Source organism: Marmota flaviventris, chromosome 9 (assembly GCF_047511675.1).
Source record: "Marmota flaviventris isolate mMarFla1 chromosome 9, mMarFla1.hap1, whole genome shotgun sequence".
Lineage (NCBI taxonomy): Eukaryota > Metazoa > Chordata > Mammalia > Rodentia > Sciuridae > Marmota > Marmota flaviventris.
The window spans coordinates 75349028-75421116 of record NC_092506.1 but is presented as its reverse complement, the minus strand read 5'-3'; the positions used below and the strand labels follow the sequence as shown (position 1 = coordinate 75421116).

At 36.2% G+C, this 72089-nt stretch overlaps 1 protein-coding gene and 1 long non-coding RNA gene across 3 annotated transcripts; one reads left to right on the top strand and one right to left on the bottom strand.

Annotated features, from left to right (window-relative positions):
- Window positions 1–17525: 17525 nt before the first annotated feature.
- Window positions 17526–19146, bottom strand: LOC139706899 (uncharacterized). Its single transcript, XR_011708588.1, has 2 exons — window positions 18968–19146; window positions 17526–17740 (listed from the first exon to the last, which is right to left on the bottom strand). It is a non-coding gene; the product is annotated as an uncharacterized lncRNA (long non-coding RNA).
- Window positions 19147–19202: 56 nt separating this feature from the next.
- Window positions 19203–54869, top strand: Ctsc (cathepsin C). 2 transcript variants are annotated; one of them, XM_027942490.2, is made up of 7 exons: window positions 19226–19468; window positions 21131–21276; window positions 36163–36329; window positions 39897–40052; window positions 46690–46805; window positions 52523–52654; window positions 53978–54869. In XM_027942490.2, the coding sequence occupies exons 1-7, from the start codon at window positions 19297–19299 to the stop codon at window positions 54478–54480; spliced, it is 1392 nt and encodes a 463-aa protein (XP_027798291.1). In that variant the 5' UTR covers window positions 19226–19296; the 3' UTR covers window positions 54481–54869. The 2 variants fall into 2 exon arrangements, with proteins under 2 accessions (XP_027798292.1, XP_027798291.1); XM_027942491.2 differs by lacking the exons at window positions 36163–36329; window positions 39897–40052; window positions 46690–46805; window positions 52523–52654; window positions 53978–54869 and adding exons at window positions 25775–25859; window positions 27462–30062 and having other exon boundaries at window positions 19203–19468.
- Window positions 54870–72089: the final 17220 nt, after the last annotated feature.

Sequence of the window (72089 nt, the reverse complement as noted above, 5' to 3'; positions counted from 1 at the left end):
TTAAAGTTTTTCACTTTAAATTTTTAATCTTCTTTATCTAAATATCTTTTATCCTATTATCTTCCCATTTTTTTTAAGGAATGCCTTTAAGATTAACTAGGCTTCGAATCATGCAATAAAGCTTTTTTCCGCCATGAAGGTATCTCGACCACCTTCAATTTAACCTTTTAAAGCCTTTTAATTATCATCTATACTGTACTTTTAAATGTACTTTTTCACCACCTACAACTTCACTCTTTTAAACGAGGCTTAGATTTTGTTTAAATCGCTTCAATGTTAGTTTACATGGCTGCCCTTCAACCAAAGGCTTTTTTTTTTAAACTCCATTGAGAAGCTTTGTCTCAATCTGCCATGTACAAATGCCTTTTTTCTTTTTTCTTCCTTTCTCAAGCTTTTAAAGTAAGTCTAGTTTCCTCAAAATCTTTTTAAATGGTATTTTACAACTTTTTACTTTACCACACAGAGATTATCTAGAAACATTTCTTTTTCCTTTAACCTTTTATATTAAAATATATTTCCACATCTTGAATCTTTTTCTATCTCTTTTTTAACCGTTAACCCTTTTTATAAATTCAGATTCTGAAACAACTCTTATAAAATTTCTGATTTAGACAAATTACTCCACTTTAATAAGATGAAAGACTTTCATGTTTTTTATGATACTATAATACTATAATTGAAACCCAACTGAAAATTTTTCTACTCTTTGTATATAAATTACACATGATAGAATCTTAACACTTAGTAACCTTGTTTTAACAAAGACACAGACCAAAGCAATATTAAACCTTTTTTCCATTCACCAACTTATGAAAACACACATAATGTTTAAATATATTACCTTATGGAACTTAATAAGTAAAGAGTACTTGATTTCATATTTAGTGGTTGATATTTTAACACTTTAGCCTTGTAAATTAATCAAATGTCTGTAAAAACCAAGATCTTAGACAAGTGTAGTAAACAGAACTAGCCATCTCTTTCTTGTTGAAGAAAAATCCTACTACAGGATACCATGATGGTCTCATTAATATACTTAATAGCTCGTCTTTAAAAAGCCATGGGCTACATTTTTGTATTGTATCAACATATGCCCAAATTGTTCTTGGTCTCATTGGGGTGCCTCCTTCCTCTAACAATTTCTCTTGCTCGGAGGCGAACAACTTCAAACCTTGAGTCAACCATTTTCCCCAGTTTGCCTGAGAAAGTTCTAGGAACAGGCAACTTGAAATAAAAACAAAATAAATCAAAACAAGAACACATTGTTTTTTGAATTGGTCACCCATTCTTTCGCTCTTCCTCAGGGGCGAGCAATTTCACTTACCTCCAAGCTTCAGAAGTTCCCCGCACGGGACGCCAAATGCCGCAGTCTGGCTGGGCACAAATGCCGCAGCCTGGCTGGGCACACAATCACGAGCCACCACACAGCTTGTAGATTCAAACAGCAACTCTTTATTCCCGAACTCACACCAGCCGTCTACAATCACGTTCTGGGGAAATCCACGTTCTCTGCCCAAATCCACTGGGCTTCTGTCTCCCAAAAAATACTGTCTGAATCCCGTGAGAACTCAAGGGGAACTCAGGCAGCAGGATACGCCCTATTCCCAGCAGGAATAACCTTAAACCTTAAACCTGGAACCTAAACCGGGAACGCCCTAAACCCGATTATCCTAAACCAGGAACACCCTAAACCCGGATCCGCCCTGGTCCTTGAGCAAGGTCACCTACATGCAATGTCACTGCAAAATGTCCTATTTCCACGAGTCCTTCCACTAAGCAACATGGGGTACGCTGGCAAGGAAATTGTCATACCTACTTGGCTAATGGCTCCCAGCAGTTGAATAAGCACTTTACAATAAAGATGAGATTGTAAAACCCTGCCCCTCTAATTATAAGTAAACATGTACCTCTCTCTGCTCTAGATAGAAAAGTATAAAAGAATTCAAAATGTAGTTAAGACTTTTTTTCATGGTTTTAGTTTCACGATTATAATTTAGTGCTGAGAATATACTAACAGCTGGCCAGAAGACAAACAATAACAATTTCAACATGTCTAAAGCACTTCATAGTTTCAAAAGAATTTTCACATAAAACACTCAGAGCAAAAATAGACCAAAGACAATTAAAAATTGGGAAAAACAACAACAACCAAAAAAATCCAAACTAGTCCAGGTTAAAGATTTAGATTACAGAAGGTAAAAAAAGCTTTTTGTGGAGTCTGATTTTAGCCAATGTGCCCTGAAAGAGAAGCTTGTTTTGATCACTTCTGGGGGTGCTCAACAGAGTCCTTGTCACCCAGGATGTCAAGGGGCAGCATAGTAACTGATATGGTCTGATAGCTATAAGACAGAGAATGGGACCACACCCCAGGGAAATCAGGGGGGTGGAGAAATAAATCAAAGGTTGAGAGTGAAATCCATATTTGAGTATGGACAATCAGACTAACACAGAAGTTATAAAAATTTTCAGACATTCAATGATGACAAGTAAAATGATGATGATGGTGGTGGTGCTGGTGGCAATTATGGTGTTGGTGGCAGCAATCTATGCTAGGTAGCCACACATAATTATCACAAAAAAATTAAAAGATCTAATAGCTTTGTCACGTCACAAAACTGACAAAGGGAAATGTAGTAAATTTCCAAAATCTAGTCATAAGTAGGCCAATAAATCTAATCTGACTCTTCGAACTTGACATTCTATGCCTCCTGCCACTCCTCTCCTATATCTGGGGAAGAGAAATACCCTAAAGAGCTGTATCTTTAAGCACAACTGACATGGTTGAAAAGATAATCATTTAATAAATGAATGTGTGCAGGTCTAACTCCACAGTTCCAGACTTTGTGGGGAAATGGTTTTGAACTCTTTTTGGTGAACTGGGTTTGTTTAAGAAATAGAAAGTTTTTATTTAGGAGTGATCATATCTATACATGTTTTGGTTTGGAACTGGAATATCCACTAAAGAATTATGTGTTGAAAGCGTGATCCCTAATGCAGCAGGGTTCAGAGGTGGGGTTTGGGGAAGTGATTGGATCATGAGGGCCCTGACCTCATCAGGGAATTAATCCATTCATTGCTGAATGGAGGGCTAGGAGGTGGTGAAAAGGGTCATGGTAGAGGAAGAAGGTCACTGGAGCTTGCCCTTGGATATTAGATCTTGTCCCCAGCCCCCCGCATCCTTCTTTCTCTCTTTTTCTATACCCCCCCAATTCATTCCCTTCCTGCCTCCCTCTCTTCCTCTGCCCTGCTCTTCCACCTTAATGCTCTGCCTCAACTCAAGCCCAAAGCAATGGAGTTGCTAACCATGAACTCTCCAAAACAGTGAGCCAAAATAAACTGTTCCTCATTTAAGTTATGTTAGGGATTGTGGTCACCACAATGAAAAGCTTAACACTCCACACAGTGTGAAAGGCAAGTTTATTCCTCTCCTTTAAACTTACCTCTTGAACTTTTCTCTGCTCTCACCAAATATTTTTGCAGTTCCTGGTTTTGTAGTCTTTTTATCCCTGTGGTTTCAACCAGAATGGTTGGTACATATGAAGGAGGAGAAATAGCATGATTTTTCGAAACGGGACTAAGGAACTCCAGTGTTTTGGTGACAACAAAGACTTCCCGCAGAGGGTCCCTCTGAACTTGGAGTGGGAGCTGGAATCTGCTGTGCAGCGAGATGGCGTCACTGAAATCAAGCCCTGGGGATGTCATCTTTCATTGTTGGAGTGGGTAGTCAACTGAAGAAGGGTTCTGTCCATTGATTGCCAGGAGTTGGTAGTGTGTAACTGATAAAGAAAGAATCTTCTCCTTTATAAGGAGTTTGACAATCAATTGGCAGTCAAGCAAAAAGCACCCTGGGCAGCTCTCATTCCTCCCACAGCCTGTCCATTGTATAATATATATCCAACAGGTTACAGGATAATGTAACAATTTTTTTTAGAGATTTATAGAAACTGAACACCCCCACATGGCTTTTATATACATCATCCAGCCCTCTCTCTGTAGGAAAAAGGTCACCTACCTGGGGATACATATCACTCACCTTTATAGGCCACCTTAGATCAGCTTCCAAGAAAAAATGGCTTTGGAAACAGAATTTTTCCTTCCTTCTCACTAAAGCAAAATTTTAAATAAAGTCACCTTCCTTGCCTCAACACCTTGTCTCTCAATTTGACTGATTGTGTGGAACAGTCGGACCTTATTTCTGGTAACATTACCACTTCACATTGTTTGACACCCTCAATAAGAGTCTATTAATTCAGTCTGATGTGAACTTAATATTGCATTTTCTTTGAATTTCCTCTGATGTAAATTTGAGATAAGGTTTTGCCATCTGACTAGAGTTTTTGGATGATTAAATGTGACGGCTATGTAATTTTTAATCAAGTTCCTGAATCAAAAGTGGCAATAATAAAGGGAGACTTTTTTTGAAGTGATGAATCATACCCACTGTACAAAAATCTCTCTGAATTCCCTTTTCTCCAGGGTAAAATAAGGATACTAATTTTGTAGTGTTATTGCAAGAATTAAAATAAATGTAAATGCTTCACCCAGAGGAGGTACACAAGAAATAGAAGGTATTAAAGTAGCTATTTCCAACTAGGATTTGCCTGAGGGTCCCTGGGAAACAGCCATTGCATGTCAACCAGAGTTTCCTTTTAAGCATCCTCAAAAATTTATATATAGATACTAACAACTCAAAGAATCATAGATTCTTCTGAGAAAGGGTTTATATATCATATTTACCCAGCTATAGGTTAATAGTTATGTATTAGGGGCTTTTCTTTGATGGCATATTCAATACAATTAATATTAAATTTAGTTGATAAAAATATGTTAAGCAAAAGAATAATGGACATTAGTTCTTTGAAACTATGATGGGAAAAGATGTATGCAATAAAGTCTGTAAGCTCTGTAAGAACAGGGACATGAGTGTCCGAGTGAGTATAAGAAATTGCTTGCTGTGTGTCATAGTGTACTTGTCCAGAGAAGTACATGGCATAGATAAAGCAGTCAAGTACTATCTGCAGTGGGGGAAAAAGACACAGAAAAATAAAAGCAATTGTCTTAAATAAATTAAAGTTTTTCTTTCCTGAGTTTAAAATATGGAAAAAAATGATACCAATCAAAGGTGTCTAGAATATTAGCAATAGTTCTCCTTTGGAATATTGAAATACACATACTGCAGCTTCCCCCTCCTTACTCCCATCTCAAAGCAAGGAACATTAACGGTTTTCTGCTATGTGAGATGACTTCTTTTTATTTACACACATATATACATATTCTCTTACAAAGTCACTTTTTTGATATCATGCCTTTTGACTATCTTCTGTCTGTACTTAAAGCTCGATCATTTTTTATTTTTTTTGATAACTCCATAAATATTCCATTGCCTTGATTTACCTTAATTATTTCAACCACATTCATATTATTCACCATCTCTTATTGTGAGCAATGCTATAATAAACCTTTTATCCATGGCACTGCAGAGTCAAAGCAGTGCATGAACTTCAAATCATGATCGATATTGCCAAATTGCTCTTCAAAAACGTTATTTCCATTGTTATACCCATTAATAATGCCTCAAAGTGCTTAATTCCCCACATCTTCACCCAAATTGAATATGAAAAATACATTATATTTCATCAGTCTTAGAGTTTAACTTGACATATATTATACATATATGTATATTTTGAATTATTGGTCAGAATTACAATATTTTTAATTCACTTAAATTGCCAATTCATATCCAGAATATTTTCCCTATTGGGTTTTCTTCCATTATTAGTGAAGAATATGTATTGGTTCAAAAGGAAAATTGAAATGCAATGCTAGAGAGTCTTGTTAAATTTAATTCTTTTCCCTGGGAGAAATAAATCATTTATAGCTGGCCAGCAAAAGAAAGCCCTGAAGAGAGCAGAAAGGATGAGAATTCAAACTTGACAATTGTAGCTAGAGCTAACCTTGCACTTACTCTTTCCCCCAAAGAAAGAAAACCCTCCATTCATGAAAACAGGCATGTCAAGTCAAAACAGAGGTAAATATTAGAAAGAGCTTTCAATTTTCCACTTGGGAAGAAAGCTTCTAGGGATGCCTCAGATAACTTAAAGAAAAATCAGTTCATCCATTCAATAGGCAATTGCTAATGGACGGGAATACAGCAGAAACAAACTGATGTGATCACTGCTACATAATGATGCCCGGAAAAGCAATTCTCCTCTCACTTTCTTTAGTGGAGTTTGAGGGATAAGAGCAGGTGGATGAATGGGGGCAAAGGTGGACAGAGATGTGTACACAGGATGATTTGGGGGAGCTTGTGGGAATGGGTAAGGACATATGACTCAGGGATGGTGAACATGTGTTTGGGTTATTAATTAGCAAAAAAAAAATGCAAAAATATTTACTGTTTCACTGGGTTGATTTTTTATTACAAATTATTTACCAAGGTTAACAACTGAAAACACTTCATCTATGGTTTTTCTCTGATTAAGTTTTCTTTCAGTGAAACCTCTTTGGTGTCCTTACTCCATCAGAGAGATGCTGACATATGCATTCAATGAGTAGATGCTTCTGAATGCAATATTAATCTATGTAGCTGTGTTTACTTATTAGAAAACCAGTAGATGCTTTGTGCTTTCCATGTTTGGAAAAAAAGCTAATTTCTGTCTATCCCTAAAGATGCAAAATATTTTTAACTGTTTTATAGATGCCCATCTAAAATAAATTTCTAAATTTAAAACTGTAATTTCGAGATATCAAAACTAAAATTATAAACATTGTCTAATTTTTCACTTTTAGAGACAAGAAACTTGACTCAAAAATTCAAAAATATTTTCCCACATAAGGATATTTTGTTCCTTTCTTTTAAACCCTTCGTTAGTACAAAGAGAGAGAGAGAGAGAGAGAGAGAGAGAGAGAGAGAGAGAGAGAGAGAGAAAAGAAAAGAAAAGAAAAGAAAAGAAAAGAAAGAAAAAGAAAAAGGAAGAAGAGCAAGGAAGAAAGACAAATTGAAAATAACTCCTGGATTTGGTGGCATCTATATTCTGACAGGGCATGTAGCATTTGATCAGCCTGCACTGGGAAACCATTTTCTCTTTCAATAGGGCCACCCCAGTTTCTGTTTTCTACTCTCCCTTGAAGCATTGCTATACCTTCCACCTTCCTGAGCCACTCAGCAACTTTCACTTACCACAGCACTCCCCTGTGAGTTATGGGATCCATTTTGGTAGGAGTTGGTCTTATTTCAAAATAAAGGATGTTAAAAATGACTCTATTCACCAAAAAGTGAGAGGCTTTTGTCTTGTAGTTTTGTGAGCACTGCCAGGTTATAGCTTAACTTCTTCACTTGAAGCTTTCCCTAAACTAAGAGATATTTGTTTAATATAAATGCTTCCTGAGCTGTTAAATTTTCACAAGAAAAAAATCTGCAGAGGAGAAATACAGTCTCAGGATAATGTTAGATTTGGGGGGACTTGGAGGGTAAGAATTCTTCCTCTTCTTTTTTTTTTTTGTTTTTTGTTTTTCAATAAAAAATTTGGGTGCATAAGGCATGTGACATATTAAAAGAGGATGGAAGCTGGACATCTAATCTGAGATTTTTATGAGGATTGTATTTTTATAATGTGCTGCAGTATATCCAAAATAGTAAGCGCTTGATAAACTTTTTCTTTTTGTCCTAATATTCAAATATCCAAATATCAGATGGCCAGAATTTTGGTTATCCAAAGAAGTTATGATTCCTAAGTGCAAAAAGTAGCTTCTCAAAGATGGTAGGTCATCGATCTTCTCACCTTTTCTAATATGAAATAACATCTTAAGTGATTTTTTAAAATTGTTTTACTGACAACTTCCACTTTGCACTTATCTTAGTAGCACTACCTTTAGAGTTAATTGCTAAAGAACATATATTTTAACTAAAAAGTTTGACAAATTTTCTTATATCAGTGTGCATTTCATTAATCACAATGTGATCTTGTCAGCCTATTAACAAAATAATTAAGAGAGAGATTCTTCAAAGAATACTGTTATTTTGAAATACCAGAACACTGCAATGAGAATATGCATTACTAAAGTAAAACATGGTCATATTCAAAGTTTTATTTTGTCTAAGGTGCTGATGGTCTTTGTATAAGGCTGTCATTTTGGTAGAGTGTTTTGTGATACTTACTATAAGGGGATCTTACTTAAAAACCCTTCCTTCATTACCTCCCAGCTTTATTTATTTTAGTTTTTGGATAGAACTGATGTAAGTGACTTCATTTTGATTCCAACAACTTTCACAGTTCTTTCACAATATTTACATATGAATATATACATATAAAAAATTCATGTATGTAAATATGAGACACATTACCTATTTGCATGTGTCTTGTAAATTTTTGCTCTTTCTACTGCATAAAACAATTTCATACATTCCGTATTTGGAACTGGATATATGGAGTTGCTTTCTCTTTTTTGCCTGTTACTCTTCTCAAAAGAACTGAGTTTCTTTTTTCTTTTTTTTTTTTTTTTTAATGAAGTAGTGCTGTTCATGTGGTGGCCCTGTTAGCAGAAACACTGGGAACAGTTCAGGGATGACAAGCTTAGATTGTATTATCAGATGCTTTAAATAGATAATCAGATAAATTAATTCCTTTTTTTTTAAGAGAGGGAGAGAGAGAATTTTTTTAATATTTATTTTTAGTTTTCGGCGGACACAACATCTTTTTTTTTTTTTTAAAGAGAGAGGGAGGGAGGGAGAGAGAGAGAGAGAATTTTAATATTTATTTATTTTTTTTAGTTTTCGGCAGACACAACATCTTTGTTTGTATGTGGTGCTGAGGATGGAACCTAGGCCGCACCATGCCAGGCAAACGCGCTACCGCTTGAGCCACATCCCCAGCCCAGAAGAACTGAGTTTCTTGAAGGGAAGATTCTTAGAAAAAATATGAAGAAGGTCAAGGTGGTTTATGTCACTACCTTTCTCCTTTCTCAGTTGAAAGACATGCCTCATACTTGGGGCCCCAGGCTGCAGCTGCTGTGATGTTCTCTGTTCTATCCCTTTTGGCATCACTAAGGGATTGTGGGAGGAAAATAATCTCAGCCAATTTTGAAGTCAGAAGTGACTTTTTAACTGTTTTTTGTTTTGTTTTGTTTTGTGGAGAGAACATAATGTGGGCATATTTTGTCATAGTTTTCAGAAGTGTTCACATTTTTTAAATTATTTGTTCTTTTTAGCTATGCATGACAGTAGAAGTGTTTGAATTTTAACCACGGCCAACTCAATTAATAAACATTTATGTCTATTCAAGCCTATGTAGAACTAGTTATAGTACCTCCTTACCTAGAATAGGCTCAGAGAGACAAATAAATGACTTAAATAAACCATGCAATCAATAAGGGGGTAAAAGCAGGTATGTTGTAAAGTAATCATATAGGAGAAGAAATAACTGAGCATTTTTAGAATAATAAATGGGCTTTCTTTATGACCCAAATGGAGTGTTCATAGAAGTAAAATTTCCAGAGGAAGTGATAAATTAGTCAGAATGTTGCTACAATAAATCTCCTCCTCCTCCTCCTCCTCCTCCTCCTCCTCCTCCTCCTCCTCCTCCTCCTCCTCCTCCTCTTTTCTTTTTTTGTCACATTGAAACATTTGGGAAACAAAAGAGGAGTGTTTATGCCTTTTTGCCAAATTGTTCCCCTGGCATAAGGAATTTTACCTCAGACTCTCTCTTTCTCTCTCACTCTTTCGTTATTTTTCTCTAATGAAACCTGTGACCATCAAAACCATTAAAGCTGTAACCTCACCTCCTCAGATTAAAATATTTTCTTACCCCTAAAAAGAATTATTGGTTCCCTTCACTTTCCACATAGCATTTATCTTATCATTCTGTGTATTAATGTCATTACCACTCAGTTTTAAAGTAATAAACTTTACATTGCTATGATAGATCTTACAATTACAAAGTGCTTTCATCTATTTCAAATATATATATTTGGAAACTCTGGATTTACAGTTCTTCCTTTCTCTCTCTCTCTCTCTCTCTCTCTCTCTCTCTCTCTCTATTTATATATATATAAATGTGTGTGTGTGTATATATATATATATATATATATATATATATATATATATACACATACATATATATATGAAAGCACTTTGTAACTCTATGTATACATACATGTATATATTATATATAAGTACTATGTGTTTTTTCATTATATATATATATATATATATATATATATATATACCTTTTTTCATTATTATACACACACAAACATATGATTGATCATATATTTAGTAAGCATCTGCTGAAATTAGATCTTCCACAATATAATTCTAAAATCATATTCTTTATATACACCTTACAACTGAGAACATTACAATGGGTCTGAATGAAGAAAATCATTAGATACGTATTTTTTAAACTCTGATTTCTTTGCCTGCTCTTATGTTTAAACCTCTAGTAATATTTATTTACCATGTCTTATTAACATTGTTCTTCAAAACCACAATTCTATTTTACTCCAGAAATATTCTGTGGAATTAACATGGGCATACAAACTATTTGTGTTTCATTTTAAAATATATTAATAAAATATATTTATAAAGGTCTTTCTGCTCATAGCAAACTGGATCATTTGACTTGATACATCTGTCTATATGCTATTAATATTATGACTGGACAAGTTCCTTCAAATAAAATAATTTGTAAGGTTTTATTTACTCAGTCATGGTATTTATTTCTTCCTTCTTTTTCATCCTAGAATAATTAAATCATAAAAAGTAGATTAGAGTTGAGACAGTATGTGTCTTGAGGTAGCATTTAATATAAACTGGGGCTCAGAGAAGTTGTTACATCTAATTAGTGGCAGTAACTTCCCAAGATTGGCTAAAATTTATGGATTGTTGGCAGGTGGAATCTGAATCACTGTGTAACCAACTTTCCATTTTTACAGAATTATGGATGTTATGTACGTGTTGTAGTCATTCTTGCTAAAGCAACATTAAAATTATTAGCAGTAAAACAATTAAAAAATAATTTAAAAGTTTAAAAAAATAGGACTTTGGGTAGATAATTCTCCATAGCATTTCTACAGATCATGTTCCCATAGCAAAGAGCCCCTTGCAAGCTAGAAATAGAGCCCCCATAGTCAAAGGACAGATTTGTTTACTGAGCAGGATAATACAGATGAGACGTTTCCTTTGCTTTCCTGGAGACATTAAAGGTAATAAGGATAATGTGTTTTTCCAGAGGGAAGGTGGACAGGTTTGTGCGACCTCCATATAAAATCAGTTCCCATCTGACAGTTCTTCTGGTGTGTTAGTTTTCTGTTACTGTGACAAATACATGAGACAATCAACTTAAGCAGAGAAAAGTTTCATTTGGGCTCATGGTTTTAGAGGTTTCAGTCTGATCAATTGACCCTGATGCTTTGGGCCTGTGGTGAGGCAGTGTTTCATGGTAGGAGGGCATGGTGAAGCAAAGCTGCTCACCTCAGGACTGTAAAATAAAAAAGAGAAAGAGGAAGGGTCTGGGGTCCTATAATCCCCTTTGAGCACACACCCCCCAATAACCAGAAGACCTTCCACTAGTCCCCACCTTTTAAAGCTTCCACCACCTCCCAGCAGCACTACACTGGGGTCCAAGCCTCTGACACACAGGCTTTGGGATTCCAGATCCATACTGGAGCAATGAGCTGTGATCAGGATCCACAGTGGGATCACTACTTACCTAAACCTACTGCTTCATTGTCTGCTTCCTTCTTTTCCTATGAAATAAATCATGCTATAGTATAAAGATTTTCTTATATTATTATGAGTTCTACATTCAGACTTTTATTAACTATTTATATTCCTCATTTGCACACACCATATATTCCCACTAATTCCTATATATTAGAAATTTGATTTTTTCTGTTACAACTATACATTAGTAAATATCATTTTTCCCAATTTTTTTTCTGTATTTCATTTAATTCACAATAAGATAGATAAACAGAAGTAAAAGGACAGAAAATTTTTTTGAAATTGTTATTGCAGCTTGATCTTTTCAACCAGTTAAACAAATAAAATATTTTAAATGTTCCCTTATCAGTACTTGGGGAAGTGATCTAATTCTGGAAAAGGAATGAACTTTCTCAGCTTGGAGAAAAATGATAGTTTTGACCTTTACACTTGACACCTTAGGCCAGCTGCTAGTTGGTTTTGCTCTCTTCTTGCCAAGAATCTATAGTTTCTCTGGCTTAGAAGTCACCTTGTTCGACTTTGTTTTCCCTCCTGGTAATAACCTATAAAGAGAAGGGAAGTAAACTTAAACTGCAAAGCTGTGGAAATAAAATGCTGACATGTAGTTTAGCCTTCCTATTACCCAATATGTGTTTATAACTTGGCTTAAGCAGGCCAAATATTCATTACATAGACCAGGGTCATCTTCCACAACTTCCAAACTAACTCATATTGGTTTGTTAGCTAAGAATCCTCAATATTACTGGGGCTCACTACTTGGTCCCTTATGCCAGATGAATCTTGAAGTGAACAGTTTGCGGTAACTAATATAAAATGAATCATCTATTCATGCTAACACTTGTCCAGTGAAAATTTCCTTCAGATAAACCTGATTTTTAAAGCTGATGAGTAGGTACAGGTAGTTTTAATCAACACTTAATAAATATTTATTTAGCATCTACCATGTGATAGGGATACAGTGGTATACTAAATAGGCAAGACTCAAGCAGCTTGGAGCTTATGTTCCAATGGGGGCAGATTCATAATACACAAGAAAATATAATAATTAGAGGCAATATGTGTGGAGATAAACAGGGTGATAAAAGTGAGTAGCTGCAGAAGGCCACTTTAGATAGCAAGACTAGGGGAAGATTTTCTGATATTTCTCACTCATCAGTGAGAATATCAGTCAATGACAAAGAGCAGTCATTGAAAAACTGGGCACATTATTTTAGGTAGAAAAAGTAGCAAAGTGCAAAGGAAATGAAGAGAGAAGGAATCCAGAGGTTTTGAGGCACTGGAGAAAAATAATAGTTTCAGAAACAGTCAGCAATGGGAGGAACAATAGAATAAGTAGGGCCTCTTAGGATTTCATTCAAACATGATAAAAAAAAAAAAAAGTAGCTCAGTGAGACATTTTAAGCAAGGAAGTGACTTTATAGAATTTACATTTAAATAAAAAAATCACAGTGTAAGAGTAGACTCAGTAGGACTCATAGGCTAATCAGATAAGGCAAAAGGTCAGGAGGGGCAAGAGAATGAAAAGCCAAGGATGATACTTAGGTTCCTGGCTTGTGCGTTAAAGTATACAAAAAGCAGAAAAAACTAGAATATCATTGCTGTAGGTACTGACAGCAAGAAATGGTAAATGGAGTGCATTTGGTGCAACAGAACAGGTATACACATTAAGTTCGTCAGTTTGCTCTTGAGAGTTGCTCTTACTATATAACATATGGGCAAATCCTAGTCTATCAGTAAAAAAAATAAAAATAATAAATAATAAAAAGCTTCCTAAATTTTCCATTTCAAAAACTTGGCTTATTTAACAGAAGTGAAAAGTGAAGTGAAACTAGGATCAAATAAGTAGAAATATACTGAAATCATTCACAATTGCTTCCACTTGTATTGTCTCTACATTTCACTTGTAGAAATCACTGTTTCTCCTGTTTTTATTTGACTGAAACAATAGTTAAATGAAACATCATTTTCTTCATTCCATTCTAACAATGCCACTTAAAAAATGAAGTTTTCTGTTGGTTATCAGATTTAGACTCACCAGAAGTGCACCCACAGAAAAGTCACTTAATTTTTCTGAGGCCCAATTTTTCTTATCTGTAAAAATGGGAATGATAGTAGAAGATTGCTATTAGAATGATGTGACTGTCATGTGAACAAAATAACAAGCTATTCAAATAGAAATAACAATTACTATTTTTCTAGCTTTGTAAGCTTGTTTCATCAAATTGAAGGACATTTTCCTATTTCTTATATATAAACTGAATAAATTTCCCCACATGGGATATAAAAAAATAATACCAGTGACCTGTAAATAAAGAATGTGCTTTCCATGGTTTCTCCATTCTTGGAATTGTGGTCATTCAAGCATACTCTGCTCATCCCTGTTTGCCTTGTGACCAAGCACATACATTTTTGAGAGAATCTCAAAATGTCAGTGAGAGAATCCCTGGGTGGAAAATTATTATAGCAAGGAGGTACAATGCATTATCCACATGTTTGTGATAATACTGGTGAAAATAAAACTAAAATGATGCCAGTTGTATAAAAGTATAATGCCTACATTAGGTAAGGTACATAATACTTGGTAGTGATAAGTAATCATGTTACTGGTTTATATATTTACTACATTTTGATTTTTATCATTATTTATTGTACATTCCTTCTATTTATTAAAAGAAATTTACTCTAGGGCTGGGGCTGTAGCTCAGTGGTACAGAGCCTGCCTCGCACATGTGAGGCACTGGGTTTGATCCTCAGCACCACATAAAAATAAATAAAGATATAAAAGAAATTTACTATAAAATAGTATGCCATGTTAATATGAGCAGCAGCCTCAAAGTATGCTACTTTCATTTTATGATTATTATTAAATGAATAAATCAATACTTAATTATTTTTACATTTCATTTCTAATAAAGTAGATATCACCAGATATAATCTATATAAACAAAAATTCTTGGGAGTCCTCATAACCTTATAAGAATGCTAACTGGTCCTGAGATCAAGTTTGAGAAACATTGGTACAGTTCAACTAACCAACCTGGGCAGCATTACTAAGCAACCCTGTGATTTCCTCCACCACAACCATCAACTAAATTTTCATGCATAGAAACCTCCTTATTCATTTTTTTCTACCATTCTTCCTATTTATCTTTCTTTCTTCTTTTCTTGCATTAATTTTATTGAGGAAATGAATAAGTAAATATTATTGGCCCAACTCCTGTGAGAAATTTTGATGTATAAAAATATCATAGTCCTACCATCAAGGAGTATGAAGCCCAGTGGAAAAGTCAATCACAAAATTATAATGAATTGTGAACACAGGAACATGAGGTCACAGCAGAGGGAATTTTGATATCTGCCTAGAAGACAAAGACAGAAACATTGCCAAGATAGTACAGTATGTGGGATATCACCATATCTGAAGAAATGTCCAGCCTCCTTTGTCATACTTGTGGATCAACCCATAATATTAGGCAGGAATCTCTCTCTACCACACTGTTGCTCCCATAGGCGTTTACTGTCTCCACTTCTCTTCAAAATAGCCCTGTTGTGAGAGTGTCATTTCCTGACAGCATGACTTCAAGATCCATCTTAGCTTTCTAGATCAGGCCAATTAATAAGTGCAGCTCCTTCATGAACAATCTTTATAGCAGTGTTTCCTGTAGGGCTGTCTGAGAATGTATCAGAGTTGTATTTCTGAGTTTCTTTCTAAGTTTCTTTTCTTTCTTCTTCACAGGTGTCAGACCTACACATCCTCTGAGGCTTCCTCTTTTTATTCTTCTTTTTCCCTCCTCACTTTTGCTTTCACAGTCATTAGACCCTAATAAATTCTTTGAGACCCAATTTTTTTTTTTTTAGGGATAAAATAGAAATTATGTAACACCTTCATTATAGAATTGTGTGATAATTAAATGGGATAATGTATATTATCTTGACAATGTGAAATGCTAGATAAATAAAATTGATTATTATTTTTATTTATTTATTTATTTATTTTTGGTACTAGGGATTGAACTCAGGGGCACTTGACCACTGAACCACACCCCCAGCACTATTTTGCATTTTATTTAGAGACAAGGTTTCACTGAGTTGCTTAGCGCCTTGCTTTTTGCTAAGCCTGGCTTTGAACTCACAATCCTCTCTCAGCTTCCCAAGCTGCTAAAATTGATTATTATTACTACCAATGCCAGAAATGTACATGATATAAAATATCATTGCACAATATTAATATGTCAAGTTTTTCATCTAAGCGCGCTCTCTCTCTCTCTCTCTCTCTCTCTCTCTATATATATATATATATATACACAAACACACACACACACACACACATATATATAGGTACCAAGGATTGAACTCAGGGGCACTTAACCACTGAGCTACATCCCCAGCCCTTTTTTATATTTTATTTTACCACAGGGTCTCACTGAGTTGCTTAGGGCCTCCCTAAGTTGCTGAGGCTGGCTTTGAACTCGTGATAGCGATCCTCCTGCCTCAACCTCCCAAGCCTCTGGGATTACAGGCATGCGCCACCATGCCCAACACTTTTTTTAATATTTTGACATGCATTCCAATACGGTAGTTTTCATATCTATTCATGAGGCAAAAAACATGGAAATCATGATGCTCTTAGCCAAATACCATTAAGTACTGATCAACTTGTAACCATTATATTATTAATTCAGAAAATATTTGAGCACTCCTTGTGTTCTAGGAAATATTTAGGGTAATAGGATTACAAAAAAACAATATTTGGAATCTACTGGTTTAACTAATAAGGAAAATTCCTCTAATAGAAATACTTACAGTGATCTATATTACTCTTATAGAGAGATCTATATTAACTCATTTAGTCTTTTTAAAACCAGATAAAGTAGTCATAGGAGATATAATTATGTACACTTAATAGACAAAAAACCCAAGGCACTAAAAGAAGAAAAACAACTTAGGTCAAGATTTAGCAGCTGTTGAGTGTCAGATTTCAAGGGTGAATCCCAATTATTCCTAAACCAGTAATTCTCAAACTTTAGTTTGTATCCTCTGGAAGTGGGTTTTTAAAACACAAATTGCTGGGACCTCCCCAGACATTTTCTTTGTTGGTAGGTATGGGGTAGGTCTAAGGAATTTGCATTTCTAACAAATTCCAAAGAATTGGTCCTGGGACTACAAGAACCACTGCTAAGCAATGCTTCCTTTGTTAAACCTACTTACAATTACATTAACCTAGCAGCAAATCAGTTTTGCATATAAAAACATTTTATTTCATATAATTTAACATACACTGAATTCATGGGAATGTAACTTGAAGATACCTAATTCAAGTTTTTTTCCTGAATTTCATTAAGTGGCAATATGCCATTCAGCAAGTGTCTCAATTCTCCATTGCTCAGTTTTTAAATGACTCTTACATTGAGAGGTCTCCAAGATCCCTTTCTATTTGTTCTTCATTGCATAAAAGCTGTTTTAAACTTTCTTCACAATTAAGTATAATATTCTAATTACGTGTATCAAAAAAATTTCCAACTTGACGGCTCAGCTCTAAAATATTGATGATCTAGCAAAAAATTTAATGTTTAACAATGACACACTTTCCCAGAGATTTAGGAAGGAAATGTTACTCTGTTAGTGTATTTTTAAATAGTGTTAGTGTAATTAGATGTCAGTTTTTAATCCTTAAAAGGTCTATAAAATCTAGAAATACATGTTACTGAAGGTGGTCCAAGAAGGTCTCAGAGAGGGGATCTCAATTCAGGACGACAGGGTCCTTGACATACATGACAAAAAAGATTCCAGCACACTTCAGCTATTGAGTCACAGAAATTTATTTAGGAAAGCAAGGAATACATTTTTCACCAGCAAGAGAGACTTTGGGGGTTCTTGGTCTCCTTTTTTAAAGGAAATTTGGTGAGGGACGGCCATGGGAAGGTATGAGGGAATGCCATCAGTCTGGTGGTGATCACAAGACAGTTTATGGTGGTCTGGCTATTCTCAAGTTCCTTAAGTTGAGGTCTTCTCCATTACCTGATCAATAGATAATGGTGGGACAGGACCCATTATTATAGCTTGCATATCTTCCTTTCTCTGTTCTAAAAATACATGTAATAGTGGACTAATTAATAGGGCACAGGACAATTTTAAAGAGTGAGTGAATTTCCAGTAACTTTAAGATTGTCAATGAAGACTTGTAGATTTTCCAGAAAACATAAGTGATAGGCTAGGAAAAGAGAACTGACTCGGGGAGTGAAAGTATGAGGAACTTTATAGCCCAAGGCTTTTAAAGTTTAGTTTTCCTGTCCTTGCATGTTTCTTTTCTACTTTTTATATTTCTTCTGGCTACCTCATAAAAGGTTGGCCACACACTGGCCCTTGTAGTTTGGGTATTAAAAAGCAATTTCATCTATGAGCTTTCAAGGGCAACTACTTTTTGGGTTTCAGGCTTACAAATAAAGATAACATTTAACATTCAAGAACACATCCCTGGTGGTTTTAAACAAGATTGCAGGGAGATATAAATGAATGATTTGGACTTGCTACCTTGGAAGGTTTATAATCTGATGGAAAAGTGGCTATATGGGTACAAGAATGCATGCAACTGAGAGGGCAGGGACACTCAAGTATGTCTGGTTCATCAGAGTGTCCACAGGGTCTGATACCTCCGAGGCTCAGTGGAGGAAAGGAGCCCAATTACACATAGCAGCCAAGAAAGTCAGAGAAGCTCTCACACAGGGGAGAACAAGGAGGCACCTGAAAATAGGGCTACCTAACAAATGACCATCAGATTGGCACACCAGAGTCCAGAATTGGGCAGGACATCAGCTTCCTTCCTCATCCTGGGCAAACTACTTCCTTTTTCTGGCCCTCCAGCTTTTCATGTGTAAAGTAGTAGAACTTGAGCAATGTAATCTCTGATCCCCTTGTGTAACTAAATCCAGTTAAACTGGGGGCTGGGCGGAGGGGTGGGGGTGGGGAGGTACTTAACGCTCAAATTTGCACTATAGTTGAATTCTCCCTTAGGCAAATAGACAAATATCATCAACAGGAGACCAAAGAAAATCAAGAGAATATTAAAAGAAGTGAGAACTGGAAAAAGGAAGAAAGAGGAGTTTTCAAACAGAGTGCTGAAGTTTTTCGGAGCGGAAAAAAGTTTATAGCTGATAAACAGGCAACTAGACCTCAGATTAAGAGAGGGAAAGTAAGCAAAAGAGAACTCCACTCCTCCCAGCTCTTCTCTCTGGGCCGCCTTCTCACCTTCTGTCTCTCCGCCCAGAGTAGGTCCTATTTAAGTCACCGATTGTGCAAAAAATTGAAACGTCCGTCAGCATTTGTTTTTCTGGTTTGGCGTCAGGCCGCAGCCAGGTGAGGACCTGCGCCTTCGGCGAAACCCACCTGAGAAAGGTGGCCCCGCCCACCCGGGTGTCCCGCGCCCATCCCCCACCGTGCCGTAACCCCGCCCCCCGCCGGCCCGCGGTTTCCGGGCTTCTGGTTATTTTAAAGCGCGAGCCACCCGGGTCGCCTGATTCCAAGTCCGCCACGCTTGGGCTCTTCTCTTCTTTGCCTCTTGTCCGGGCCCCTCCAGCATGGGTCCCTGGCCCCACTCGTTGCTCGCCGGCCTCCTGCTGCTCCTCTGCGGTGTCTGGACCGTGCGCTGCGACACACCTGCTAACTGCACCTACCCTGATCTGCTGGGCACCTGGGTCTTCCAGGTGGGCCCAGTCGGTTCTCAGCGGGACATCAACTGCTCGGTTATGGGTAAGCCGCCGGCGCCCTCAGACGCTCGCTTTGCCACGCCGACCCGGGACTCCTCGCAGTCGCCCCTTTCTTCGCCCAAAGGCCACACGGCGGCCAGCGCTCCTGAGTGGCTGGAACATCCTGGCTGGACTCCGGGTCCTTTGGGGTAACTCTCTTGGCCACCGCTGCGAAGTTAAATTTGAACTGCTGAGAACTTCTAACTGCACACTCCTCAGGACCTCAACTCTCCCCCTCCCCCCCCCAGAACTTTTTCTTCCTCTTAATATTTGTATTTATCTGGTTGCTTTGGTTTAGAATAGAGTTCACAACTGCAGTCTTTTGTTTCCCCCTTCTAATCTGCCAGTTTTTTCAAAATCCTATTGGTGAAAAAAAAAATATATATGAGCTCAAGGACTCTTGAGGATATGAAAAGATTTTTTTTTTTTTTTTTTCTGTGAGGTTATGGGAAAGGACTCTTATGTCCAGCCATTTCGATTTGGCATGTGGTAATGCTTCTTGTCCTTCAGTATTTCTAGCACCATTCTTTGTTTCATGTACTTCAAGGAGGTATAGAGAAGCTCATTTCTTCTTTAATGCTTTCCCTGATAATTATTTGGAAATGCCCTGAGCCAAGTACAGTGCCTGGCAGTTGGAACAATAAATATCCAGTGTGTGAATACACTGGGGTATTACATATGCTTCAGTTACTTGGCTTACCTTAAAAAAGAAGCCAGTAGAGAAGAGAGGAAAAACAAAACCCCCAGACAACGGGCTGCTGGTCTGCTGAAAGTCTTGCTCCCTGTGACTTGCAGAGTGAGTGGAGCTCTCAGCTGTAATTTCCCCATTAGCAGAAGGAAGTCTGTCAAGTAATCTGATACTGTCAAGTAATATTTCTTTAAAAAGAAATATTTAAGGCTGGGGATGTGGCTCAAGCAGTAATGTGCTCGCCTGGCATGTGCTGGGCGCTGGGTTCCATCCTCAGCACCACATAAAAATAAATATGTTGTGTCCACCGAAAACTGAAAAATGAATATTAAAAAATTCTCTCTCTCTCTTCTCTCTCTCTCTCTTTTTTTTTTTTAAAAAAAAAAAGAAAAGAAGTGTTTAACTCCAGATGACTATATGGCTTTTCCTAATCTTGGACACTGTGTACCATTGTTTCTTTTTATAAATTGAGCTTGGGGATGATGGCAGAAGGGAGATCAGGATTTACACTTCCCTGTCACATGCAATCTCCCACTCAGAGTATTAATCTGAAGACTCCCAGAAGTGTGGGAATGTCCAGATGGACACAACTGAACTCTTTTCAGGCAGCCTCACAGTAAACCTACCTTTGACTTTAATCCAGTAATTAAAGACACTCCTAATTTAAAAGGATTCAGGTTCTGAGGTTCTCATTTCTAGAGCCACTGAGTAAAAAAGATACCCCATTTCTTCTTTGAATAGACCATTTTCTGTTTTTTCTTGGGCTTAACACATTATCCTTTTTCATTATTTGATGGTTGGTCTTTTTATCTCCTTGTACCTTTTATTATATTTTTCTTTGCCTTGATTTTTGGATGGGGGATTGAATTTAGGGATGCTTTTCCATGAAAGGAAAGCAGCTTAATTAAATAGTAGAGATATTTTTAATCCTGTGAAGTTCAAATAACTTTCCTTTGTTGTACATTTTCTTTTCTCTAGGACCACCAGAAAAAAAAGTAGTGGTGCACCTTAAGAAATTGGATACAGCATATGATGACTTTGGCAATTCTGGACATTTCACCATCATTTACAACCAAGGCTTCGAGATTGTGCTGAATGACTACAAGTGGTTTGCCTTCTTTAAGGTTAGTTTCTACTGCTTTGAGATATAAAACCTCTTCTGATTAGGATACCCTGGAATTTTAGTTTTAGGTTAACAGGATAACCAGTATTGATACACATTTTCCAAGAGAAGTTAGCATAATTTTGCAACTTTAAACTTGTGGCTTCAGTAGGATTAAACAATACTTGATCTATATTGAATGTGTATAAAGTATTTTCATTTGCATTTTGGTCAGTAGGACATGATTCTCAGCTTACTTTCTTTATTGCTAAACCTTTATTTCTTAGTGTTGCCTTGTCACTTGGCTTTATACTGAATTGGTAGGAAACATAAGGCTATTATAAATTTCATCTTCTTGGTGTTTAGGCTGTTTTTCTTATCATTGCTTATTGACTCTGAGAAATTGACCTAAATGACATATCGAATTAATATAATGTAGTATGTGTTAATATGAATTTTTTTTTTTTTTTTTTTTTTATACTAAGACAAAGAAACAGCATAGGAGTTACTCTGCTCATTAGGCTGATGAAAGTAAAAGGTAGACCATCCAGTCCAGGTTGGTTTTTCTCTTCTCTCACTAGAGAAGAACAGTTATTGCTCATTCAAACACACTGTTTCCAGTTGCAGGCACACTTTGGGTTAAAATAATTTAGTACAGATTTATGGTCCATTCCATATGTTGTTCTGAAAAAGTTGGAACTTTTCCTGTAAGCTGAGTATTAAATGGTTCAAGTAAATTGAAGCTAGCTGAAACTAGCTGTTTCTCATTATACATGGAGTCTAAATACAGATTTTTCTTGGGATAAGTATACAGCCTTTGGAGCACTTGGCAAATGTTGACCCTTTATAGGAACCTGTGGGAAAGTGGGGAATGAGTTTGGTACAAATGACAAAAGACGAAACAGTAGCAGAGGCCTAACCTTTAAATTTGTTGTGATTTCTCCTAGGAGTTGTGACTTACTACTAAGATATAGTGTTCTATCTAAACCATGCTTATTTCTTTTAAAAAATAACTTCCAAAAATTGTTAAATAAGGGCCCCTCTTTAGTATGAAAAATAAATAAAATGAAAAGGAGATAGAGAAGAAAAAGTTGTTTCTTCCCAAATGGATTGGCTGATCTGATACTTAGTGGTGGGAATCGGGCTGTGCCTGTCAGCTATTGTTGGCCAGCAGTCTGTTGGATTAATTGAAGCCCATGCTTGATGATATTTTTAATATCATCCCTAAGTGCTATGTATTTTTTTTTAAACCCATAACTATGTGAATTTTTAAAATGCTGCCATATTATGGTAGATGTATTCAGTCTGAATTTATTTCTTGGTCTGCGTATTGATGAGCCTAGGGCTTTTTAGACCTCTTACTCTGTCACATTTCTTCAAAGGTTCTTTGCCTCCAGATCAAAGTACCTACAGAATTGGTGCACAAAATTAATTAATTAATTAATTAATTACAAAATGGATAAAGTGGGACCTGATTAAAAACTAAGTTGAGTAAATTATTCAGTGTGAGGTGGGAAGTAGGATATAGATGAGTAAAGAGTTTACCCATTTGGCTTAGAAAACTTCTCATTCTTCAGTCCTGTAGAATTGGAGAAGCTGGTGGGGAAATTTCTAAAATCACCATTTAATTACCAAAAACATAATAATCAGAAATAGACAAGGGCAATTTCCCTCAATATTTTTTCATCAGAAACAGAGGGACTGACTACCTGATGGCTGAATGAGGAATTGGAACACTTTTTGAATCAGTGTAAGCAGATGTGGTGTTTTGCCAGAGCCTCATTAGGTCAAAAGAGAACCAGTTTTTAAAGCTAAATACAGTTAAAGTATTCTCAACCATAAGTGGGAAAGAGTCAATGTATGGGCAGATAATTAGTCAATGATTAGACAGCTACAGTGGAACCTTGCCTGAACATATGCTTTAGGATGGTGTTCAACAAAAGCCTATTCTCTCCTTAGAAGTAACAACAGAAGGGGAGCTCCCCTATCCAGCTGATTTTGCTGTATAGAGTTTAAAGTGCCCATTTGACAGAATCATTATCAGGGCTATGTTTTATTTTCCTGCAGAAAAATCAACTACTCTAACCAGTCAGTTGTTGGGCCTTGTGACAACAATCATAATTTCAATTAGCAGAGTAGACTATACATAAGATTGTTGTTTTTAAAACCTATCTTAACCTAATCAAGTAGTTCTAGGCAAACATATTTTTGCAAAATAATACAACCCCATGTTATTTTAGTAAATACAACTGCAAGTATGATGGGAAACAGTTAAAAAATTTAAGAAATTACAAGATCAAGTTACTTCAGATAATAGGAAAATCAAGCACTTTTCGTGAGATTTGTTAATGTAAACCTTGCTGGATTTTACCAAGCCTCAGGGTATTTCCTACAATGTGCTGGCAAACCAGAGTGGGAGGGATGTGTAATTCAAGAAAAACAAGCCTATTTAATATGTAAGTTGGATCTTTCCTACAGGCTTATAAAATATCTCTTGAAATTAATTTATTTTTTGTGGTACTAGGGCTTGAACACAGGGATGTGTACATGCCAGGCAAATATACTACTACTGAGCTATACCCCCAGCTAAAACTAATTTTTTAAAATGAGGAATCATCAAAAGTTAAATTGTATTTGCTATTTGATTTTAAGTGTCTTATGTAAACTATAGCATCTTTTCAACCCAAGACATTGGATATATCTGACAAATTTTTACCATGTACACCTGCCATGTTACTCTATACATTATTATTCTACAAATCAAGTGGATTTCCAGATCTCTCTGCTCATACCAGACTATGTCCCTTTGCCTTCTTTAGGTGTGCTTTCCTCCGATTGCTTTTAAGTGTCATTTCTGGCAGATTTTGAGGAGTAAGTGACACATACAGGGCATTCTGTTAGGCTCCTGCTGCATCATCTGCTCCCTTAGGTATCCTGAAGCATAGTAGTAGACACATTTTCCTCCCCATTCTCTGCATTCTAGCGGGGAAGTGATTAGATGCCACCCTTATTTCTAGGAACTTGCTTTATTCAAGTTTTCTGTATTCAAATCTCATCTGGAAGATGAGCATTTTTCATGGTATGAGATTCCTAAATCTTTCTTACTTGATTTTAATTGCGTGAAAATTTGATGGATTTGGGATGATCTATCTTTTTTTCTTTGCACATGACTTCAAGATAGATGCAAGCTCAGAAGGAAATAAATCTTGATGTTGAACAGTTTTGCACAGTTCAAGTTGGACAGGAAATACTAGGTATATATTTTTAAACCATCTTTTTATTTCCAGGCATTCCATTATCTGAACATTTTATGGGGGTTACAAATTCTAAATTTAGGATCTATCTAGGCATTTTCCTAAGCACTGAAACAATAGGGATTAATTGGGTCTGTGTCAAAATGGAAAATTCTTAGAGGCATTTTTTTAAAACACTGCTTGCCTAAACAGATGACAGTACTCTGCAGGTCAGTTTTTAAGACTATCAGATTTTAATAGCTTTAGCCATTTGGTTGTACTTGTTGTTCTCTGGTAGATTTGAACCTATTTAAAATATCTGCATATTACATATAGCCAAGCTCCAATATAATATCACAGTGCAACAACAACAACAAAAAAAAAACAAGCAGAATATAAAAATGCCTAATTTTGCCTGACTTTATGTGATAGGTGGATAAATGACTTTTTCCTTTGTTTTAAGCTTTTATATACTTCATATATTTTTTTTTTTTTGACCAGCATATATAAAGTTGCTGTGTACAACATCCAAACTCTCTACCAAATTGCCCAGAGGAAGAAAGTCATGGGAAACAAACTGAGTGTCGAAGAATGCCCTCAAGTTGAATAGGCTTTCTAACCTTTTACTATTTCTCATTGCACTTTCTCTGAGGCAGAAAAAGAAACTGGAAAACAGAGCTGTAGAGAAGGAACTCAGATTTTATTTTGAAGATTAAGCTACTCTAAATTCAAAGAAAATTCACAGGAGGGAAATGAGATTCATAATGACTAAAATTGTTATTTGGTAATAGTCAAACTAATTTTACTGATTTCTAATTGAGCTCTTGTTGGGGACCTTCCAATCTTAATAGAAGCATAAGCTAAAACAAAAACCAAAACACTGCCATAGTTGTTTCCAGAGCAAATGGCTTTCAAAACAAGAATGTTGAATGATTTTATTAAGTGCCCACTTTGTGCGCTGGTGATCTTGTCAATCATGTTTCCACAATAAAAGACTAGGGAATTGTGGACCATTTTTTTTCAGACTGCTCTCTGGGTTCATTTTTAAGTTACAATGATCTCAGAAGAGTTATTTTTAAGGTAGGTGTACTTTTAAAAATATAGATTCAGTATATCAAGCTCAGGATTTTATTTATTTTTTAACACTTTGGGTTTACTATGAAGAATGTTTCAATTGAGGGAAAGTGTCAGAAATTTAGCACTTAATGCATGCCTATTTTATGTTAACTTTCTTGATGATGCTTTAATTTCAACATGACTCAGTTTGCCACTGTAAACTCTTTATAGGATGTGACTGATTTAATCAGTCAATTGTTCATGCATCTGGGAACTGTGGGGATATATGATTTGCCACATCTGAGGAACAAACTGGGTGAGCTCTACTGAAATATTTTTAACTTTGTTATTAAAAGCCAGCTTCCCCTCTTCCCTTGTGGCTTATGCAAATAAATGTCTATTTATTCATCAGAGAGAGTCAGTCTGGAGAGATTATGGTTTTCTTATGGATTTCTTGCTTGAGCCTGCTTATCTTATACTTCAAACTTGCCTGCACTTTCTTATGTGTTATTTTTCATTCTCATGTGTTCTGTTTGCACACCTCAAATTCCAGAATGATACTTGTAACTTAAGTAGATAGGAATTTAAAAAGATAGAGATCCTGTTAAAGAAAAGGTTGGCTAAAGTTCACTTCACATTTTAAAAGTAGCTATGCTGCTGCCTCAGGTTGCTTATTCTTTTCTTGAAAGACTCCCTCAAGGGAGAACCAAGTGAGGCCACATGAGTGTAGAAGGTGATTCAGAGAAATTGACATTCCTGTGAGATATCACTCATCTTTTAAAAACTGGCTTGTACTAAGAAATTAACAATATTGACTAGGAAGAGGAGGAGAAGAAGAACTTTTTCACTCTTTCAGTTCTCCCATTTGCAGAGCAGAGATTTAAATCATTGCCCACACTAGTGCCATAAATTTAGATGTCTAAAATTTTGATTAGAATTTGATTGATGGTTAAAGTTGATAGGGACTTACCCTTCCTTGTGTTTAAAAGTAATACTCTTTCCCCTTTTCCTTGGCTCTTAAGTACTAAGAGTGAGATAGGAAAAAAAGAGGGAACTGGGGATAAGTATTGAAAGTTTCATAGCTTCATCTCATATTACTGTTTTCACTTTATAATGGACCATCTGTGGCACACACATCTACTAGGTAGGGATTGCTCCTCAATTATGTCATTTCATCTTGTCAGGTTTTAAAGCTTGTTTCAGGCAGTGGTTATTGACAGATCAAAGTGAGCAGAGAGCCGAAACTAATAAGCTGTTTCTTAATTTTTTTCTGGCACCTGAGTTAGATTAGAACTATTAGTTTTCTTTATTTGAGAACTTCTCAGAATTTTAATATATATCTAAGTGATAGTTGAGGAGGAAAATAAAATAGGAAACTTTTCCCAAATAGGTTTACTGCCCCCCCAAAAAAAAATGAAAACAAGGTACGCTCAGAATATAGTTTATGAAATGCTGTCTTAAACCTCTTCACTCTTAGTTAGGGAGACACATCTGCCAGTAGAAAAGATGAACCTTCGCATTTTGTTCTGAATATGGGATAAAGATCCTAGGACCTAGACATGGATCTAAGCAGCACTAAGCCTACATTTAGCATTTCTAAGAGATATGTGTTGTGTGTCTAAGTTATCAGAACTTAGCCTGTTTCTTAGGTATACTTCAAAATTATGTTGTTTTTGAAGTGGCAGTTACTTTCAGATACATGTGCTTCATAAGCATGTTGGCTGCATGCGTAATAGATTTTGCTTATGCACTGAGCTTGAGAATGGCAGCTTTAAATGTCTTAAAAAGCATTAAAAAATAACAAGGATCTCTATTAGTTTTGTTTTATTTAACTTAACAGAAATTAATGTAATTAAGTATTATTAAGAGACAGTGTGATTCCTGTTGGCTTGTAACCCTAGTTTTTATTGTTTTATAGTTATTAAATAGAGCCTCTGTGTGGGGCTCTTTTAAAACCACAGCCAAGAACAGACTTTGGGTCTAAAAGGCAGAGCAGCATGCAGCAGTGGACCTACTTCTGGCAGCTAGCAGAGGCCTGTGCAGCTACAGCCCCTTCTGGAGTCTTTATTGCATGTAAAATGCAGAGGAGTCCTGGTGACCTACCTCCAAGGCAGCTGCCCTCCTGAACATTTCCTGGGAAAGCAGTAATCATCATAATGGAATGTGAACAACCAGAACCTACACAGGAAAAGAAAGGTCTGGAAGAGATGGAAGTCTCAGGTGGCTTCACTGTTCAGTTTTTTAATAAAACAATATGGAACATGTTAATTTTTTTTTTTCCTGTTTGAATACTCTTCTGTTGAAATGATTTTTTTTTTTTTCCCCAAACTGGTCAGGATTTGAAATTTGTGTTTTGTTTCATTGACAGCACAGATTTTATTCACAGTTCCGTTGCCTCTGCTGAGTGCCTTCTCGTCCTCTATTTAACCTGAGGAACGCAGAATCTATTGTAGGGAGAAAATAAGGTTTCAGGATCTCTTAAGATGCACAGATGTAGCTGGTTGTGATGGACCATGCCTGTAGTCCCAGTGGCTCAGGAGGCTGAAGCAGGAGGATTGGGAGTTTAAAGCCAGCCTCAGCAATGGCAAGGCACTAAGCAACTCAGTGAGACCCTGTCTCTAAATGAAATACAAAGTAGGGCTGGAGATGTGGCTCAGTTGTCAATTTTCCCTGAATTAAATCCTCAGTACCCCACCCCCCGCTGCCCCCCCCAACAAAAAAGATGCATAGATATAAGTTATTGAAGGGAAGGTAGTTTTTTGGAGGACATATTTAAAGGAGGAGAAAAAGAGATTGTCTCAGACAAGCCATGGTATTGAAGAATGTCCTGTAGACTGTATGTAGAACTGCAGTAAGTATCTCTGGCCAGAACTAAGAAAATGTGTTTAGTTAATAGCTTTTTTTTGCCTTTTCACACTTACTCCCTACCCGACCCTTTTTGATTAGATGCCTGCTTTGTACTAAGAACTTGACATAGTATATTTTTAAAAAAAAATATATAGATAGTACTAATTTTGTTTTACAGATAGGAAAAAGTAGTCATATAGTACTTAAGCTCACACAGCTTCCAACTGTAAAATGCTAGAGCTAATCTTTCAAGCCTAAGGATACCCCTAGAACTAAAAATTAAAAGAAAAACCATTTCACAAAAGAGTAAATAATACTTAGAGTCACATTTGGGTAGATTTTCTGATGGATTCCAGCATGTAAGCATCATGAATGTTAGTTGAATGGAGTAGAATAGCTGCATTGGCTTTTGTTGGAGTCTTTAAGAGCAATTCCCTTTGAGATTTAGCATTGCTTCCCATGAGCTGCTAGCTTTCTCGCCCAAGCTAGACTTAGGGACAAAATCTTAACCTTATTTTTCTTTTGTACCTTCAAAAGTTGAAAAGAGAGCTTTTAAATTTCAAATTAAATACAAATAAAATCCCTTGCCAAATAGACTTCTCTTAATTACACTATTGTTCATACTGATTGTTAACTTTTAGCTGTTTCCTGCTAAACAGTATACTCATTTCCTCCTCATTTGGTTTAGAGCCCATTTGATCTAAAATGTGGGGCTACACCTAAAATGTGGGGCTACACCGAATCCGTAGTATCTAGAAAGACTTTTCCCCTACATTTTGTCTTAGATAGATAAAAATCTCCCTAGATAGTAGTTTTTCAGTAATGATGACAATTTTATACTGTTGGAGAGGAACTGGTCTGCTATAACAGTATAGCCAACTGTATCTATCAGACGTTCTTTTCTATCCTGCCTTTGTACCTGATCAGTGCTTTATCACTGAGGACCTGATGCCACCTCCCCAGCTATCTCCATTAACAGGAGAAGCTCTGTTACCTTGGTCCCCATTGTACTTTGCAGATTTCTCTCATCTCATACCTATTATAGCAGAATATTTTGATAGAATGTCTTCATCTTCTTCTGGGCTGAAAGTCTGTATTTAACCTTCAATATTTTCAGCACCTAATGCACACAGAACTTCATAGATTCTTGAAAATAAACCACATTTCCTTTTTCTTTTTGCAGACTTTTTACAAGTAATACCAGCTTACAAAGAGTCAGTTCTCTTGAATCCTAGAACATATTTGGGAATGGTGCTATAACTTTTTTAGTACTCTGCTCTAAAAAACATTTTCAGGTTGCCTACCTCCAAAGATCTAAAAGTTGTATATTTTCAATTTGATGTACATATTGTCAAAGTAAACTATATATAGTAGAATGTATTTAATGTGAAATTTTAAAAAATTATTAAAGGTTTCTGTTTATTTCTGAGTAATTTAGCTTATAAATGGATGATTATGAAAAAGAAGAATTAGTGACAACAAATTTGTAGATATGTGTTACAATGTAATAATGCTTAGCTTTCTCTGTCATAATTGTCTGCTTTGTCTTCTGGTCTTAAAGTCCATTATGCAAGGATCAACTCTGTATTACTAACCATTTTATTCTCCATGTATAGTGCAATATGTGAAAATAATAGGCCTTCAATAAATTTAGAAAAAAAATTGAGCAATACATCCTGGTGTTATTTTTATTGATGTTTCTGAAAGTGTTACCTTTATGTCCTTAGAGACTCGGGTGGAACCTCAGGACATATTTGTTGAATGAGTTAGTGGAAAAGAGATTAGACTTTTAAATTTTATTCTGTTTATTTATGATTTAATATTCCTGAGGCATAAGAGGGCACTATACATCTCCAAGTAAAAAACAGTAAAAGTTCTAACTTTCAGAACTAGGGAAAACTCAGTTGTCAAGAGAAAGTGAGTTTGCTGGCTGCAGTGGTTCCCTGAAGCCTATAGAAATGACAATTTGAATTAGCCTGGAAGACTGCAGGTTCTTGTCACCTCTGTTAACTATGGTGAGGAGCAAGACCTAGGAAATACATTAGATGAACTCAAGATTTCTTCCAACTTCACAAGTTAGAAGTTTGTGAGCAAGTAAATGAGGGATAAACCCAGGGATTTTGGCTACTTTGCTGAGGGGTAAGTGACTGTTTTAACTAATTCTGAAATAAGTATTTTGGCTTAAATGGAGTATCTTCGCACTAGGAATAATCAAACTTAAGATCTTCATTCTCACATATAAAGCCAACTATCGATTTCTTTTGGTAAAATGCTGGATATTATTTGGTTGCAGCTACTATAAGGATTTCCTGGCAGTTTTGTAATTCATTAAAATTCAACTTTTTAAATAAACAGTTCAGTCTTATTAGTAGGCAAAACTAGTTCTCGGAACTGACTTAGGGAAGTTGGCTTCTTTCTGAGGAAAGATGGTGCTCTGGGAGGGGTTTGGCAAAAAAAACAACTTGGTAAAATTCACTTTTTTTCTTGTTGCTGTCTAGCAGCTTTTGCTTGTTCTAAAGACCTGGTAGCCAATTAGACTGGTTAATTTATACTTAGGTAGATATCTGCAGTAAACAAAGGGTAAAAGATTGAGTAGACTTTTTTTTTGTTTTCCAATATTACTCAGATTTTGTATTTCCATATCTTTTATCATTAAATCATTGTACTTCATTAAAGGTGTTCTTTTTTGAAGTAGTAAATCACTGTGATGGATTACATGTATGGTCCAAACTTTTATGAGTTCCACAGTATTTATCAATATATTTAAAAATTGTACACATGAAATATTAACCAATGTTTTTTAAATAATAGGAAATATTAAATATTTAATGATTATATTAAATATTTTATTTGTTAATGTCACAAAATTACCCTACTAAAAAAATTTCATGATGATACCATTTGAAAGCAATGTAAAATATGCTTCTTTATGATTTTAATTTCCAAATCAATGTTAGAATCTACTACCAATAAATAGTTTCCATGACTAAATTTTCAGTGTTTGAACACAGTTTTCTAATGTATTTTAAAATCTTTTAAATAAGGGATTTAAAAAAAGAACAAAAGACATTTTTAAACCTTATTAAATCACGTCAAGTGAGTTCCCAAAGTAGTTGTGTCATTTTATATCCCCACCAATAGTATATAAGCACTTGTATTTTACTTGAGATAGAGTCTCACCAATTTTGCCCAGATTGGCCTCAGGGGATCCTGCTACCCGAGTAGCCAGTACTTAAGGCAACTCCATTCAAGTTTTTTTGACACCACCTTTTTAAAAATATGAAAGTGTCATGGCTTTTGAAGAGTTTTTAGGAGAGTCACTGGTTTGTAAACTCTTCAAATTTTAATATCTTTACCCTTCATAACAATCCAGTGAGTTAGTATCAGTTGCTGATATCATCCCCGTTTCAAATGAAGAGATTGAGGCTCACTAGTTTTAGCTTGTTCAAGGATACATAAGTAAGTGACAGAACTAGAATTTAAAGGGCAAAGTCTTTTTTACTAAATTGCCCCTGCCCCCTAGCCAGTGTGTTTCATAAAACAAATGTTTGAATATTTGCTAACTATCACTTTCGTCAGGAAAGTAGTGGAATGAGGTTTAAGTGATTTGTTTTTTACCCTCCTGTGTGTCAAAAACAGTGGAGAAAGAGATCTAGAATAAGTTACTTATTTGTGTGTGTGGTGGTGGTGGTGGGGTGTCCCAATACCATGTAGGTCTAATTGGATAGTTCATAAAAATAATTGGGAAATTTATAAAATGAGATTTCAAGAATGTTTGACAGCTTACTGGTAATTTTGAAGAAGCAAATGAATAGTTAATGAATCATAGTTATTTTCTAATCTTAAGTGCTAGGGAGCTTCATCACATTTTAGGAAATTATCTATTTGTTGTAGTAGAAATTGGCATAAATGAATGGAAACTTGAATTGTCTCATCTGTCCAAAGCATTCTTTAGAGACTGATGTTTATATAAATGAAAACTCTTTGGAAAAAAAAAATTGGCTGCATTTACAGCTGGATAGTGTGGCTAAAACTTCAACTTACAAATTCATGATCATATCAAAAACCACATCAGATTTCACAGTAGCAGGAAAATGACGAATATCTTGGGAGCATTCAGATCAAGAAAGTAACAGGTACAGTGAACAGTGCTTCCAGTTCAAGGCTTCAGAACTGTGAAATGTCTCTTTTGTAGTAAGTTATATTGCCCTGAACAGGCCTGTCATGGCCTGTTACTGCAAATCTTCCCTACCTTTTATAGAATAACTTCACCTTCTAAAAAAATTACTTCAGATTGTGAAAACTATAGAATAATATAAAATTAATTTTAAAGATAAAATAATTCCATCAATTTAATGTAACAGAAGTGACATACAAATGGATACCATTTTTAGTACATTTCAGGATTTTAGTTATAACAACAAACAAAGTTGTAGTATTTTAAAGAATTATTCTTTATAAATAAAGCATGGGTCTAGATTAAGAACTAGAACCTGATTTTGTTGATTTTGAGCAAAACCACAGATGTAAGGATGTATGGTCAGGAAGCTCAAAGGGAAATTTTGGAACAGATCAGGAGAGGAAAACTGGCAATTCTGAAGTCTTGTTATGAGTTATAATTTGGGTCTCTTATGATATGTTGGCATCACAACACCTAATTATAACTTCTTATCTGATTTCAGTTTCTTGTGTTAGTATTGAAATGGGAAGGGCATTTGTTCTTTCTCTTCTATTACTCACTTTGCTTATTCATTCATTCAAGAATTAATTTCTTCCAAGTTCTAGACAGTTTGCTAGGTATGGAATACATGAAAAATCCTGTTATCACAGTGCCTGTTTCTGTGTGGAAAGTACAACCTCATAGGCTGTTGTGAAAATTAAATGAGTTAAAAATACCACCTATGAGATGGAGTCTGTTATTATCAGCCCTGATCTTATAGATGAGGAAACTGAAAGTTCAGACAGGACAAGTCTGGTTTAGGATCACTTGCCCAGCAAGTGGCAGAACTAGATTCTATTGAAGTGATCCAAGCCTGGGCTGCTAGAAAGTTTAGGCAGCCTTTACAGGGCATTAGGCAAACATTTGAACCTGACTTGAGTCTATTTAATCTTCTGAAACTTTTTTTAAGAACAGGATATACTGAAAAGCAATGATCTTCATGACCTGGGAAACATATTTGAATCCTCTCATTTTGTATATTTGCATGTCTATCTTTTCTTCATTAAAGGGATAATGCTTGTTATTCCAAGAGATTTTTGTGAGCCTCAAAGAATATAGGAAGAAGTCTCTTTGGGGTATAAGCTTTTGCTGCATAGTTTTTGGGTTTCTCCCCTCAGTGTCTTTAGTAATTGTCTCTCTAGCTTTTTGTGAGAAGACACAAGTGTACAAAGAAATAAAGCATTGTACTGGGAATACTGTCTGAGTAGAGTAATCTTTGGTTATAAATTCTAGTTCAACCACCTTTATAGGTTTCATTTTTTCCAAGAACCTTTAACCCAAAAGCATAATATAAATATAATTTATAAATATAAAGCATAAGAAAATATAATCATAACCCCAAAGCAGCCATTAGCAATATATAAGCATGATGCTTTTCCAGTATATAGCAACAGACAGGTCTCTCCAGCCTGTTTGTTTACCTCCTTCCTATAGCACTCATGAATTACTTAAAATGATATGTAATATTTCTTTGAGTTGATACTGTGTACTTATTTTATATTTTCAAACTTTTTTTGTGATTTTTTTAAAATCTTGTTTCTGTTAACATTTATGTTGTACTGCAATGAGTGGCTTCCTGTGTATAGTATTGTATGTGTGTGTGAGCGAAAGAAAGGGAAGGGGGGATGGTTTCTATAAGGAAAATCTCAAGAATTCTTAAAACATTGTCAGATTTCTTTCTCAACAGAGGTGGGAGGGAGCAGTGGCTTAGCCTTTCCTCTCCTGTATTTCTAACATCCAGTAGAAGAAACAAGAATATGATCAGGAATCATTGCTAAAGAGAAACACACCATCAAACCCTAGAAGGTACAGGGTACATTGCATGAACCCGACAATATTAGGTTATTTTTGAGCTATGGAAATATAACTTTAGGACTGGAGAGTGTGGTTCAATATTAGAGTACTTGCCTCACATGTTTGAGGCCCTAGGTTCAATATGATGTGTCTCTACTTGAGTAACATCCTGAAATACTATATAAGCTGAAAATAGTCATAGTGAAAATGTATCTAATACTCCAAACTCACCATTCCAGCTGAGTAACGTGGCTGCCACAAACTACAGCTCACTGTCTCTGTTCACTTTCCTCTAAACCAGAGGATGCCAATCTACAGACCTGTTCCAGTAAAAAGTATTATTAGCACTTGGTCTTGCTCATTCATTTATGTATTCCCTATGTACCTTTTATATTGTTGTGGCCTAATTGAGTAGCTAAAGGCCTTTAATCTGCAAGTCTGAAATATGATTTCTTTTTCGCCCTTAAAATAAGAAGTTTGCCAACCTCTGCAAACAAGTAAAGTAGCCTCCATTAGATTAGATCAGCAGAAAGTATAGCCTCTATAGCTAAAACCAACCTACTGTCTATTTTTGTAAATAAATGTTTTATTGAGACATAACTGACTCTACTGAATCTGTGCCAGTTTGTTCATGTTTAGTCTTTGCTCTACAATGGCAGAGTTGTATAGATGTGACACTATGCAGAGCCTGAAGTATTTGCTATCTGGCCTTTCTTGAAAATGTTTACAAACCTGCACTTGATCGTGGAATTGCTATATCTATGCCTTTGAGGGTATTTTTTTCCCTACTTTTCTTGTAGAGATGATAGAACTAAGGCCTAGTAAAATCTTGCACAAAGTTCAACAAAGAGTTCCATTAAATTGAGTCAGAGCATGAATTGCTTATGTCCCAGTTGCTCTTTGTAGAAATATGGTGTGACATTTTTCCTTTGTGCCTTCCATATGCTGTGCTCTCATTCTGCTTATTTGCTACTCCCCAGTGGGGATATGTTACTACATGAAGGTGATGAGGCTCTGGGGCCAAACATCTGAGTTCAAATCCTGGCTCTATCGCTGTATAGTTATTTATCAGTGTTAACAGTGAAATATGACAAAAGGTCCTATCAGTGAAATAAAGTAGGGAGAAGTTAGTAATCAAGTTAGCCGAAACTGAGCTCTTTCATAATCAACATATCCTCATAGTTTTATAGAAAATTTTTGTCACTTGTTTTGTTTTTTGCAGTGCTGGGTTCACACCCAAGCCTTCATGCATGCTAGAAGTTTGCTCTACTACTGAGCTACATTCCCAGCCTTTCATTTGTTCTTATAGTTATCTAATGAAAGTCTTTTCTGAGTGGAAAAGAAGAGTTGGATAGATCATTGCCTTGGTTGGAGTTACTCCGAGCTAGCTGAACAGCCACTCTGTTCTTAATAAAGCTGAGTGTTGTTTACATTCTCATAGGCATATTCCAAGGGTTAAATAAAGTAACTTTTGTAAAAATGTTTTGAATATGGCAGATACTCTAAACCGGCTTCTCTCCTTGCCTTTCATTTCTAGAAGTATTTTGTCATGTTCATTTTGTTTGGTAGTCAACATATACTACACATGCAAATTTTCTATTTGTTTTCTAAAATAATTCTTAGAATGTAACCTCAGGGTGAACTTGTTTGGGTTGGCAAAGGGAAATGTGGGGGCATCTCAACCATGACTGAGGTCTAGGGAAATCGACTTGAGAGTTGAACACAGATTTCATTTGGCCTTTCCCTTATTTAATTACAGTATGAAGCCAAGGGCAGCAGAGCAATCAGTTACTGCCACGAGACGATGCCTGGGTGGGTCCATGATGTGCTGGGCCGGAACTGGGCTTGTTTCATCGGAAAGAAGGTGGGAAGTACTCCTCAGAAAGTGAATGTGAACATGACACCCCTTGAAAGATCCCAGGAAAAGTGAGTTGCTACAAGTGAAACTTGTGTTTCACTTTTAAACCTGTTTAATTTTGTTTATGTATGTTTAATTTTATTTATCACATGTATGGTATATGTATATCCATTCTTAGAAACTTTTATTTTGATTATATAGAATGTGTTTGGACTAGAAATAAGCCATGTCATATAAAACTTGAAAATGTTTATTACTATAATTGACAGAAGAAGAAAAAATTAAAACATTCCAAAGTAACACCCCAATAGTAACTTTTTATTTTTTTTTAGTTATTTTTTTTATTGGTTGTTCAAAACATTACAAAGTTCTTGATATATCATATTTCATACATTAGGTTCAAGTGGGTTATGAACTCCCATTTTTACCCCAAATACAGATTGCAGAATCACAACTTTTTAAAAAGCTCATATAAAGAACTATGAACTCACTGTGTCCTCACCTGGCCCTCCTTGAATCTATCCTAAATTCCATCTTTAAGGACACCAGTTATACTGGAGTAGGGTCCATCATAATGACCCCATTTTATCTTAATTATCTCTTTAAAGGCCCTGTTTTCAAATATCCACAAGCTGAGATACTAGAGGTTAGGATTTCAACATATAGATTTTGAAGGGACAAAATGCAGTCTGAAACATGAAGCTAAAGTGTTTCTTAAATTAAATCTACTGTAAGTGTCCATGATCCACACAAACAAGAAATTTCAGACTTCGTTAGTTTTGAAAGTGGAAAATCAACAGCTATCATTACCTTTTCTGTTTTATTCAGTTAGAAAATCACTAAAAGTGTAATGAACAACTCATCCAAAGCCAGACAACACTGGCAACCAACCACCACAGCAGAGAGGGGTAAAGGAAGATGAGTTCTAAAGCATGAATTGCTCATTTCTGAAACCTTGACCAAGATGTAAACCAACTGATTTTTTTTTTTTTTTTTTTTTTTTTTAATTTGATACAGAGTCTCACTAAGTTGCTGAGGCTGTCTTTGAACTTGCCATCGCCTCAGCCTCCATAGCTGCTGAGATTACAGGCATGTGCCATTGTGCCTGGCAAGTTGATTTTTTTTTTAAATAGCTTTGTTTGGCTTGATCCTTTAACAGCATATTTCTTACTAAGCTGTCCATTTTTTGTTCTACCATCTGTGATCCACTGTGTACAATTGTGTGTTATTAGATATTTCAAACGTTATTTTATTTAGTGAAGCTTCTAAGCAGAATCTATGTTGCCTCACCCATGAAATGAGCATGTGGGACTAAATTATCTTCTAGGTCTCTATCGGCTCTTAATGATCTGTTACCTATAGTAAGATACATTATTTTTAATCTCCTTGGATCTTAAACATCAAAAGTAATAGTGCTTAGAACCTCTGGTGGCATCTTGTCATTACTGTAATGTGTATATCTGCAGAAGAGGTTTTATTAGATGTTATGAGTAGGCAAGGGAAGTAGGGCTGTGTATGCTTCTGAGATATTGATAGGGAAAAGTGACTCCTCAATGGAAAAATTTTCAGAAATATTTCACTTGCAGGGGAAAAACCTTCCACACCAAATTTAAAATAGGTTGTAGATACTATAGATAATATAGATGTAGTCTGTGGGTACTAGAGATATTACAAAAATTAAAGATTTAAATATATATATTTTTTACCAGTTCATGAAATTTAGAGAATTTTAAATATCTTAAAATAACGTGGTTATATGCATGCATTCTCTATTTCCCAAATGGTTCAATAGTTTAAAATGTCTCCTGGTTTTTAAAAATACCTTTACTAAGTTGTAATTGATATTCAACAAACCACATGTATTTAAAGTGTAGAAATGATAAGTTTTGATATTTGTATGCACTTGGAAAATAATTATAAAATCAAAATAATGAACATTGCTTATTACCTTCCCTCAATGTTTAGAATTCTTTTTCTTGCCTCTCCCAAGGTAACCATTGATCTGCTTTCTGTAAATTTATTGTGCATTTTCTAGATTTTCATATAAAATAAGAAGTATGCAAATGTGTATGTGTATTTCACAATTTAAAATTGACTCTGGCCCTTTAAGAAACACTTAAAACTATTATATCACTTGGTTTTGTTTTTGCGTGTTTTCCAAAATGTGACACAAGCAGTTTTATAATCTAATAAAGATATCCCTCTAATTTCACACTTTGCAACAACTGAAAAATAATTTTGATTAAAAATTATCAATGTGATCACAAATTTTTCTTATTATTTGCTGTGCTCTTCATTTTTTTTTTGATGAGATGAAAATACTTTCTCTACAAACATGAATTAAAAGAGAAAGAAAATTTCACAGTATGCTAAAATGTTACTCAGGTATATCTTGCTTTGCATAACTGACTGTTCATGGAAGTCTTGGATAGTGAATCACACTTACACCACAGAATGTTTTTAAATAGGGATAATAATGTTGAAGTCTGTAATCCCTAGCTCCTGGCACATAGGTTTGATGAATGTTTGGACTAAAGAAATAATCACCTCTTTTTTAATGCTTTGTAACATGCTTTTTATGTGTTAATTTTTTTTACATCTCATCCAAGCATTTGTCGTAAGATAAACCAGTGCTTCTCAAATTTTAATGCTATCGTGAATCACCTAGGGAAATTGTTAAAGTGCTGATTTTGTTTTAGGTGGTTTGGGTTGAGTAGAGTTGGCTTTTCTTTTCTTTCTTTTATTTTTTTAAATTTTTTTATTAGTTGCTCAAAACATTACAATGATCTTGACATATCATACATTTTGGCTTTTCTTAAAAACTCAGATATTATTGCTGATGTTGATTCAAGAACCATATTTTAAATAACAAGGATAAAAAAAATCCATACAGAATTCTTTTGAATTGTATAGTTATAATATGTGCACACTATATTGATAGTGCATACAGTTTGCACTGTCTTCTTTGTTTTTTTTTTTCTTATAAAGGTGCATTGTAGGAACTGTAGAGAATGGGGAAAAGGTGAGATTCTCATACCACCACTCATAAATAAACATGGTTAGCAATTAAAAAATATAACTGTGGGCTGGGGATATACCTCAGTTGGTAAAGTACTTGCCTCACATGCACAAGGCCCTGGGTCAATCCCCAGCACACCACACACACACACACACACACACCACACCACACCACACACACAATAAAAGTACTATATATAAATATAAATAAGATAAATAAATATAAATAAATGTACTATAGATTTACAAAATTAATTCTATATAAACTGATTATCTTTTAAATATCGGTGTAGTACAAACGCTTCATATCATTAATAATCTTCTAAATATTTTTACTGAATAAACCATATAGTAAATGAAGTAGTTGTTTAATTCCTTAATTTAGAATATTCATTTAGGTTGTTTGCAATCTATCATGAATATAAAAGTGTTTCATTGAATATTATTATACATACATTTTAGCTAATTTTAACTTTGAGAAGAGACAATATGGTTCTAGGCTATTGCCAGTTGTCTTCCTAAAGGACAATACCACTCTCAACTTTTAGTTGAGCACCTATTTTAGTAAAGTTTAAATCAGCAAAGACTATATCTGACTATCTCACTTTTGCTGGCAGGTATTCTACTAGGCTCTACAAATATGACCACAACTTTGTGAAAGCTATCAACACTATTCAGAAGTATTGGACTGCAACAACATACATGGAATATGAGACTCTTAGCCTGAGAGATATGATTAGGAGAAGTGGCAGCCATCGTCAAAGAATCCCAAGGTAAAAACATATGTCTAAGTAGGCATTGTCAAATGCCATCTTCCAGCTAGCCCCACCTGGTTGCTTACTATTTTATTGATCATCCCAATGTAATCTTCTTATGTTATCTTTTTAGATCCTCTTCCTCTCCTATTTATAGATATTCTAGTATCTCTTAACTTCCATTACTCCCTTTCTACACTGGCTTAGGGCTTTGTCATTACTCTTTTGTTCAATGGATTACTATCCTGCAGCCTCCTCTCTCTCTCTCTCTCTCTCTCTCTCTTTCTGTCTCTCTCTCTCTCTCTCTCTCTCTCTCTCTCTCTCTCTGTTTGGTACTGGGGATTAAACCCAGGGACACTTAACCTCTGAGCCACATCCCCAGCCCTTTTTAGTTTTGAGACAGGGTCTCTGTCAGTGGCTGAGGGCCTTGCTAAATTGCTGAGGCTTTCCTGGAACTTTGATACTCCTGCCTCAACCTCCCAAGTCTGGGATTACAGGCATATGCCACCATCCCTGGCCCTGCCTCCTATCTCTTTGTGTCTGTGAGTTTGTTCTGTTATGCTCCCTGTCCCTAGTTTTACCCATTCTATGAAATGCAGCAAATTTCATCTTCCTATATACTCTTTTACAACTGTATTCTGCCCACTATCAAATGAATAAATTTACCCTGGTATCCAAAGTCATCTAAATATGATCATAAGTATACTTACTGCCTTGATCTGCTTTCAAACAATCTCAATTGATGATACCCAATTCCTGAAAACTCCCTTTTCATTTTACCTATTTTTACCACTCTCCTTTTGATACCCCGCAAATTGCTTACATTAATGGTCAAATATGCCACTTGGAAAAATCTGAAACTCTCAGGGCTTTAAGGTCAAGCAAATAAAATTCCTTATTTATCAATATATTTCCACTCTCTTCAGCCAAAGGTGGCATTTTCTCTCTTTAGTTTACAAGCATCTTGGAGTATTTCTTACTTTGGAAAATTATGTCATAATACTTCAAATTTGTCTAATCAGTATAACAGTTTTTATAGAAACTGTAACTATAGCTAGCAAAGGGTTTAACATTTGTTAAGGGGCCAAGGATATTCCTGTGATGCCCATACCTTCTTCAGAAGAAATTGATAACATGATTAAAGGAAAGGGAATTAGAAACAAATAAGGATCTAATGAAAGTTGATAAATTATGTAGGTAAGTTATTTTCCTTAGTATATTGAAATATTCTACATTTCTCAGAGAATATAGTGCTTAATTCCCTAAAATCTAAAATCCATGGTTCAAATTTTCATTATTGCAACAGACAGTTGAGTAATTACTCACTTAACTAAGATACGTAACTAATTTTTTTCATCTGCAGATTGATAATCCTAATGCTATAGCATTTCCTAATTGGAAAACTATATGGAGTTTTGTCTTATTCAGCTGATAACGTTTCCCTGTAATTGTGACCCTTTCTCAAAAGAATCTTCTGTGGTGTTTCTCAGAGTGTATTCTGGGTCTGGGAATTTCCAGTCCATAAGATGCTCTGGCCAATCAAACTTGAGAAAAGGGAGCATATCATACATATGCCCCTCTTAGAGTCACTATTCGGAGTCCTGTTGGGTCTATGTGAGGCAGGAAGTTAAAATGTATTTAATAACAAAAATCCAAAGGAGTCTTCAGAGTGGGAGTTTTAACAGTTGAGCCTGGGAGACTGGCCTCTGAGCCTCAGACACAACAGCTCTGCCATGTGTCATATGTTGTGCTTCTGAAGGACTATTCTGCTTGGTTAAGCTCTCTAGTTCATCCAGCCAGTTCTGTTTCAGAGGAGGGCTACCTTTAGGGAAGGCTGCTTTTACTACTCAATCTCCACAGAAAGTTTAAGATAAGGAGATGGAATCAAATGAATAGGAAATACTGAAACAGATATTACAGTCTGGCTGACAGATTCTTAGTAGACTTTTTGTATAAAACTTAGTTCTGTTATAATAATGCAGTAATACAATAGAAACTTTCAGATTCTTTTTAATTTTTTTTTGTACCAGGGATTGAACCCAGGGGTGCTTAACCACTTAGCCATATCTCCAGCCCTTTTTATATTTTATTTTGAGACCTGGTCTTGATAAGTTGCTTAGGGCCTTGATAAGCAACTTGCTGAGGCTGTCTTTGAAATCTCGATCCTCTTACCTCAGCCTCTCAAGCTGCTGGGATTATAGTCATGAACCACCATGCCCTGCTCAAAGATTCTTTTTATTTATTTATTTTTTTTTTAGTTATACATGGGCACCATATCTTTATTTTATTTATTTTTATGTGGTGCCTCACATATGTGAGGCAAGTGCTCTGTCATTGAGCCACAACCCCAGCCCCAAAGATTCTTTTGTTTTAAATTTATTTATTTATTCTAATTTGTTATACATGACAGCAGAATGCATTTCAATTCATAGTACACATATAGAGCACAATTTTTCATTTCTCTGGTTGTACACAAAATGGAGTCACACCATTCTTGTCTTCATACATGTAATTAGTAATGATGTCCATTTCATTTCACCATCTTTCCTACTCCCATGACCCCTCCGTTCCTCTCCCTCCCCTTTCCCTTATCCAAAGTTCCTCCATTCCTCCCATGCTCCCTCCCCATCCCCATTATGGATCAACATCCACATATCAGAGAGATTCTTAATCTGAGGCTTAGGGTGTCTGTAAAATTTCTGATATTCCAGATAAAATTTGTTTGAGAATCTCTTTGAGTCCAGAATTTTTACCAGATTTCTGAAGAATCTGGACTCAAAACCTTAAGAGCTAGGTGTGTACAGTGTCCTTAAAATGTGTATAATTCTCTTTTTGGCATCCACTTGAACTCCCGTTTCCCTCTTTTTATTTTCACCCAGTAAGTTTCACTTCTTGTTTTTTTTTTTTCTATGTATGAGTATATTGATGGACAAATACCCTGCCTTATAGAATGGTGGGACATGAAAATTAACATTTAAATACTTGTTCTGTGCCAGACACTCAATTAAGTGTGTCAACATCTTACTTAGGACTCTTAATGACATGAATGACAATGACAGTTTTTATCACCATAGCTGCTTCTTACAGACTTGGAGATAGGTACTGTTAGCCATTATCACACTACTACTACTACTACATTGACTTTACTTAACAACCCTTTGAGGTAGGTAAGATTATAGCCATTTAGCAGATATAAACTAGTTTTATGAAGTTAAGTTCTTTGCTAATGTCACAGCTACTAAGTGGTAAAGCTGTGACAGAACCAAGATAGATGCCTTGAAATTGCATGATACTGCCAAACTTAAATTTCTCTGTTATTATTCATATTATTTACTAATTTTTACATATCTGAGAAAATTAGTTTATATATATTGATTGAACTTTTTAATTCTTCAATATAGGGTGCAGTTCAGGAAATGGATCTCAAAAATAAAAAAGTGTAACATAAGCAACTAAAACCATTATCACTCAAAGATGACAGGCATAGGTGAGAGTGAATTGAAAGTATAATAACTTTTGCTTTGTAACTATAAGTTGACCACTCTTGTCATCTTGATTTTTTTCTGTTGTGGTAATTCTTTTGATTACAACATTTCATTTGATTGACACCTCTTGCATAAAATCGGAGAGAATTTAAATATTCTTAAGTCTTTTAAATCATTGAGTAATAAGGATAATGAGCATAATATTAGCATTTTCAATTTAGACAGCATTTTCATATATATATATATATATATATATATATATATATATATATATATATTTTCATATATAGAATCTGTGTGTATATAATTGTCATTTGATTTTCACCCTGACATAGAAAGTTAAGAAAAATAAGTATATCCTACTAGTTCATGTTTAAGAACAAACAGGTTTAAAAACATTATAGGACTTACTATCACAATATTAGTAAATAGCTGAGATATGTCTAGAATTCATGAACCTTGCCTACTCTGCCAATGTCTTACTGCTAAATTTCACAGTCTTTGGAACTTCTCTTGATTCAATCCTAAAGCACCATGTTATATATTAAGTACCTCCAAACTTATATTCACTTAAAGCTAAGTGATTCACATATAAGATTCAGAAGGATACATTTCCTGCTTAGAATGATTCCTAATTTTATCATTTTAGGTACCACCCACTTTAGCCAATGGCCACAAGTAGGTAGCCACTCTCCAGGACTGACTCTGCTGTATTGACAGAGCACCCACATCTTTATCCTGGCCTCCACATGAACACCCCTGGTGTTTTTTTGTTTTTTTTTTTGCAGACTGTCTTATTCTACCAAAAATCATCAAATCTTACCTGCATCAAAGATTGTTTGAGTGATGCTCACTCAGTCTTAATTCCAAGAGGACTTATTTCTAGACCCGTAATTTTAATATGGTAATTCTCCCCATGAATTTTTAATTTAATATAACCAAGTGAAATAGAAATTATTGAACTCACTTCTATTTAGTCCTTGAACATTATGAACTTGACAAGATCTTAGATATCGGGTAATTATATTAAGAAAGGAGCACATATAATAACAGAGTCTAATATAACTATTTTGGGTTTTTTTCTGATTTATTTTTTGATTCATCGACAAATTTAGTGTGCCAGCTAAGCTGGTAAAAGTAGGAAAACTAGAAAACACAGGCACAAGCATTCCTATGTATAAACAGGAATTTTAGAATACATACCTCCACAGTGTGTTGCCTTGACATTTGGGTATATTTATCTTCTGCTTGTTCTTGTGTTGGTAAAGGATACAACCACAAATCCAGTAAATGAAATAAAAAGCCCGAAAAAAAAATCGCAAAACAATTTATTTCCTTTCAAAATTTGTTTGTGCCCTATTGTTTGGTACTGGGGATTGAACCCAGGGGTGCTTAACCACTAAGCTACTCCCCAGCCCTTTTTCATATTTTATTAGAGACAGGGTTTTGCCGAGTTGCTCAGTGCCTCCCTAATTTGCTGAGGCTGACTTTGAACTTGTGATCCTCTTGCCTCAGCCTCCTGAGCTGCTGGGATTACAGGCATGCACCACTGTGCACCCTATTTTTATTCCTAAATCTCAAATCAAATATCCCAGGTTTGTTTTCTCCCATCATGTATGTAAAATTGTACTACAAAGCTTTTTATATATATCTTGGTTATTCCTGGGGCATTTACAACATTAACTATAACTTTATTATACTCATTATAATAATTTCTGTATGCTTCATGACTTTTAATATTGTCTTCCATGTTGCCTAAGACCGCCTCATGTTCATTTCCATAACATATAGACCTTCAACTAATCTCCTGGCTAAGAAAATATTTTAATGACTAATTAATTAACATTTCTGTATAGAATATTCTGTCTGGTCCATAAAATTGTCAAGGTTATTATGACTTTTCAAATTATTTATTAGTATTTTCTTCTTTGTTCCATTTCACTTCAATTTTGTCCTATGTCATCTCTGAGTGGAGAGGGAACCTCTGGGGAATAAGTGCAGAGACTATGAAGTAGTCCAGAAGGGGCCTTTGCCATTGACTAAAGTAGACCTACTAAAAAAACCAGTTGCTGAAAAGTTATTACACAGTGGTATGACAATACCATATTACATAAGAAATTCAAATGGTTTACAGTAATAGAAAAATGAATGTTACTACCGTGCAAAAATAATGCCCTAACAAAAGAGTTGAAGAAACATAGAGGGAAGAGAGTGAATTTTCCTTGGACTTTGGTGGGTGGGAGCTGAGTAGTTTTTAAACTTAGAAGTTACAGGAAGACTCTAAGAGGAGTTTTAAGTGGTGTTCAACAGGGATTTTAAATAAAAGGAGCAACAACCCAAAGACATGGAACAATGATGGCATTTGGCTGACTTGGAAACTCCAGAAAGTCTGTGTCTGGAGCTACAGCTATGTGTGTGTGTGTGTGTGTGTGTGTGTGAGAGAGAGAGAGAGAGAGAGAGAGAAAACGCATGTGCATTCATGTGAGCATATATGAATGAGTGGGTATATCTGTCTTAAATCTCTAATATAGAGATGCTTGTAGAATAATTTTCTCATTTCCAGAAAAATATCTTTTCATTCAGAGGCCCAGGAAGCTTTCATTTGCATGTCTGACTTTCCAACTATATCATATAATGTATAGTTCTATAATGAGAAAACAGTTTTATCTGTCACTTGTAAAGCTAGACTGTCTATACTTTGACTTTTTCCTTGTTGGATAACTTCTTTCACAGCCATACCACTAGTAACACCACTATCTCCTGAGTCAAAAACAGTTAGTCCTGTCTTTATTTCTACCTCTCTTTGTATGCCATCTTCAATTTCTTATATCTCCTTTCTTGGTCAAACTGTCCAAAGTGAGAATGAGAACACAGCTTTTTAGGTGTACTAAAAATAGCATTGCAGTGATATATGAAACCGGTATCATTTCACAAGAGAGAGTAACTAGATCCTGAAAAAGAAATGTTTATTGAAAGCTACTTATGAAACTGAGTTGTATAATTGGCACATTGTGCAATAGATACACTGAAACACTCATGAGACAATTGCTTTTTGGATCTGAAGCTAGATCCTAGCTAGATTAATAGTTGAAATCATGGAATTAGAGTTTAGAAAATCATCCTCAAAGGAAAAACTGTATGTTGATGTCACGTATATCTTTTCATTTTAGGCCAAAACCTGCCCCACTGACTGTTGAAATACAGCAAAAGATTTTAAATTTGCCAGCATCTTGGGACTGGAGAAATGTTCGTGGTATCAATTTTGTTAGCCCTGTTCGAAACCAAGGTAAAAAAAAAAAATAACAAGTTTTCATTAAAAAAAAATAACAAGTTTTCATTAATTTATTCTGAACTATTCTTTGAACATTTGCTATATATCAGACTCTTAAGGTTTTGGTGATATAGAGGTGGAAAGAATGTGATCTGTTTTAGTAAAGAAATGTTTAAAAATGTGGCCTATGAATTCTCAACTCTTTTCATTTGTATCCATGGCAGACTTTGGTCATAGGTAATCTTTGCAACTGAGGTCAACATTTCTTCAGTATCTTTCTCATATTGTTCCAAGTAAATAGCAATGACTAGAGTGATATGTAATCCAACTCGTTTGTCCTGTGAGTAGGAAAGTCTGCTATAGAAATGAAGAATCATATACAATTAAAATTGGTCTTCCTTATATGCATGGGGTTGCTGTCATCCTTTGTCAGCTGTCTTTTCAATCCCCCATCATTTAGACTTTAATTACTGTATGAGCCAAGAAAATGGCATTTCAGAATTTTATTCTGGAAGGTTTTTTGACCTATTTAAGAAACCTTAATTCATTTTTTATATCAGAATATGTATCTGATGGTAAGTACAAACCCAGTTTCCTGAATCAAAGCCTGGAAGCAGAACTCAGGATTGTCAAAAGTATCACTGTAATTGAATTCTATCAATTATTTCCAGAAATTTGATACAATGAGTTGATTTAGTAAACTCTTTACCTTCACTTGGTAGCAATTTATCTGTTAACCTAAGTTTTACCCAACAGTTATTTGGAGAATCTTTTGTGTCATACAATTTGCACATGCCTAATCTAAAAATCTTCAGTGTTCTAAAATAGAAAACTTTTTGAGTGTCATCTCAAAAAGGTTCAGCTTTCCTGGCATCTATCCTCAGCATGAGGAAGTTCAGGAGCCCTCTGTTTCATTCTGAGTGTATACAGCTTTCAGCAGGTCTGATAGCAGCCAGTGGGCACCAAGACTCACCAACTCTAGGGAAAGTATAGATCTTGAAATCTTTTCTTCTCTACCTTCTCTGTTTCCTGGAGAGAACTTTGAAAAGGTGGGATTGGAAATGAGGAAATTTGAAGATAATTGATAAAGGAATGAAAAGTTAAAATAAAAGGTCGATATTGAGAGAATTAAAATTTACCCCATGACCAAACAAATCCTCTATATGCCTATTGTAATGAAGTAAGCAAGTAATTTATTGCATATCATGTTTTGACTGGATTATTGAGAACCTAGGACATGGTTAGCTCTCCATAATGTAAGCTACCAGTAGCACATTATTGCATCTGTTATTGTTTATAGAAAAAAACATTTAACGTATGTTAAGAAGTTTTTATAATGGCAGAGGGCATAAAGACTAATACGGAAAAAAAAGACTAATATGGCATAGCTCTTATCCTAGAGACTTACAGTTCAGCAAGATTTGCAAACAAAACTCTTTAAGGTAAAATGTGATAACTGCTTTAATGAAGTATTTATAAAATTCAGTGGGAGAATAGGAGATGCTTGAAGGAAAAGTTTAATTTCCCTCTCATCCTCAAAAATATGATTGATAAGTAATAATAGGAATAAATTTGGGAAAGAAATTTGACTTTCTAAAGCAAATTCTTGGATGGTGGTTTTCTTGTAATTTGGACAAACTATCATTGTCTCCAGTGCTCCCTATTCCTTGAGTGTTATAAATATGATTTCTACAATCAGCAATTTTAAAACAAAGAACTTTGATTAATTGCTTTTGAATTGATTCCTTATCTGTACTAGTACATAGAGTACTTGAGGAAATAATGTCTTTAAAAGTTCTTCATTAAGTTTCCACTAATTTTAACAATTTCTGTGTTTGAAATAACCCAAAATTCTGGATTAGCTACAGTAGGGGAATTCACAACTTTTATCTACTTGGAGAGTAAATCAAGATGAAAGACAAATAAGGTTTTACCTTTATACTTGAAGACATCTTTTAGAAAAAGTCATTTCTGGCTGGGCACCATAACATAACATCTGTAATGCCAGTGACTCAGGAGTCTGAGGGAGGTGTATTGCAAGTTCCAGGACAGCCCCAGCAATTTAGTGAAACTCTAAGCAATTAGGGAGACCCTATCTCAAAAAAAAAAAAAAAAAAAGTAGGGGACTGGGGATGTAGCTGTGGTAGAAGCACCCTGGGTTCCATCCTTACTTTAAAACAAACAACAAAACAAACTTTATAACTAAATTCACTTTAGGCATGAGAGAGAAGGGAAGTTAAAGAAGTTGGGCAAGATGGACTTCCTTTGTTCTTACAGTTGTGCTGCATTTACTTATTATTGTGTCATCAAGAGAGAAGAGGTATGACTCACATTGGCCACATCAATTTTCCTTATGTTTAAAATCATGTCCTTTAAGTCCCAGTTTTAAGGACTGTTTATTAGAATAGGATAGCCAGGACCTTAAACTGCCTTAACTACCTGATCCATCTTAGGTAGAAGATAAAAAGAAATTGCTGTAGGATCAGGTGACTTGCCCTGCATCACATGGCTAATGAGTGGCAAAGCAAAAGAGGAGGGGAAAAAAGAATCCTTGGGCTGGGGATATAGCTCAGTTGGTATATAAGGCCCTGGGTTCATATGCCCAGCACCACACACACACACACACACACACACAAAAAAAAAGCCAGACACAGTGGTGCATACCTATAATCCCAGCAGTTTGGGAGGCTGAGATGGGAGAATCAAGAGTTCAAAGCCAGCCTCAGCAACTGTGAGGCACTAAGCAAGTCAGTGAGACCCTGTCTCTAAATAAAATACAAAATAGAGCAGGGGATGTGACTCAGTGGTTGAGTACTGAGTACCCCCCCCCCCCCCGAGTTCAATTCCTATTACCAGAATTAAAAAGAAAGAATCCTCACTTTTTCCTCCTGGTTCAGTGTGTTCTCCACTATTAGAATACATACCATATGAAAAACCCATTATCTCTTTGTGATTATGGAAATAAAGTCATTGCACAGCTCTGACTGAGTCAAAGCCACTTCTTATTTGTCATTGCCTGGAGTCTTCTTAAGATAGAATGTTTCTTGTAGAATCTAGACTAGCCTTGCCTGTTTTTTTTTTTTTTTTTTTTTGGGGGGGGGTGGGTACCGAGGATTGAACTTAGGGGCACTCCACCACTGAGCCACATCCCCAGCCCTATTCTGTATTTTTATTTAGAGACAGGGTCTCACTGAGTTGCTTAGGACCTCACCCTTGCTGAGGCAGGCTTTGAACTCAGGATCCTCCTGTCTCAGCCTCCCGAGCCACTGGGATTATAGGCATGCACCACCGCGCCTGGCTTAAGCCTTGCCTTTTGAAGCCAGGCACCAATTACCTTGGCAGCTGTTGTTCTTCTGGGAAAGGCACGAGCTTGAGGGAGGTGATTGCTCTGTTAACAGGGCACACCTAAGCCCTTGATTCCACTCTCATCCTAGAGAGACTTGCAGCCTGTCCCTGCCATAATACCTGATGTCACATAATGAGAGATTATTTTCATGGCTGATGTGCACTGAGGAAGGTAGATGGCCCTAATGGGACCATTTCTAGACTCTCCTGGGATGTGTTTTTTCTTGTAAGCCTTTGATGTCTCACTGACTTTGTCTGTATTTTACCCATCTAGTACTTTGACATCCTATCATTTGAAAGAGGCATTGTAAGGATAGTACTATCTGGCTGGTTTTAATAACAAAAAAAAGTGTTTAATTTCGGTTTTTATTGACTATTTAGTGACAAGGAAAGGAATTTCAAAGTGCTTTAAGGTACATACAGGTTTACAAGCTGAAAGGGACCCTAATCCTGCATTAGGGGACCATAAGGCTTTAGCACCTGTGTTAGCTGTGTGTTCTTGAACAGGTCCTGGCTTCTTTGGGGGCCTCATTTACACATTATCAAGTGAGTCATTTGTACAGTAGGGGAATTCCAAGTCCCATTTACAAGTGTTTCTCTTCTAACATTCATAATTTAAAGATCATCAACAGTTAGAAAAGTATATAATAAAAATAAATCTGACATTTTTTAGGAGAATAATTATGGGAAACATCAGAAATGATAGTAGCTAATAGGACTGGGTCCAGGACCCTGGAGTACCGTGGACTATTTAAAGGAGGTTCACATTAGAAGCCAGGACTCTGCCTCTCTCATAGCTTAGAAGTAAGTAAAGTTTGACTACTTCCCTATATCACTTTATTTCTTGGCTATAAATATATCTCTCCATGTTTATCCTAAACTTATTCTTTCTACAAACATGAATCAAGTTCCTTCATTGGAACCAAGAAAAAGAAAACATTTCCTGTGGCCACTTAAGAAAATGCATGGTTTACTTTGAGGAAAACAGTGTAAATATCTCCAGTAGAGTTAGAATATTAGAGGCTGAGTGGTGTCCTGGTTTCCCTTGCCTCTAGGAGGGATGTAATCATTGCTTCAAGAAAGGAAAAACGGGGGCTCTGGAAACATTTGAATGTATAATACTCTTCAATACGTTCCTCCCTAAAGAAGCAATTACTAAATTCAGATTTACTGAAGAGACTTATCTTTATGTAGATGATTTGAATTATATAATTGTTCATAAATCTCATTTTATATTCATAAGGTAATGCTCACCATTTAAATCATTCAGATAATTTGGTTAAACTAATATATTAATAAATGAAATAACATGCCACTTGTGTAGATCTGGATTTATCTTGGATTTGGGTCAAGCATATCACCATGTTGATTTTGTGTCAGTGGCAGATGTGAAAGAGGCCACATGATAGAAGTGTGCTCATTTCTTTAAAAAATGTAACAAGTAAAAAGTCCCAATTTTTTGTATATATGCTATATTTTCTTATAGGTATTTATTTTTTTTACTCACATAGTTTGGAGCAACATAGGAAATATTGCTCATATAAGTTCCCTTATAATAAAACATTTTCCCTTTTCTTGAAATAGCAGTTATACTTCACCTTCTCAGTGCTTACCTTATGCAGCAGAATAGGCACTCTTCTTGGGCTTTTGTATTCTCTCTCCTCCACTCAGGTTAAATCAAGCTCTCTACAACACACACACACACACACACACACACACACACACACACTGGTGTCATTCTTAGAATCCAACATACTTTGGAAAGTGCTGCTTTTTGTAGTCTATTCAGGTTGCTGTAACAAAGTATCATTGAGTTTACAAACAACAGAAAATCATTTTTCACAGTTCTCCAGCGTGGGAAGTCCAGGATGTAAGTGCCACAGATTGGGTATCTGGGGAGGGCCCACCTGCTGCCTCTAGACTGCCTTCCTTTTCTGTAACCTCATGTAGTAGAAGGGATAAGCTATCTCTGTTGGTCTCTTTTATAAAGGGCACTAATCCCATTCATGAGGACTGTTTCATGACCTATTAACTTTCAAAAGCCCCATCTCATCAACAAGAGTTTTGAGGGGAGCATAAATATTACACTTCATTTGAGATATTTAAAAGCTTAGCTCACATGTAACCCTCCACAGTTCTCTCTCAGCCTGATGGCTTAGAATGTTGTGGACATAAATTCTTTCTTCATTATCAGGAATGCTGTCAAATGCATCTCAGATGTGATATTTGTTGATTACTCTTCTATATTGTACTGACTCTTAGGAGCAGTAACAACATTCAATATAAATACTATATTAGTGAATCTTATCCAGTCCAATTTTTGTATGATTCTTTGTGATGCTTCACATGTCTCTTGGATTTTACACACATTTCTTTTCCATTTCCAGGATCTTGTGGAAGCTGCTATTCATTTGCTTCTATGGGTATGTTAGAAGCAAGAATCCGTATACTAACCAACAATTCTCAGACCCCAATCTTGAGTCCTCAGGAAGTCGTATCTTGTAGCCAGTATGCCCAAGGTAAGTGTTGTATTTCAGGCACTATTTTATGAGTTCCTTACCTATTTGCAGTTGGCCATTGCTGACAAAGGCAAAAGGATGGTGTAATAGAGTATCACAGAACCCCAGAACAAATTTTGCCTTGCACAAATAGATGGTTTCTCATGGAATTTACTGCACTGTGCAGCAAAATGTCAACAGTTACTATATATTGAGTGAGCACTGCCTCTTATATACAGAATCTAACTGTGCTCTAAACCATGAGAACAAGCAGGAATAGTTCCTATTTCTAGATAGGGGACAGGCACAAAGAAGTTTTATAATATTGTGAGGGTCACACAGCTTTGAAACATTGAAGTTTGGGTTCCAAACATGGTCTCATTCCAAAACTTAATTCCTACTAAAACCTATGAATACTGGTTTCATTCTAGGAGAATTTTTAAATTTGGTACTTAGGCTTCCAGAACAGGATACATATAATGTATAAGAAACCCAGCTGCAACTGATTCTGAGAAAACTGTTACCATTTCAAAGTTTTCCTCTGTCAGCCCCATACTGGGGTTTCCCTGTTTCCAGTTCCACTGGAACTGCTGGTGAATGATTACTTGTCAGTGAGCCTTTCATTCTTTCTGAAATAATTACTAAATACCAACACTGTGGCTGTCATGCCCTGTGGGCTGTGATATATAAAGGCAGTCTTTACCCACATGAAGCTTACAATTAAGTGAGAGAAATAGAAATTAAATAATTATAATGATGAGAAGAATGTTGATGAAAAGGTATAGGGTTATGGGTGTGTTTCATAGCCAGTAATCAGAGGAATGTGGGAGAAGTCCTTGACAGGAGGTTTCCAGGGAATACTTACCTGTGGAGGAGCCAAGGTGTGTATATCTAGCTCTTTAGCAGAGACAGTGATCACTGACTTTTGTTGTATTTGCATAAAGTAATTAACTTAATCCTTGGTACTATTAACATTCATATTTTACAGAGGGTCAGAGAAATTAAATTCTTCACATAGCTTTGTGTTTATACCTACGTAGGTATATACATAGGCTTATATGTTTATATACACAGGCTTCAGAGTCTTCCCACTTAACCACTGTGCTATAGTTACCTTCCATGATGGTGCTAAATTAGCATCTATTAAGTTGGTGGGTGAAAGGATAGTCAGGTAGAAGGCAAAACAGGAGGATGCATGAAGTGACATGTAAGTTAAGAGCATGAATGAAGGATAAGAAAAGAAGAAACATACATGAAGAATAACAGAGCAGAGAAGAAGCATATATGAAGTCACCATATCTACTGTGCCCTTTTCTAATAAGCCATCCATGTATTCATCCTCAGGCTGTGAAGGTGGTTTCCCTTACCTCATCGCGGGAAAGTATGCCCAAGACTTTGGGCTGGTGGAAGAGGCCTGTTTCCCCTACACAGGCACCGATTCCCCTTGCACAGTGAAGAAGGACTGCTTTCGTTACTACTCTTCTGAGTACTACTATGTGGGAGGTTTCTACGGGGGCTGCAATGAAGCCCTGATGAAGCTTGAGCTGGTCCATCGGGGGCCCATGGCTGTTGCTTTTGAAGTGCATGATGATTTCCTGCACTACCACAGTGGGATCTATCACCACACTGGGCTGAGAGACCCTTTTAACCCCTTTGAGTTGACAAATCACGCTGTCCTGCTCGTGGGCTATGGCACTGACTTGGCCACTGGGATAGATTACTGGATTGTGAAAAATAGCTGGGGCACTAACTGGGGTGAGAGTGGCTACTTCAGGATCCGCAGAGGAACTGACGAGTGTGCGATTGAAAGCATAGCAATGGCAGCCACACCGATTCCTAAATGGTAGAGTGTACCTCCCACTGTTTCAAACGGGTCCCTACCAGTGGTAAAAGGAGTTGAGTGATTCACATACTTGAGACTTTTACAATAGCAATTGCAGAAACTTATAAGTCCCAAAAAATTTCTATGAAGATTTTTGCCTTTAAAATCAAAACCACCCTTATTTTTTATGTATCTTCCTGCCAATCCCTGACCTGCTTTTTTCGAAGTACTCAGTTAAATAACGTTTTTGTTAGTGATGGTTAAGCTGTCAAGTAATGGGTTTTGTTCATGATTTCTGATTCAAGCAAATGTTATATTTTAAAAAATTGATGTGAAAGTATATCAATTTTTAAATTGTACAAATCACAAGAAAATTTGGCAATGATTATTAAAATTGTTTACAGTTTTTTGTAATTGTTCACATGATGTGTTTTATAGAATGTCTGTGTGTGTTTAAGAGAATTTTTGCCATTGATTTCTTCAGCTAGATTCACTTATGTCTTCTACAGAAGTACATCTTCTGGAAGGAAACAATTTGAGAGTATTTCAATTAGGAAAAAAATCTTTGAACCTTTATGACAAGGGATATATTCAGTTAATGCCTAATGAACCCAAAGATCATCCCTGAATATTTGATAAGCCAGAGACCATTAGTGAAAAAAAAAGGCGCTTTGATACAATCTGTATATTGTTTAAACTATTTCTTATGTTATGTATCTTGCATTTAGAAGTATTGGTTAAACTTCACTAGTGAATACTAATACCTGAATGAGTGTATATATATATATATATATATATATATATATATATATATATTTTTTTTTTTTTTTTTTTTTGGTACTGGGGATGGAACTCAAGGACACTCAACTACTGAGCCACATCTCTAGCCCTATTTTGTATTGTATTTAGAGACAGGTCTCCCTAAGTTGCTTAGCGCCTCACATTGGCTGAGGCTGGCTTTGAGCTTACAATCCTTCTGTCTCATTTTACCCTCAGAGCCACTGGGATTACAGGCATGTGCCACTGAGCCCAGCTGAATGAGTGTAATATTAGAAGTTCAGATATGGATGACTCTTTGAGGCCTCCAAGGGATATTTTACAATGGCATGAAACTTCTATGCTAAGTAAACATTCGACAGCTATTAGAAATAATGTGACAGCTCACATGATCCAGTAGGTGTTTACTTAGCATAGAGAAGGAAAAGTGTACACTCATATATTGCTGTTGGGACTACAAATTGGTGTAACCACTCTGGAAAGCAGTATGGAAATTCCTCAGAAAAACTTGGAATGGAACCATCATTTGACCCAGTAATCCCACTCCTTGGTTTATACCCAAAGAACTCAAAAACAGCATACCATAGAGATACAGCCACATCACTGTTTATTGCAGCTGAATTCACAATAGATAAGCTATGGAACCAATATAGGTGTCCTTAAACAGATGAATGGATTAAAAAAAAAATGTGGCATATACATACAATGGAAAAAAGAATGCTTTTATGACATTTGCTGGAAAATGGATGGATCTGGATACTATCATGCTAATTTCATGAAATAAGCCAATCCCAAAAAAACAAAGATCAAATGTTCTCTCTTTGATATAAGGATGCTAACACACAAGGGCTGTGGGAGGGGAAAATAGAAGTTTAATAGATTATACAAAGGGGAATGAAGGGAAGGGAGTGGGGTACAGGAATAAGAAAGATGGTGGAATGAATCTGACTTAACTTTTCCATGTACAACTACAAGACTGGGATCCTAATTAGAATATGATATACTCCATGTTTGAGTAAATACTTCAAAATATACTGTACCATCATGTATTATTAAAAAGAAATTTAAAAAAATAAAAATTAAAAAAAGATATAATGTGACAGGCAAATTAGGTAGTCAGAGCTTGAAAACATAATCCAGAACCAGAAAGAAGCTTTTAGGAGTTCTAAGGGACTGTGAAGATCATACAATCTGACCTCCTCTTCAAATAGATAGACTGCAGCTTAGTGAAAGGGCAAGTGACTCATCTCAAGCAATATAGCTGGTAAGTGATGGAGTTATGATTAAAACTAGATGTGGTTATCCTGGAGCACCTTAGAGCACTTTTTACCAGAATATGTATAATTACCAAGGATATGGAATTACCAAGAATATGCATGCTTGAAAAATTCCTCCTTGACATTGTCTCAGTTTTGTCTTAAACCTGATTTTTTTTTTTTTTTTTTTTTTTTTGTGTGTGTGTGTGGCAATTTATTCAAGTGACATTTTTACTACCTTTGAATTGAAATGGGTCCCTAGGAGTATGTATCATGTTTAAGGTGTGTTTTTTTTTTTTTTTTGCGGGGGAAGCCTTCTAGCACCAACCACATGTGCAGACACTGATTGACAGGAATAGCCCATACCTTATCAACCAGAAGACCTCCAACAAGATAGTTTTCTTTGTTACTATTAGTATTGAATGAATGTAATTTTGGTCCTATGTTAAGCTTTTGCTATATAAAAGTTTAAACAGATTTTGAAGTCAAAGTATGAATTTATTTTTCACTAAAATTTATAAAGATACTACATATCAGCTTAACAGACAAGATTTAGTTTAGCATGTAAGCATGACCTTTTTGTGTGGTTACTGGACAGCAGTTAGCCAACATTTGTCAGAGCAACTTATGAAGATACAGAGTACCTGTGCTGTTGCATGATTTTGTGAGGGCCCTGACTCTGGTCATAAGGAAAATCATTGCTGGCATCAAGCTCTACATACCATAGAAAATACCGGGAGGCCAAATATAGGTGTGAACCTAACCAGCTGTGGGAACCAATTCTTACAAGCATGATTAATTGAGAACAAGCAATGGTTTGAAGGGGTCCTGAGTTTTCAGAGATTGCAAGAGAATCACAGGAGAGGCAAGATTTCAAGTTATACTACATTTCAGTCTGGATTATTTTGCAGTGGGAGACAGCTTTTCCTATAAAACAGATCCCTTGTTTCTGCCCACTTGTGGTGGAATTCATTAAAGATAGTTTCTAAATGAAATAGCATGGTTTCATAAGTCATGCCATTAGACTGTTAATTGGTATAAAAAGCAAGTTTCATTATCTAAAATGTGCTTATATTGGTGCTAGTGGATTATATAATCAGAGTTTGATGAAAAATTGAACTCTGGGAAAAATAGCATAAGTCCTCTGGCTAACCTTCTCAAAGACTTTCTCAGAAAGTCTTCAGGAAATTTTTTAAAAAAGAAAGTCTACAGGAGTAGATGCACTGATGACACAGCAGAGCATTTTATTGACTCGGGGGCCATAGTGCTTGCATAAGATTTCTGGTTCTGACAGAATTCTGAAATCTTGGGCAGCTTCCCTAACCCATCTTCTTCTGTAAAATGGAGATAATTGTATAGATAGATAACTTAATGTGAATTATCCCTCCTTTCAGCTCTTCTTATTTGCAGCAGGGGAACCCAATGGATTTACATTTGCATTTTAAAATGACATTACTTGTCATTTAACCTCAGATCTTTCACCATCCCAAGTAGGAGAACTAAAGTAGATTAAGATACTGCAGTTTTCCTGGCCATCCAACTTCACTCTCTGAATTCTGTCTGACCTCATTGTGTTTCCAGCGAAATTAAGACTCATGAACTGAACGGGAGTTGGATATTAAGGGACACAAGTTACCACTTCAGAGTTCTCTGAGGATCAAATGCATTCATATATGCAAAGTAGGTAGAACACCACTTGGCACATCGTAGGGAGTGTGTAAATATTAGTTACTACTCAATTCATTATTTTTCTGAATTCAAATTGTCAATAATCTTTTGCTACGGGGAAGCAGTTATGAAGTCTTCTATAAATAAAATTCTACCTTACTCTGACCTATGAGAGGGCTTATGAGATTTTTTTTTTTTTTAATCAAAGTAAAGAATCCACAGAGGAACACTGATCTAAGGAAACCCACACACAGAAACCTTCAAAATTTTTGAATTAGGGAGATGCTTTTTAAAAAAATAATAAAATAATTAATTAATTAATTCGTTCTAATTTGTTATACGTGACAGCAGCTTTTGATTTAGGTCCCCCTTCCTTTGGTACAGAGGTTTTCACCCCCCCACACACACACATACATACCCACCAGCATTGCTTCTGTTGCTGCATGTGGGGAGAGAACAATGAATTTGAAAAGTGAAGGAGCTTTGGTAAGGAATTCCCACCAGAGAAGAGTTACTGCAACATTGAAGTAAACAAGGCTAAGGCTGATCTAAGATTTTAACAATGTGATTTTCCTACTCATACTCTAAACAGGTTTAATATGGCCATGTAACATTGGTGCAGAAGGTTTTCTAGTCCAACTATGCCATAAAAACTGGGCCTGTTTATGGTTTTTGAAGTAACGTGCCTGAAATTACAGCTAATAAAGATAAATCTAGAACCTCAGTCTGTCCAGAACTCTCTACCGTACCTACTGCCTCCCAATTAAGAAAAAAATGGAGAAAGAAATCTAAATGTTATGAGACAAACAATCTCTTCTTGTTCTATAAAATCATTTCTAAGATCCTTTCCAGCCCGAAGAAATCCTTTTCTGCTTTTGGGGGGGTGGTGCTCTGTGTGCACTCAATCTATGTGTGGTTGTTTAGAAGCTTCTAGTTAATGGTTTTCCTCTAAATATGTTCATATTTATCACTCTAAAATAAAGGTTTACTTCTGTTTTGCAATCAGAACTTCCTGATGGAAATTGAGCTTTAGAGATAGTACAACCTAGCTGGAGTTGGTGGGGCACGCCTCTAATTTCAGAGGCTCAGGAGGCTGAGGCAGGATTGCAAGTTCAAACACAGCCTCAGCAATTTAGCAAGGCCCTAAGCAAGTCAGCAAGACCCTGACTCTAAATAAAATACAAAATAGGGCTGAGGGTGTGGCTCAGTGGTTAAGCGCTCCTGGGTTCAATTCCTGGTACTAAAACAAACAAACAAAAAAGAGATATCAGAATCTTCTGCTCTGATGGAAAGTGGAGGAACCTGAAATTTTATGTTGGTGGTGGGTTAGTTAGCCACAGAGCCTAATGAAATATTAGCTGTAATATGTTGTCCTCTCTGAATTGAAATTCTGATTGAAAGTGCACATTTGTCAAAAACTTTCTGGGTTATAAAATAATTGAAACTTCAGCAGACTGGTCATGCCATACTATATCTTCATGATGGCAATAAACAAAAATCATAGAAGATGAACTCCCTTCTGTTCAGAAAACACAACATAGCCTTTTGTCAGTATTATTTTTCAGAATTTTATTTATCAAGATCCATTTTTTTTTTGCAAAGCCTCTTAAAAGTAAGTAGAAATAACAAATTCAACCTCTCCTTTTCTAACTTTGAGGCTGTGATACTGATGCAATACTTTGCTTTTGAACTTTATGCCCTAAAAGACAATTTGTTTTTTTGAAATTCAATTTTATATGTAGGTAAATGGGAAAAGAGTGTGATAAACTTCAGATTCCAAATTGAGAAACAGTAGCAGACCTATTCCTTTCTCTAATACAAAAGGTCTAAAGAGATTGAAATCCCAACAATCAATTGAAAAGAAATAAGTTGGAGAAATAGCCTTCCCCTGAGGAGATGAGGGAAATGCCAGGAAACTAAGGCTGTGCATTAAAGTAATCATTGAGATTATTTATTTTCTGTAATGTATTTTCTGAACCTTCAAAAGCATTGAATAGTTTCAGTGTAGTTTAAGATAAGTGATAGAAAATGAACGCTTTCAGTATGAGATTTTTATACCCCTATTCCCTCTTACAGGGTTTCTGGAAAGCTAAAATAAAAGCCCTGTTTTCCTTTTAGGTTGACTATTCCTGTGCCATCATAAGCAAGGGACACTATTCCCAATAGAAGCAGACACAATCCTAGCTCTGCAGGCTAAAATTCAATTGAGTCCAAAGGATGAGTCTGTGGAAAAAAATATAAACAAGATAGCATTGTGCCATGAAAACAAAATATTATGGGCTTTGTAATTAGTCCTTATTGTGAGTCTTTGCTCCTCCAGTGTTTGTTATTTGAGCTTTGTTCAGTTATTGAAGAAAGAGTTCTAGTTGTGAGTGTCCTTGTCTATTAAAAGGCAATGCTAATAGCTGGCTTTAGCAGAGTTAAAGAAGCAATTAGTGTTTATGTGTAATACACCTCCAACAGGTTTAAAGTGCTCTACAGCGGTAGAGATGAATGTGAAATAAGCTAAAAAAATAATGAGTAAACTGAATTGAAGCAAAATAATGGTAGGAAAATAGGTTGTGACCATGAAGTAAATTCTGTACAGATTCTCACATATTACTTGATACATGGAGTTCACTCCTGAACAGTGGTTCTCATCTAGGGGCAGTTTTATTCCTCAGGGGCTTTTTGGTCACAGACGTTTGGGGTTGTCACACTTAGGGAGAGGGAAATGTGATACCACATCTAGGCAGTAGAGACCCCATCTAGTAGTCTCTTCATCTTCTGAATATAGCCCTCATTGCTCTAAGGCTTAATTTTTAAAAGAACATTTTTTTTTCCTCTCTCTCTTCTCCCCTGTCTCCTTCCCTAACAAGATTTGAAAGACAGTGTTTTCTTTTCTTCCCCTAGTTAATTGCCCTTGAACATACCCACTACTAGAGGGAGATGCCTGCTGAGGATCTGGGAAGTGAATATCTCCCAAATTAACAAGTGAATCCTAACAAGCCAACAGGGTGCCCTGGGAACCCTTACCAGATCACACCTGGAAGGTAACTCTTGAAGAGTTCCTTTAAAACCCTGTCCCTGATGGAGAGAGTCGCATCCTTTGGGACAGGAGTCTCCTGTGTTTCTCCTTTGCTAGCAAAGCAATAAATCTTTTTTTCTTTTTTCTCAAAACCGTGCCCTCATTATTAAATTGGCATTGGGGACAAGGACTGAGCTTACAGTAACAAGGGCAGGTACACAGCTAAGCATTCTACAGTGTACAGGATAGTTCTCCACATGAAGAATTATCTAACCAAAATAGCAATAATACCGAGGTGGAAAAACGTTTGGTTTCTAGCATGTTAACTCCCTTGCACTCTTTCCCAGAATCAATAAATGTTATGGGCTTTGGAGAACAGAGAGAAACTTGAGGCTTAAAAGTTATCCTAGAGGTTTCCAAAGAAGATTATGGAATTTGAACTGAACTTTGAAAACTCAAAGGTAGCAAAGCCATGTAAGTCCAAGGGGGTGGGGAAGGTAAAATCAAAGAAAGAAGACACAGGTTCATCCTGCATCCCTTGGTTTCAAGATGACACCCGAGCCCACTCTGCAATAGCCTCCACCCAATAGGAATCCACTGACATGGTTTTAAGACATAACATTTTTTAAATGCACAGCTATGGTTTATAATAATGGGACTCATTAGTGAACCAGAAATTACAATGAATCCTCAAAAAATGAAAAAACTAGTGGAGGAAGCAAATGGGAAGGAATAGGGATAATTAGAGGCCTGTGTATGAGAGAAAATTCTTTTATAGAAGATGAGCACACTATTCAGCTCAACAAAACTCTGATCAAGATAAGAACAAGAAATAAGATTGTAATATTTTTATTTAAAAAGAACATTTGTTTAAGCCATTGATCCTATGCTCCTGCTGTCATGGGCCCTTTTGAGACTGATGAAAACTATATATTCTTCCCCAAGAAAAATGCACTTGCTTCTCCTATGTTTTGCATAGAATGTCAGCAGACTCACGGAAACTTACGAGCCCAAGTGCAGTAAATTTATGTATATACAGATCATTTTTCTCTCAACCAGTAGTCACCTGAAAATGCAGATTTGTTAGTTTTCTTTCAGTTATAGATAGAGAGGAGCCATTGAAAAGGCCTAGCAGGTGGGATTCAGGGAGCTGTACCAGTGAGGTGAGTCAACCTCCACTCTAATCCCATTCAAACTCAGACCCTGCTTGGAAGCTGAGCTCTCTATTTGCTTTGTCAGTTCCAGCTCCTCTCTGTTTCTCTGAGATTAGGATGTCATCCTGCTGTCATCATTTCTGGAGACAAGATTGACAGGTAAACCCCCTGCCATGTTCCTCCTACAAACGGGGAAAACCTTTCTGACCCCTACTGCCTGCCTTAGGACTTCTTCTCTTGTGCAGTGTCTGGGTTCCCTCTCCCTGTACTCCTCCCAGCCACATTGCCTTCCCACGGTCCCTTCCTTCGAAGCTTGCTGCTGTCTCCTCACTGTGGCATCTACACCCAGGAAGACTCTGTGGCATCTACACCCAGGAAGACTCCACCTGACAAATTATACTGCATATTTGCACCAGTCCTGTCTTTGCAGGTAATAGTAATAACTGCCATTTTCCAAGTTCTCACTGTGCCAGGTGATGTGATAAGCCCTTTAAGATGCCATGTTTCATCTAATTTCTTATAAACATCCTGTTTTATAGATAACAAGAACAATCACTTAAGTATAACTTGTCCTAAATCACAGAGCTCATACTTTATTTGATATTTGAGCCTATGGCCAAAGCTTCTAAGTGCCCTGTATTTCCTTCAAGATGTGTGGTCCCTATTTTTTTGTGGGGGAGGGGGCAGCATTAGGGTTTGAACCCAGGGGTACTCTACCAGTGAGCTACATGCCCATTCTGTTTTATTTTTTAAGTCCTGCTTAGTTGCTGGGGCTGTCCTTGATTGAGATTCTCCTGCCTTAGTCTCCAAAGTCACTGTGATTATAGGTGTGGTGTGCCACCATGCCTGGCTGCTTTTTTCCTCCTCTGCAATAATAGGGATTGAAACCAAGATTTTGATCAGGCTAGGCAAGCTCTCTACCAGTGAGCAATATCTCTAGCCCTTTCCTCGTGTTGTTGTAGGTAACTATCACACTCACACAAGCCCTGGGAGATAAGAGGACATATTCAACATTTGAAACAGATAACAAAGGCTGGTGTTTTGATCCATTTTTTGTTGCTGTAACAGAATACCTAAGACTGGATCATTTATAAAGTAAAGAGGTTTATTTTGACTCAACAGTTCTGTAGGCTGAGATATCCAAACCCATGTTGCTGTCATCTTCTCAGCTTCTGGTAAAGGTTCTATCTTGCTTCAATGCATGATGGAAAGTAGAGGGAAGCAGATGCAGGTGGAAGTGACAAAAGAGGACTTGCTTTATAACCACCCACTAATCCAGTCCCAAGGGAATGAAAACTCACTCATGTGAGAAAAGCATTAATCTATTCAAAGACTCCAACACCTCCCAGTAGAACCCACCTCCCAATACTGCTGAGCTGAGGACCAAGCCTGACCATGAACTTTGGTGGGGTCAAACCATATTCAAACTGCTGCAGGTGGTCTCATAGCAGGGAGAGGTGAGTGGAATGTAGTGGTGCAAATCTGTAATCTCAGCAATTTGGAAGGCTGAGACTCGAGGATCTGAGTTCCAGACTAGTCTCAGCAACTTAGTGAAATCCTGTCTCAAATTAGAAATCTGGAAAAGGACTGGGCTGTGTGGCTCAGTTGTAGGTAACAAACATGCACACACACACACACACACACACACACACACACACAGAAAGAGGTGAGCTCACAGGGGAGGTAGTAAGGAAAGGATGATAAGCTCTCTTTTAAGCATGTTGAACTTCAGCTAACCGCTGCAAAAGCTGTGTGAACTTTGCCTTTTAACAATTGTCTTACCAGAAATGTGATAGTGATTCTTAGGAAGGATTTGGCAAACCTAATGTTTAGCATATTTGCAACAACTTCTATTTCCCCAGGGGAAAATATTTTCAGTCTGTGTACTTGGCCCTCCAAGGGAGAATAGATTATTTTACTTGGAGTGCTATAGCAAGGGGGGTATTGAGAATAGCAACTTCTGAAAACAAGGAAGAAAGGGAGGGAAGCCGGGGGGTGGGGAGTGGAAAATGGAAGGAGAAGAGAGACAAGAAAGGAAAGAAGATATCTCTGCTATATTTCATGTCCTCCAGGATATTGGTAGAAAGACATCAACTCTGAATGGGTTCACAGAAAGCTTAACATCAATCTAAACACTCAATTATGGCTTTCTGTTTATGTGAACTATTTACCTGCCAGGCTTTTGATGCTTGGAATAATAAAAGAATTTTTTTTAAAAAAAGGACACACCAGAAATTTCTTCATGATTTTTTTTTTTCTTGAAGTCAGTTCAGAGGCCTGTAGCATGAAGAATGCTGGCTTTGAAAAACTTCCAGAAAACATCTCTAATGGGAAGCCTCTCTGTTTTTGTTTGGGGGCTAGTTTGTGCAATTAATCGTGGTATTATTTACAGTTATATAAAGAGTTGGAAACAACCTAGAGGTCCAATACTAAAAATTCATCATTTAGAGTACACAGTTTGAAATATATTGTATAATGTTAAAAAATAAGCATGGCACCAATATACAACATTAAAAATATTTATGTTAGGTGGGAAAATGATGCTCTATCTTGTTACGTAAAGGCAAGTGAACATGTGAGCGCTTTCAAAGGGGCAGGTGGATTATAAGTGGCTAAACAAGTTATATTCCTTATTATTTTATTATAAAATGGATATATTATAAATAACAGGCATGGCAATCAAAGTTTGTATGACCAGAGCCCTCATCATATAAATATGCGTGAGTGTTTCTCTCTTCACTAAAAGTCACCAACTCAGTGGGCACAGCGGCACATGCCTATAATCCCAGTGACTTGGGAGGCTGAGGCAGGAGGATCATGAGTTCAAAGCCAGCCTCAGCAACAACAAAGCACTAAGCAACTCAGTGAGACCCTGTCTCTAAATAAAATACTAAATAGGACTGGGGATGTGGTTCAGTGGCTGAGTGCCCCTGCATTCAATCCCAGGTACCCACCCCCCCACTAAAAAAAAGTCACCAACTCTTCACTTTCTGCAAATATCACTTTATTATTTCCTTTCCTTAATACCTAAGACTCTTCAAAGAAGACTCTTTTTACCTTCTCATTTGTGTTTTCTCCTCAACCTTTTAAAATCTGCCTCCCTCAAGGTTATTTCTTTGATTGTTCACATCAAAGTAAGCACTATTTATCTTTTTACTGAAAACCGTTTTCAGTCTGTATCTTAGCATTTAGTCATTTCTTTCTTCAAGTTGCAATTCCTAGCTTTCAGATATCTATTTGTTTGCAGTTTTCTTTACAGGTTCCTGTTCCTCCATCCATTCCTTAAAATTTATTATTATTCCAGCTTCTGCACCAATTCCCTGTCCCCCATCACCACTCACTGTCTCTCAGTGCACTTACTCACACTCAGTATGCATTAGCTATGTGTGAGTAAGTCCCAAATCCAGCTAAGATTTTAGTGGCTTAAACCAATATATTCTAATTATCTTACAGTTTTTGTGGATTGAGAATCTGGACTCAGTATTCCCTGAATTCTTTGCTTCCCATCTCTCACAAGACTATCATCAAGGGGTGAGCCCATGGGCTGAAGTCTCATCCAAAGGTTCAATTAGGAAAGGCTTACTCAACTGATCAGAGACTCAGTTCAGTTCCTTGCAGGTTCTTGGATTAGGCCAGTTCATTTCTTGCTGGCTGTTGGCAGAAGGCCTCAGTGCCTTGCCATATGGGCCTCTTCAACATGACAGTTTTCTTCATCAAAGTGAGTGAACTGTAAAAACAATAGAAAGAGTAACTAGAGAGGCAGGATTCATACTCTTTGTAACCTAACCACAGAAGAGACAACTCAGTGCTTCCATATCCTATCAGTCAGAAGTCAGTGACTCAAGGAGAGGATATTCTATATTCATCTGCATTTTGAGGTAAAATTTCCATTAATGAATGCAGCATGCATAAATCAGAACACACCTTTTCTTCCCTATCCAAAAGGACAGCTTATTCCAATGTTTTTGGTTAATGATACCACCATCTACCAATTTTCAAAAAGAGAAATCTTGATATATTTATTCTTGCTTGACATTCAGTTACATCTGTCTCTCCACACATGTCAATCTTAAGCTTTTTTGACCTGCAGCCCACTTCTCTGCTGTGGTTTCCTGCTATACCTTCCTACCCTAGTTCTCCCAACAGAAATGGTGATAATGACTCCATTTCCTGTTTAAAATCCTTACTTGGTTTCCCACAGCTCAGGAATATTTCTAGGAGGATTAAAGTAGCAATTCTGGAAATGCAAATTTAATAAACCTGTGATTTTCATAATGCAAGTTCCAGAAATATAAACTTGGCAAAAATCTCCTTGGCTGGTAGGAACATATAGACACAGAATGACAAATATTGTGATGGGTACAGTATTTTCTGTAATAATATCTGAACTCCTTAATACCATGTAAGAGGTGCTGATTTGATATGGAATCTCAAATACGGGGAACATAAACTTGAAACAGTTGTATTTTTTCAGTATCTACTTTCAATTATTTTTAAAACATCTTTTTGAAAGACTGAATCCTTGAAGATATTTCTTTCCTATTTTACAAATTTCTAGGCATTTTCATTTATTTTAAAAAAAGTCCTGAGAAACTCAGGCCTATTTGCTGTAACATTTCAATCTCTCTGGGGCTCTGCTTATCCCGAAGATGCCAAGGCGAGAAAAGTGATGTAGCTTCCTCCAGGATGAGACAGGAGTCTGCACATGCCAGTCCAGAGTTCTAATACCTTCCCAGATCATGTGAGAGTCCTGCTGCTTGAAGATGTGGGGGTCTGCTTTCAGCAAACCTCCTCTTCCTTTTTCTGATCTTGTCACAGGGTGAGGATGACAAACAGTGAAAATGGCATTTCCTGCCAGTTGTAACATGACTGGTTATCCAATATTTCAAACATTGCCGCAACTGTAGTCCCAGAAGGTGATGTTGCTAGTTTTGAATTGTTTGGGAGCTGCCTGTACACAAAGAGAGGTAAGTGGGTAAATTGAAGGTTGATCACCTGAGCTTATTTCAACCCATGCTATTTATGATTTCAAGGCAGAAGTCATCAAATTCCCTGAAAATACTTCCCATCTTCAAATTCATTTTAACTGGATTAATTTTGCAGGCTTGGAAAATAGTTGATGCTTGCTATTCTGACAGCCCCATTAAAAATGAGATATGAAAGATGACCTTTCATGAGGACATATGGGAAAGAATTCTAAAAACCCTCAAGACTTGGTTTGGCAGAGACAATTTCCCATTCAATAATGAGTAGTGTTTTTGGCACTTGGCTGCAGTACTTTGTAGCTGGCAGCTGAGTTATCTTGGCTCCGGCCCAAAACTCTGGCCTCAAATGCTGATCTTCAAATCTCCTAGTTAGTTGAAGAAGGATTTAAAACACTTAATGACCATTACATGTCAAAAATAAGACATTATATTAACCTGATTTTGAGACACTGCCTGTCTAAATGAAACAGTCACAGTACTAGACAAAATAATTACCTTTGGAGTGGTGGTATATTATTTATATTGTTCTTCAGAATAACCTCTAAAATAATTAGGGTAGGTTTTAAAAGTTCATTTTAAAGATTTAAAAAAGAATCAGACAGGTTCAATGAGACCAAGAACATGGATCAGAGTATTTAGAAGCATCAGAACTTGAGTTTATAGCTCTGGATGTAAGCCTAATCTCTTTCCATTATACCACATTATTTTCAATATATATTTTCTGAAATTTAGTTAGTAATTCTTCCTGTAACTGTACCTGATAGCAAATACAGCTTTCAGCCAAAGAGGACTTGAAGAATCATTTATGCCTTCTTTAGAATTAATATTTTAAGTTCTTCCCGAAATTAATTATCTTACCCATAACTGATCTATTATTACAAATAGGTATGGTGTTGGTTTTCGACAAATATGCCCATAATCAAGTGTTTCCTGGTACTATAAATAAGGATTACTTACGTTTTTACTTTTCTAGAAAATTTATATTAACTAGGAATCACTGCTTCTCTAAACTGACCCATGACCTCATCTGGCTAAGAGCTGTGGCACCTCCAATAAAGTCTTTGATATTAAACAGGAAGGCAGCATAGTTCTCCTTTATAGTAAAAGTAATAACAGTAACTCACTGTCTTTCAATTTGATAATAATTATCACTTAATTCAGTCTTACTCATAATGTTTTCTATCATCCTTCATTTTTTTTTTCTTGGAGAAGAGAGATTGGGAGTTGGTATGCATGGTATCTAGACCCAGGAAAATGGGCCAGGACTCTGTGGGAAACTGCCAGACAGACAAGGAAGATGCTCAAGGTTCTAGAGAGAAAGAAAGGCTGCAGCTTTGGATTTGGGTTTCACTTCACACACACTGGATCTTAACAAAAATAAATAGAGCACCTGCTGTTGAGAATGGGGTCAGAAGGGAGAAGGATCTTGTGCAGGAAAATAACATAATCAGATCTTTTCTTTGGTAACAATATCTGTTGCTAAGAAAAGTCTAAGAGGAAGAGCAGGATTAGAAGAGTAAGAACCCTTAGAAGCTAGCTGTTGCATCTTCAAAGCACTGTCTGAATCTCATCTCTACTGTCAGACTTCTTTTTCCAAATTTCTAATCATTTAACCCTTATTATCCATTTCTATACCATGCTTTCCTAATAAGATAAAATCTGATGAATTTGATGAACTTAATATTGTTTGTTTAATGGGATTAAGCTCATAATAAACAATTATAAAAATACACAGCTTCTTTAAAGTAAAAGGTGGAAAGTGGGAGCAAATACAGCATGACATGAGCAGAGAAAGAGAAGAATGAAATGTTATGGCCAGTGATTTAGACATGTGAAATGTGGAGGGCTCAATGAGACCCACACCAGGGTGTCACTGGGTGCTCAGCTTTTCAGTCACAGGTCACATCTACTTTTTTACGTTCATCAGGAGGCACTTATTTATTTTTGTTTCTGGGGATTGAACCCAGGGCCTCACCCATGGGAGGCTAGGGTAGTAGTCTACTGAACTACAATCCCCAGCTCTAGTTGTGTATTTTAGTTCTGTCTTGCAGTGCTGGAGATTGAGCCCAGGGTCTTGAACATGCTACAGTTCCCTAGTCGGCTCATTTTTTAAATTAGCTTATCTCTGAACATGAGTGTGAGAGGTTTCTTGCAGTTCCTCCATAGACTTAGTCTCTTTTATTTCCTCTTCTCCGTTTTCAGTTTTTCCAATGAGCTCCTAGCGAAGGCCCAGGGAAGAGTGAGTGGATGTGGAACTCTCTGTGCTTCAACATTTGAAAATTAGCTACATCTATTACATCTTCCTCCTTCTCCCACTGTTCTGAAAGCTGACTCCTTGTCAGAGATGTGTGGGACGTCTTTGGTTTGAGTTTGTTAGGTTACCTTGCACCCTCAGTCCTCTAGTAGGTTAAAAAATCCCATGACTTTGTATATTACCCAACTTATTGTATTTGTAAAGGAAGCTACATTCTCTTCTGACTTTCTGCATAGAAGAAAAAGTAGAACTCAGACAATTTGTTTCTATATGTAACACAATTGTGAGCACACAATCAGTACTCAAAAAATATTTGTTTGCAGAATAATATGAATGGCTGCTCCTATTAATTATATGTCTTCAAACTATAGTTTAATTTCATCTGTCCTTAAACTCAGACATTGTCTCAGCGAGAAGCAGTGAAATATACTCTTAAAATGTCATGTCCTCATCATGTCATGTACTTGGACATATAGATGAAGAGGAAAAAAATAAGTCTCTTGTGCTTAATAATAGTAAATAATGGCAAAGAAGAACTAGCCTTTTGTCAAGACAAGCCTTTGTGATACTTACAATACTCTGGAGTGACCTGTTCTAAATAAGATTACAAAAATCTGATAAAGAACAAAAATGCTAACGTCTCCTTCCTTCTCTTGTAAGGGGTAATAAGCTTCTTTGCCTTTTTCATATAAGATTCTTGTTTCAGACATGAAGAGCCTTACTTAATCATGGTTATTTCTGGGTTTTGGTAGTGAATCTGTGGGAATCATTGTTATGTAAACCTCATATTGATCTCGGACATTCTGTAGTAGTAATGGTGAAATATATTTAGAGGTCGTTTAGAGGTTATATAATGAAGTGATATTCCATATAGCAGTGTCTAGAAGTATAGTCAAGGAAATGAGCAGACCACATGAGTCTACCTAGGTCAGCAGTCTGTTTGTCTCTGAAAAATAGGCTGGTTACCAAGGAGAGAAAAGGTAGACTCCTTTTATTCTTGTAATAATACCAGCAAATCCCTTCATGTCTTAATAGGAACAAAGACACATTAAAATATCATAAAACTGACCTGATTCATTAAAAATAAGGACTATTTCTTCTTGACCTGAATGTATTACTTGTAGAGGCAGGCCTGAGCAGACCTTTCAGAAATCTAGAAGGTAAGATTAAATTACTAAAACATACAGAGAACCAATTCTAAGTTATATTATAGAGTCCATAAGAATATCTGTGTTGTAAGGAATTGGATTTGTTTAAACGCAGTATATTAAAGGTAAAATTTTTAAACTCTAAAGTACACATACTCATGTATGTATATGTGTTAGTGTGTATGTATTTGTGTTTATATGTGCATGTGTGTGAGAGGGGGAGAGAGGCAGAAACAGACAAAGGAAAGAAGTGAAAGGCAATTGCTATAAAACTTAGAAGTTTTATGTGGAATGAAATTGACCAAATTATGCTATGTATATATATATGCTATGGTATATTCATATGTTTATCTATAAAGCACCAATTTATAAAACAATAAATAAATTAAAGGAAGAACAGTGGTGTAGGGGAATAGGAATCAAGGAAGGGAGGAAGAGAGGAAAAGAGGAAATACTGAGGATTAAAATAGAACAAATTATATTCCATGCATTTATTATGTCAAAATGAACCCCAATATTATGTATAAGTATATTGTATTGACAATATAAGCATTTTCAAAAATTTGAAGTTTTTGTCAGCAACTTTTAAATGGAAACTGGGACTATGCCTGTATAAAGATGCAGCCTTTTAAGCTAATGAGGCTTTCTTACAGTTGCAATTGTTAGGGTGTAGACTTTGCAGCCCATGGTTACTTTGAGTGCTTGTGCTTTGGAGATATTTAAACTCACGTATCACTCACAGTAAGATCCTGAAAATGCTGTATATCTGACTGATCTCTTCATGAGCCTGAGGCTGTTTTATCCCAAGGCTGGGCATGCTGTCAGTAACTCAGAAGTCCTTAGTCCTGCCATGAAGCTAGATTTTGCCTCACAATAGAAGAGAGAGGACTATACTTTCAGGTAGGAGGGAAGCTTGTAGGTTAACTTGGTCTGAACTCTAAAATATCATCAAATGGTGTCAGGGATGTTATGTGTTTATATGGATTATTTCTGGCCACATGTATTTCCAATTGTTTGGCACATGATTATTCTTATTTTTAATTTCACTAGCAATACTGAGAGATAATCTTTAGGTCATAAAATAGTCTCCATTTCATAATCTAAGGGTTCTTTATAAAAAATTTAAAGAATTTAAAATTAGTTCCAAGATGCACTGGTTTAAATGTTTAAGAGACCAAGAAAGAGCACAAGTGAACACTAAAGTTGGATTGGCGAGCTTCTTTCCACTCTAGGTTCTGCCACACAGGAAGCCACCTGTGTTTTGGTTTTCTCATCTGGGAATTAAGGTAGTGAGAGCACCCACCTCATACAGTTGCTAGGAAAATTCAAGAAGATAAGTTATCTCAAGCCATTCAAAAATTTCCTAGAACACGGTGTTTAATAAA

Bases quoted from the DNA above. Each gene is read 5' to 3' on its own strand.
- Ctsc (XM_027942490.2), top strand. From the start codon at position 19,297: ATGGGTCCCTGGCCCCACTCGTTGCTCGCCGGCCTCCTGCTGCTCCTC. The intron at 21,277-36,162 runs GTTAGTTTCTAC...ATTTAATTACAG, and splicing joins AGTGGTTTGCCTTCTTTAAG to TATGAAGCCAAGGGCAGCAG. The intron at 46,806-52,522 runs GTAAAAAAAAAA...TTCCATTTCCAG, and splicing joins TAGCCCTGTTCGAAACCAAG to GATCTTGTGGAAGCTGCTAT.